The sequence below is a fragment of the Musa acuminata genome, chromosome BXJ1-8, assembly GCF_036884655.1.
Source record: "Musa acuminata AAA Group cultivar baxijiao chromosome BXJ1-8, Cavendish_Baxijiao_AAA, whole genome shotgun sequence".
Lineage (NCBI taxonomy): Eukaryota > Viridiplantae > Streptophyta > Magnoliopsida > Zingiberales > Musaceae > Musa > Musa acuminata.
In genome coordinates this window covers 13,930,373-14,002,461 of record NC_088334.1, presented here as the reverse complement: position 1 = coordinate 14,002,461, position 72,089 = coordinate 13,930,373, and the positions used below count along the sequence as shown (strand labels likewise).

Below are 72,089 nucleotides of genomic sequence, written 5' to 3'. Positions count from 1 at the left end.
GATTTGGAGGAGGAAATTTATATGGAGCAACCAGAATGCTTCAAAGTCAAAGGTAAAGATAATTTTGTCTACAAGTTGAAGAAGAGCTTGTATGGGCTAAAGCAAGCTTCAAGACAGTGGTACAGAAAGTTTGATTCATTTATGATAGAAAATGGATACAAAAGAACGGCTTCAGATCATTATGTATACATCAAATGGTTTGGTGAGGATTTTATTATTCTCTTACTTTATGTTGATGACATGCTTATTCTTGGGAAAGATATGTCTAAAATTGATAGGTTGAAGAAAGAACTAAGTGAGTCTTTTGCAATGAAGGACATGGGGCCAGCAAAGGAAATACTAGGCATGCAGATTTCTCATGACAGGAAAAACAAGAAGATTTGGTTGTCACAGAAGAAATACATCGAGAAGGTATTGGAAAGATTCAGTATGAGCAATGCAAAACCAGTTGGTTCTCCTCTTGCTGGTCACTTCAAATTGTGCTCAGAACAGAGTCCGTTAAGTGATGAGGAGAAGGAGAAAATGCAAAAGGTTCCTTATGCTTCAGCAGTTAGAAGTTTAATGTATGCAATGGTATGTACGAGGCCGGACATCACATATGTAGTGGGTGTTACTAGTAGATTTTTTACAAATCCAGGCAAAGAGCACTGGGCAGTAGTGAAGTGGATTTTTAGATATCTCAGAGGGAGCTCTAAGGTTTGTTTAAGCTTTGGAGGTGGACCACATGTATTGACAGGTTACATAGATGCAGATATGACAAGAGATATAGATACGAGAAAGTCTACTTCAGGTTATGTACTTACTTTTGCAGAGGGAGCCGTGTCATGGCAATCCAGGTTACAAAGGTGTATTGCTCTCTCCACCACAGAAGCAGAATATATTGCTACTATAGAGGTATGCAAAGAAATGTTATAGATGAAAGAATTCTTACAAGAATTGGGGCTGAAACAGGAAAATTATGTGGTGCATTGTGACAGTCATAGTGCCATCCATTTGTGTAAGAACCCAATGTTTCATTCCAAGTCAAAGCATATAGATGTCAGATACCACTAGATTCGAAATGTATTTGAAGAGAAGCAGTTACAGCTTCAGAAAATTCATACAAATGATAACGGAGCAGACATGTTGACGAAGACCTTACCAAAAGAAAGACAGGAGATATGCCGACAGTTGGTCGGTATGGCTTCACATTGAGGAGTCATGGGACAGCCTCCCTTATGGGCTGAAGGGGGAGGTTGTTGGGCTGATAGCCCATATTCAGCCCATGTGGGCTAGGACAGCCCACAGCCCATACCCCCTCTTAACCTAACCCTAATTAAGATTAGGAGGGTGTGATGGCTACGTTTTAGAAGCAGAAAAGAGGTAGAAAAAGACAGCAACGAGGCAGATCTTGAGAGCCACGAGATTCCAAAGAGAAGAAGGAGAACAAGGCAGAAAAGGAAGAGAAAGAAAGGGAAGAAGACAAAGACAACGCAGAGAGATTGTTCTCAATCATCTAGCAGTGTTCTTATCTCAGGTTAGATCAAATCTACAGTAGACTCTTGCTATGATTACTTGGAAGGTTTTAGATATTGTGGGCAGTGACGTGATCCTTGTATCCTAGTTATTCTCTTGTGGTTGTTGCTAGGGTTTTGGGTAGGAGGTTGAGATTTGTATATTCATTATTTTTATAGTGGATTATCTCTAGTTTGCCCCGTGGTTTTTACCCTTCACATTGAAAGGGTTTTCCACGTATATCTTGGTGTTTTGTTTGATTGTGTTTTCATTTTATTCCGTATTATGATCTTCTAATATTTATTCATATATAAAAATTATTCCTTTTTATATCCCCATCAATCAGCTAGTGCAAAGCTAAATAAAACGAGCCAAACAGTCACTGCTTGAGCAGATGCATGCATGTCATTTTTCGGGCTTGAGCAGTCACTGACTTGTGCTGGTCATTAATTTTGTTTGTGGTTTTGTTTGGCAGGCGTCCCTACAAAGGGTCCAGCGCTCACTACATTCCACGCATTGCATAATTATGGAAAGGGAAAGAACCATAATTATGCACCAAAAAGTGCTCAAGCGCCGTGAACCACCGGTCCCAACACAAGACGCTACAGTACACGGGAAACGCGGGTACTTTAGGGGTAGGTAAGCCATCCATCTATCTATCCAAGTGAATGGTGTTGGTTTCGTTTTGGATCGCTGAAAACTGATCTTATCAAAAACCTCGTCGAAAATTACAACAGAATAATGGCGGCTTGTTTTCCACTAACTGATATAATAATAATAGGCGCAAGTGGCGATGATCACTTGATCGTTGACCGACTATCTTAAGATTTAATATATTTTAAAAATAGATATATTTTTTAATTTTTAAAATAAATTAATTAGGTAAAATTTTATAGATAAAAATATTTTGATTAAAATTATTATTCTATATCTATAAATATATGATATCTATATGAAGATCCATCCAAGTTTTTAAGTTTATGAGTAGTTAGAAATCACTTAGGTGTGTGTGAAAAAAGATTATACTTATGTATCATCTTTTTCTTTCTTGATATTAAATCTATAATGATGATAATCTATATTTCAAGATCTTCAAGGTAAAGAAAATAATCTTTTTCAACTATGGATTATTTTATATATTCAAATAGATGGTATCTTCATGTATCGATACATCCAAATTTCAAGTATTCAAATCTACAAAACTTGAATTTAAAAATAATAAAATCTTGTAAGTATTTTTTTAAAGAAATTCAATATGGATTTTTTTTTCTTATTTTTTTCTTCTTCTATTTGATATAATCTTAAGTTAATAATACTTTATTATTATTATTATTATTCTATTTGATATAATCTTAAATTATTAATAATAATAATAATAATATATTATTATTATTATTATTACTATTATTATTATTAAAAAAATTTGCACTCGCAAGTGATCTCTCTTTCTTTCTTCACGGACTATGTCGTTTTGAAGCGAGGAACATGCAACTGTTTTGAGAAGAAGACAAATAACTAATGACATGAGTAGCAGTCGGATGGAGGAGTTCACGAGTGCCGTGTAGAACATACTGATATCACTCACGCTGTGAAACATGGAACGAGACTGCCAGTTCACCCGTGGGTAGCCAAACAGAGGCCTCCGGAGGAGTCGTAGGCCATTTGCCATCGCCAACGTACTGTTGTTGCTTTTAACTTTTTCACATCCTAAGTCCTCTGTCAAAACGCACGCGTCGGGGAAGAAGGTTGGAATATTCTCGCGTCCGTCTTCGCCGTTCTATTCATGGCTACTTTTGTGTACTGTGCTTCACGGTACATGTGGATCAGCTGCCACTAGTGTGAGAAGTAGCACAGGCACTAGTGATGGTTGTATGGTGACATCGTTTGTTGGAATCTTATATACATGAGAGGCAACAGTATATAAGATTAGGAGAACAAAAAGGCAAAGGAAGATGGTGAAGAAGTTGGCAGAAAGAGGGAAGAAGAAGGGAGTGGTGGAGAGCGTGGGTCTTCGTAGCCATAATTAATTAGGAGAACAAAAAGGCAAAGGAAGATGGTGAAGAAGATGGCAGAAAGAGGGAAGAAGAAGGGAGTGACGGAGAGCGTGGTGAACAGAGGAGCTTGGACGGCTGAGGAGGACCAGAAGCTGGTGGAATACGTCAGAGCCCACGGTGACAAGAACTGGAGAACCCTCCCCGCAAAAGCTGGTCATCTCTCTCTCTCTCTCTCTCTCTCTCTCTCTCTCTCTTTGACACGCGCGCACGCGCTGGCTTCTCCTGCCAGTTGATTGCTGAAGACAAATGAAAAAGCAGTCTAGCTGCTCCACTCATTTAATTCTACCCAATTCTGCTGGCTCAGCTGTTTACCTTTACGGAGATGGGAAATTTTCAAGGGTAGACAGACGTATGCTTTTTCTTTTCGGCAAAATAATCCATTTGCTCGATACCAGGTCTTTTTCTCCTAAGCTTCGGACTTGGATCGGAGCAGGTACTTAGCCGAAAGAAAGCAAGCAACTTTGTTATCCCTCGCATGGAATCTGCCAAGGCCATAGTACCCTTGTCCGAGGTCATTCCCAATTCCTAGATTCTCTCTGCTTGAGGCTCAATTGCTAGGCTCAATTCCATAGTACTCTTCTTCTTCTTCTTCTTCTTCTTCTTCTTCTTCTTCTTCTTCTTCCGTTTATTTTTGTTTACTAGGATCTGAAATCATGAAACTATCAAATCTGTTGGCACACTTCCGTGGGAACCCCCTTCTTCAGTGCTTTTACTACCTTAAATGCTTCTTCTTTCTCATTTCTTGATTATCGATTATCGTTTCTTCAAAATGCACAAACCCAGATGAGTTAGCGACAGGGATTAAGAAGAGAAAATTAAGAGAGAGAGAGATATATATATATATATATATATATATATATATATATATATATATATATATATATATATATATATATATATATATATATAAACCAACTTGCTGCCTAACCGTTATCTCCCATCTTTCACTTCCGTGTCGGTAAACTATATCTACTGTTCCCAAAAGTTGTCGCATCGTGTTACCGTATTGGATCTACCTAACTAATCAGTGCGTTTCTGTGAAAGTACGACGGCGACCGGAAAGGAAGCTCAACACTTTGGCTCTTAAACGCAGCGATTAATGGGAATCCTGTGGTTCATAAAATCACACACGTGCATCGCACAGTTTTTTTTTTTTTTTTTACTCTTCAACTGTATCGCTGTTCTTAATTACGTCGTGACCCAACCCTTGAGAAGGCTAAGAAGGCAACGAAATCTAAAAATATGAAGTAACGTATAAAATTAACCGCATAAAAGTATTAGTAATGTTGTTTTATGTTGACCTTCCTTATTGGTACGCATATCATTATTGCAGTGCTCAAAGAATTACATTTAAAAAAAAAAAATATTTTATTTGTTTTTTTATTATCAGGGATAAATAGATGCGGTAAGAGTTGTAGGTTGAGATGGTTAAACTACTTGAGACCAGGGATCAAAAGAGGAAACATATCGAAAGAGGAAGACGACCTCATAATTCGACTTCATAACCTTTTGGGAAACAGGTGCGTGTCTCTTTCACTTGACTAGTTGTGGCTTACCATTTTTCTAAAGCAGTGGAGCATCGATTTACTCGTATGAATTCACATCGACACAAATACCATATATATTATATACTGCGTAGGCATATGTTGCACACGCTGATTTTGCTGACAGCAGGTAGGTAGGTATGTTGCATGAGATCTATGGTTGGCATAACCAAACCGGGCTTTCTATTATTGCATACATACACGCCCCTCCCCTTCTCTTTTGCAAAGTACTTCAAATGGCTTGGAATTCGTGTCCTGATATGTTGGAAAAAGGCGCCCTAAAAGCATTTTGCTTGGCGAAAACAGCAAACTTCTAGGACTCCTTGAATCTCGAACGGGACAGACGGGTACCTCGTCTTCCAGCTTTCAAGTCAATACCGTAAATGGGGACGGGTAAAGAGAAAAGCAATCGTCCCGAATCTTGTGTGTCATCGTCTGCCGGAGGCCATTGGAATTTGGACCCGGTAAAGTACGGGAGGCCTATGATTGCCCCCGTCACGAGCGGAATCGCATTTGCGATGGCGTGTCGCCAGGAACAGTCATTGGAATTTGGACCCGGTAAAGAACAGCAGGCCTGTGATTGCCCGCCCCGTCAGCGACGCGCTGTTCGATCGTTCGAATCGATTTCGTATTATCTCATCCAACAACCCGCATATATAATCATTTGTCTTCGACACCATATTCAGGTTTGTGTAACCAATTTCAGTATGCACCAAGCTCAATTGACGTAACTTAACTCTTCGATTCGATAGTATCATGTACATGAGACATTCTTTCTCTTTCTTTTTGACAATGGTGTGAACCGACCAGCTGGAACACGACGATGATGTATAGACCACCTGACCCCATCGAATGGACCTCCTCCGCCGCACACTCTATCGTATTTCTTTTCTTTGCTAGGTATCCGATCCCTTCATATCATTGTTATCCTTTTTTTCTGGTGCAGATGGTCGCTCATTGCCGGAAGGTTACCAGGACGAACGGACAACGAGATAAAGAATCACTGGAATACTCACTTGTGCAAAAGGTCACTGACCATTGATGACCTCAATCTCGAGCTGAATCAAAACGTCGACAGCGCTACTCCGTTCGCATCAAACCATCATGACTTCACCACGGGATCGGACGCGATGGAGGAGTTGCATCTTGCCATCATGACTTCACCACCGGATGGCACTACTCATGATCATGAGCCCCTACGATTACTGTCGCCCGAGTTGCATCTTTTGGACTTGGACTCGGTGCCCACACTGAACGGTGGTGGTGGAAACACCAGCAATGAATTTGGAGCGGAAGCTTATGAGACTGGAGGTGGAGATGGAAATGGTTCTCTAGATGGAGTCATGGGTGGCATTTCTGGAACCAAATCAGATGCACAGGCGGTGTTCGATGAGCTGGACAGGTGGCTCATAGGCTGTGAGGACCTTGCATTATATTTTCTCAATTGAACCGTATCATGCCTGCCCTTTTTTTTGTTTTTTTTTTAATTTTCTCATCGTTAAGCAGCTCCTTGTGGCTTTTCCTGTTTGTTCACCGTCTACTTATAGACCTAAAACTCGTTGTGCTGTTCGTTCCTTTCGCACCAGACTGAATGTATCCTGTTAAAGTAAACTGTGATCACCCCCATCCATCGGTTGCTGCTCACTTCCACCTTCGTTCACAGAGAGATGCTTCCAGTCGACTAGGGAAACCTGAAATCGTACTTATCGAATCCGTATATGTTGTGGATGCATGGACCGCTCATCGTTGTAGTCTTCGGATGAAGGTATTTTTTGTTGAACTTGATAGGAAAAGGGGATGAAGTTATCAAACAGAAGAAGAGTAGGACAAGCTTCAATCTTCTATATTTCTCTTAAGAAAAAAAATATTTTATAATTTCAGAAACTCTCTTTTTTCATTACATTAATTGTATTCAAATAAATCATTCTCTTTCAAGAAACTCTTTTAAGAATCAATAACCAATTTGACTTATCCTTCTATAGACTTTTAATCCATTTTTTCTTCTTGATGTAATGATTCTCCCAGTTGATGCAATGAACCTTTCTTTGATGAAATGAACCTTATTATGATACTTGAACAAGTTTAATTCCAACATTCTCCCCTTTTAAACTTGTTCCATCTAGCATGCCAAGTTTCTTTCGAAGTTGTTGAAATATTTCAAATTTAAAAGGTTTTGTAAGTATATCAGCCCCTTGTTCACTTATCTTGACATAATGTATATCCACTTCTTTATTTTTGATATGATCTCTTATGAAATGAAATCTTGTATCGATATGCTTCGATCTTTCATGATAGACTGGATTCTTGGCTAAGGCAATAGTTGATTTGTTATCAATATAAATCTTGGTTGACTTCTCCTATGGCATATGAAGTTCTTGGAGTAATCTTCTTAGCCATATTACATGACAAACACTAGAAGAAGCTGCTATATATTTTGCTTCACAACTTAATAGAGCAACGATTCGTTGTTTTTTTTAAGACCAAGTGAATGTAGCTTCACCAAAATAAAATACAAATCCAGTTGTACTCTTCCGATCATCGTAGCTTCTGGCACAATCACTGTCACTATATCCAATGAGCTCCAACTTTTTAGATGATGAATATAACATTTCATACTCAATTGTTCCTTTGATATATCGCAAAATTCTTTTAGCGATATTTAAATGAGATGTCTTTGAAACTTCCATATATCTACTTATTAAACCAACTCCAAATAGTATATCGAGTGCATGTCAAATACCTTAAATATCCAACTAGACTTTTATAATAAGTTGGATTAATGTATTTACCTTCACCTTCCTTGGTCAACTTGGTGCCATATTCAATAGGTGTATCTGTAGGATGACAATCTTCCATGAAAAACTTCTTTAAAACCTCTTTTGCATAATTTTCTTGTGAGATAAATATTCCTCCATTATCTTGTATAACTTCAATACCATGGAAATAAATCATTAAGCCCAAGTCAGTCATCTCAAACTCCTTTTTCATAGAGTTCTTAAAATCTTTAATCATGGAACTACTATTGCTTGTAAATATTAAATCATATACGTACAGGCATATAAACAAGATATCTCTATTAGAGTTAGATTTTGTATAGAGAGCATGTTCATGTGGACATTTAGAAAAACTATTTTGGATAAAATAAGTATCTATTCGAGAATTCCATGCTCGTAGGGCTTGTTTAAGCCCATAAAGAGCTCTCTTTAACTTATATACTTTGTCCTCTTATTCTTGAATAATAAAACCAGGGGGTTATTGAATATATACCTCCTCTTCAAGAACTCCATTAAGAAATACTGATTTGACATCCATTTGTAAAATTTTCCATTTCATTTGAGCTACTAGAGAGATAAGTAATCTTACTGTCTCCAATCCAGCAACTAGCGCAAATACTTCTTCATAATCAATCCCATATTGTTGTTTATATCCCTTTGCAACCAATCTGGCCTTGTATTTTTCCACCTCTCCTTTTGCATTTCTTTTTGTTTTGAAGATTCACTTAACACTGATAGCTTGGTGATCTTCTGAAAGTGTAGTAAGCTCTCATGTATTATTTTTGTTAATTGCATGAATCTCTTCATTCATAGCTTGTCGTCATTTTTCATCTTTATAAGCTTCTTCGAAGGTTAATGGATCATATCCTGCAAAAAGATAAAATAAAGAAAGTTCATCATTGTTAGTATCAATCCTTCGAGTCACATCATATAGCTCTTGAATTGGTCTTATCCTTCTTATAATTGGACTTCTTGAATCATGTGACCTAACTGATCTAGGTGATGATTCTGGCAAAGCCACTTCGGTTCTTGCTTGTATTATATCTTCTTCTTTTGAAGCTACAGCTTTCTTATGCTACTCATCACTTTTCCAGTTCCAAATATGTTGTTCATCAAACTCAACATCTCTTGACATCACAACTTTATTTGTGATAGGATTGTAGAGTTTATAACCACTAGAATTCTCTGGATAACCTAGCAAAATGCATTTCTGACTTTTATCCTCTAATTTTGTTCTCTTTTCTTCTGGTATCTTGGCAAATGCAACACTTCCAAAAATCCTCAAATGATCAACTCTTGGTTTTCGTAAGCTCCATGCTTCTTCTGGTATAACGTTACCAATTTGCTTTGTCGGAAACCTGTTAAGTAAATAAACTGCACAAGCAACAGCATCACCCCAAAATTCTTTCGGAATTTTTCTTTCCTTTAACATACATCGGACCATATTAAGGATAGTCCTATTTTTTCTTTCTGATATACCATTTTGTTGAGGTGTGTATGGCATGGTGAATTGATGTAGAATTCTATTATTTTTACAAAAACTTTCAAATTCATTTGATATATATTCACCACCCCTATCTGTTCTTAAACATTTAATCTTACAACAACTTTGTATTTCAACCAAATCCTTAAATTCTTTGAATTTGCTTAAAACTTCTTTATTTTCTTTTAACATATAAACCCAAGTTTTTCCACTATGATCATTAGTGAAGGTAAGAAAATATCTGCTTCCTCCAAGTGATACTGGATTGATAGGGCCACAAACATCTGAGTGCACTAGATCAAGTCGATTTCATGCTCTTTTTTGTCCTTCTCACTTTGAAAGGCTTTCTTTCTTGCTTACCCATGACACATACTTCACACAATTTTGCTGGGCGATCAATTTTTGGCATTCCTGTCACCATATTATACTTCTCTAGAAGTTTCAAAGTCTCAAAATTTAAGTGAGCATATCTAAGATGGCAAAGTGTAGAAATATCCTCAATATTAGCTTTAAAACAATTTGATTGATAAAAAATACTTAAATGCAGAGGAAACATTCTATTCTTTATCATTTTCACATGTGATATCAATGTTTTATTCTTGTCACAAATTTAGAGAGTCATATCTTTCATCTCAATTTCATAACATTTTTCAAGTAATTATCCTAAGCTTAGAATATTATTTTTCATATCAGGAACATAATAAACATTTGAAATGCATAATTCCGTGCCATTATTAAGTTTAAGGAGAATTTACCTTTGTCTCTTACTGGTCTTTGAGACAAATCACCAAATGTTATGTTCTCGGAATAACTTATATCCATTTTTGAAAATAACTCTTTGATGCCACACATGTGATTTGAAGCTCCTGTATCTAGATACCATGTCATAGATTGATCCTCTTTCAAATTATCATAACTTATTAGCAAAACTTGATTTTCGTTCTTTTCTTCCTCAATAAAATTTATCTTATCACCTTGATTGTTAGGATTATAATAACATTCATAAGAGTAATGTCCATATTTTTTGCAAATATAGCATTGTATTTCAGACATTTTAGAGTTTCTGCCACGTCCACAGCCTCGGCCACGTCCTCGACCAAAACCTCGGCCTCTTTGGCTAGAATTTTCTCTAGCATCTTCATTATTTAGAGATTCTTGATTGGTCTAATTTCTGCCTCCTCTTCCTCTTTGTCCTCGTCCTCTTCCTCTTTGAGAATTTGATTCTCATTTATTTTCAAGAGTAAGCTTTGTTTGTAATGCTTGCTCCATAGTTTTATCTTCTCCTCTTTTTGTAATCCTTTGTTCATGAACTTGAAAGGAACTCATAAGTTCTTCTAAAGATATTTTTTCCAAATCTTTAGATTCTTCGATCGCAACAGCAATAAAATCCAATTTCGGATCTAGAGATCTCAATATTTTTTTTATTACTCTCTGATCATTTACTTGTTCACCATTTCGTCTCATTTGACGAATAATAGAAATGATTTTTGAGAAGTAATCAGAAATAGTTTTAGAAGTACCTTGTTGTAATTTCTCAAACTCGGCTCGTAAAACTTGTAGACGAAGTTTCTTTACCTTATCAACACCACCGAATGCTTTTTAAAGTATTTCCCAAGCTTCCTTTGAAGTATTTGTTGGAGCGATAATCTCGAACATTGTATCATCAAGCCCTTGGTAGATCGTGAACAAAGCTTTTTTCTCCTTTTTCCTTCTTTCTTTGAGTTGTTTTCTTCCTTCTGCATTCATTGCTCCTTCTTCTACTAGACTTGGTTCAGCAAATCCATCTTCTACAAACTCCCATACATCTTGGGAGCCTAGAAGAACCTTCATTTGGATGCACCATATGTCATAATTTTCTTTTGTCAATCTAGGGATCTGGAGTTGGATGACACTTGAGGAAGAGGTCATAGCTTAACCTATACTCTGATACCAAATGTTGAACTTGATAGGAAGAGGGGATGGAGTTATCAAACAGAAGAAGAGTAGGACAAGCTTCAATATTCTATATTTCTCTTAAGAAAAAAAATACTTTACAATTTCAAAAACTCTCTTTTTTCATGACCCAACATATGGGGTTTATATAGTCCCCAAAGATACATTACATTAATTGTATTCAAATGAATCATTCTCTTTCAAGAAATTTTTTCAAAAATCAATAACCAATTTGATTTATTCTTTTATAGACTTTTAATCCATTTTTTTATGTAATGATTCTCCCACTTGATGCAATGAACTTTTCTTTTGATGAAATGAACCTTTTTATGATACTTGTACAAGTTTAATTCCAACACATATTGGAATCAATATCCTGCCCTTTTTTTATTTTTTTAATTTTCTCATCGTTAAGCGGCTCCTTGTGGCTTTTCTTGTTTATTCACTGCCTACTTTTAGATCTGAAACTCATTGTACTATTCGTTCCTTTCACACCAGACTGAATGTATCATGTTAAAGTAAACTGTGATCACCCCCATCCATCGGTTGCTGTCACTTTCACCTTCGTTCATAGAGAGATGCTTCCAGTCGACTGGGGGAACCTGAAATCGTACTTGTCGAATCCGTATATGTTGTGGATGCATGGACCGCTCGTCGCTGTAGTCTTCGAACGAAGGTATTTTTTTCGACAGCTTCTGTAAAAGATGTGATTCATCTCTCAAAACCTTATTCTCTCTGGTCTTTATTCTATATTCTTTATCAAAAATATCCTACTATTTTCATCATAAATATATTATATTGCGTGAGACAGACGAGTTTGGCATATATATAAAATTCATCATTTAGTTTGTTGTTTCACTGTTTTTAGAGGGAGGAATTATCGTCACTTCATCCCACCGTCCACATCTACCGGTGTTCCGATGAGGAGGCACGGAACCACTCGATGGCATGCGATGGACGGTTGTGTGGTACCACATTTCTTCTATTATTTTGGGAGAATATGACCATTAATTAGTGGCATAGGTGTGCATGCTTCCCCCTCTATATTGCGGCTACGAATTCATTCCAAGGCTTCTCTCCCGCTTTTGCTTTGGGAATTCGAGAACCTTCTTGGGTCTTCAGTATAAATAGATCGGGGAACACCCACTATTAATTCTTCCCCAAAGGCCAGGCTCACTTGCTCCCCGATCCGTTTCCCCTCTTTCTTCTTGGTTTGATCCTCTACCCATAGTGCGATGCGATTCTGCATGTCTGAAGGAAGAATAGCTTTCATCCGTGGAAGATCTCGGTTATTGAGAGCGGGGAGTCCTAAACCGAGGAGATGGGAGAAGCTAAGAGAGGGAAGCGTTCCATGGCCCGTCGCTTCTGTCGATCGATCGTCTCTTTGCGTTTTCTTGCTTCGTTCTGTTGCTTTTCTGTTTTTCCTCCCACAATAAAATGTTGGGGATGAGAGATCCAAGAAGGTATCAGGCTCTGTCCATTTTCCCGATCCATATCCTAGTGGGTAAGAGATGATGTTAACCTAATCAGGCTGTGGAAACTGGGTCGATCAAGGTTTCTTGTTTCTTTTTCCCGTTGCCTAATGAATCTTGGAACGAAGACATCGAAGAAGATACGAGATAATGTATGGTTCCATGGCTTCTTCCGATCGATCTTTCTTGCGTTGCTCGATTTGTTTTCTCTAATCCAACTTAATCTTGGCTTTTCGATTGCGACAACAGATATATATATATATATATGGGCGGATCTGTGCTTTGGTTCATCGATCATCTTCGTTTGTTTTTTCTTTATCTTTATTTAATTTCCTTAGGTCGTCACTTCGGTTTGCGCTCAAGATTTTCGGTACGCTATCGAATCAGATCTCGCATATGGGAAGGATCCACACAAGAAGTGTAAATGTTGTATAATGGGAGGTACATGGATCTTCATTTTTTGCTTTAAATTTCTTTGTAGCCTTTTCTTTTTTTGTTTTTCTTGTTTATGTTGGGATGGAGGAGCAAAGAAAATAACAGAATACTGTTATTATTAAAAACATAAGGATTAACAAGAACACTTATAAGATATTCTCAAGTGCACATACTTTCTACATACCTTGCTTTATGAACTATGGTCTTATTTATAGGACCTAGTGATAACCATTCTATAACTACTAGATCATGATTAAGATAGTTATTGAAACAATCCTATAACTACTAGATCATAATTGAGGTAGTTATTGAAATCACCCTATAACTACTAGATTATGATAACTACATAGATAACTATGAATCAAATCTCAACACTCCCCCTTGATTCACAATTACATACACCGATTTGCGACATGAAATAAACTTGCTTTTGAACTGGAAGCGACTTGGTGACGATATCCGTAATTTGTTCATCTATTCTACAATATTTCATTGTTATGACTCTACTTGCTATAAAATTTCGGATGAAATGATAGCATATCTCTATATACTTTGTTCTTTCATGAAATATTGGATTCTTCGTCATTGCAATTGTAGCTTTCTTGTCACAAAATATTTTCGTTGCTTCTTTTTATTCTTGATGAAGATCTTAAGAAGTCCTCTAAGCCATATTGCTTGACAAGCTAGTTGCGGTTACATATTTTGCTTCTGATGTCGATAACGCAGTTGTTACTTGCTTTTTAGAACTCCAAGATATATCTCCCGATCCGAGGCTAAAAATATTGCCTGAAGTACTCTTTCTATAATCTAAAGCTGATACCCAATCACTATTAGTGAAACTAAATAATTTACATTTAAATTTTATTTTGAACACCTATTTTAACCCAATAGGTTTTTTTTTTTTCGATAGATCCATTAGCTCCCAAGTTTCATTCTTCTCAATTAACTTGATTTCCTTCTTCATTGCTTTTCTTCATTCATATTTTTTAACTGCTTCCTCAAAAGTTATTGAATCTGAAATAAACAAAGCAAATGTTAAGTTATAAATTTCTATTAGTGATCTAAAATTTCTTGGAAGGGTTTCATCTGAGGAATCCGAATTTGAATTGCTATTGGGTGATGGAGGATTCTACGGAGTGTCTAGTTTTGCTGGAATCTGCATTTGTGTTCCACATTTATTGGCCTCTCAATTCCAACTTGCCCTTTCATCAAACATAAAATTTCTGTTAATAATAACTTTGCCACTAAGAAGGTTATATAATCGATATGCTTTCGATTGTATGGAATAATCAATTAAGATATATTTTTCAGATTTTTCACCAAGCTTGTGATGATTTTATGAATTCACCAAAGTATAAGCAATACAACCAAAAATTCTTAGATGTCTAACACTTGGTTTCATATCATACTAAGCCTAAAAAAGAGTTTGATTCATTACAGTCTTTGTTAATGAAATATTTAACAAATAAACTGTTATTGCAATTGCTTCTACCCAAAACTAATTTGGAAGATATTTTCCTTTAAACTTCTTGTCATTTCAACGATAATCCGATTCTTATGTTCAGCTATACCATTTTGCTCCGGTGTATATGCTGTTATTAATTCTCTGTGAATACCATTTTGTTCACAAAAAGAACTAAAATCATTAGATAAAAATTCACCACATCTATCTGTCCGAAGTGTCTTTATATATCTACCACTTTGCCTTTCTACAAGTGTCTTAAACTTTCAAAAATTATCAAATGTTTCAGATTTCAGTTTCAGAAAATATACCCAACTCATGCGTCTATAATCATTAATAAACAATAAAAAATATTGACTTTCACTAAATGATTTTGTATTCATAGGTCCACATAAGTTAGCATGAATTAATTCAAGATAATTAGATGCTCTTCATGTTTTTCCAATAGGAAATGATTTTTTACTTTATTTGTCATAAATATATCTTTCACATACATCAAGTGTATTAATTTTAGGCAATCCGAAAACCATTCCTTCTTGACTTAATAACCTTAAACCCTTAATGTTAAGGTGTCTATATCTTAAATGTCATAAACTAAACTCATTTTTTTTATTGTGACAAGCGCATGCCTCTCAATATTTGACACATCAACTAGAAATATCTTGTTTTGCGTCATACAAACATTTACTATAATCAAACTAAATTTTTTTATCTTTAATAGTGCATGAACTATCATCAAATATTATTGAATATCCATCATCTATCAATTGTCTAACACTCAAGTTATGTGATAAAGTAGGAACAAAGAAAATATTATCAAAGTATTTTACCTTTCCTTGATTTATCTTTACCTCAATTGTTTCTTTCCCTTCCACTTGGATTTGCTTGCTATAAGTCTAACTTTCAACTTGTGAGTTTCATCAATATCTCTAAATATTCATTTTATGCCTGATATATGATTAGAACATTCACTATCCAGAAACTAAATATTATTTGGGATATCATGAATTTGTAAATGAGTTATAAATAACTTACTATTTTCTTCTTTTTCCTCCATATAGCATACTTGCTTTTCTTTTTTCTAGTAATCCACCTTCGTATGGTCAAACTTTTTACAATAGTGATATTGAATTTTACTCTTGTAATTTTTTTATATTGCCTTTGTTCATCATGCACATCAAAGTGTCATCTTCCTTTTTCATTTCCTCTACCACGAAATCCTCCTCTGCCACGTCCTCTTCATACTGATTTTTTATCATCTTTTGAAGTAGAAGACTCTCCCTTAACTTGAAATGCTTTTTTTTCACTTTTTTCAAGTGACATATTCAACCTTGCTTCATGTGCTTGCAAGGAACCCATTAGTTCATCAAATGAATATGTAGATAAATCTTTTGACTCCTCAATTGCGACAACAATATGATCAAATTTCTGAGTTAAATTTCTCAAAACTTTTATAACAATTATATGATCAGAAAGATATTCACCATAAGATTTCGTTTGACTAACAATTTCATTCACTCAAGAAAGAAAATCTTGCACTGATTCATTGCTTTTCATAAACAAAATTTTAAACTCATGACGGAAGGTTTGAAGTTTTACCATAATCACCCTTGATGAGCCTTTAAATTCATTTTGAAGTATCAACCAAGCTTGCTTTGAGGTTGTCGCTATTGTAATTCTTGAGAAGATTGTTTCATATACAGCTTGTTGAATGTTGAATGAAGAACAATGCCTTTGAGTCCTTTCTATTCTCCCTCAGCTTGATTTCGATCCGCATATCCATTCTCTATTAAGTCCCAAAATCTTGAGACTTGAATAGAGTCTTCATCTTGATACTCCAAAATTCATAGTATTTGCTCGAGAAGATGGGAATAAGGGGTTGAGACATGGAATTGTCACTGAAGGCCATAATGCCCAGTTCAGATTGAAACTAGGCTCTAATACTACAAATGTTAAGGATGGAGAAGCAAGGAAAATAATATAATACTGTTATAGTATTAAAAATAGGAGGATTGGCAAGAATACTTACAAGATATTTTCAAGTGCACACACTCTCTATATACCTTGTTTCATGAAATATGATCATATTTATAGGACCTAGTGATAACCACCCTATAACTACTAGATCTGAGATAGTTATTGGAACCACCCTATAACTACTAGATCATGATTGAGATAGTTATTAAAATCATTCTGTAATTACTAGATCATGATAAAGCGAATATATGAAGATTGCTCGTATGTGTGATAGAGCTCGGCCCTATTTGGCTCTGTTTGTCATCAAATAGAGCTGGGACAACCGGGAGAGAGATGGGATGGGCCTGACATCGTTGTGGTCGCTCACTTTCCCTCTCTTCCCTTCACTTTAGTCGCTGCTTGCCGCGATGCCCCTGTCGAGGAGTGACTCCATCCATACAGCTCCACGCTTCATCTTCTTTGAGATGCACAAGTGAGAACCGTATTCAAACTAATGATGCATGTATGCATGTTTTCATGTATATACGTATGAACGATACACATACATATGTGTAACGGTACTGGTCCGGATGATTCCATCCTTGAACATCTTGACATGGTGTTTGGCCTTTTTGGTCCCTAAGGATAAGGATCACGGTCGTTAGCATGGATGACATATAAATAAGGCGAAACTAGGTTCCAGATCTATTATTCCATCTCTCCAATTACAGTTATATATTCATGAATTGAAAGCGCCAGGGATGTCACTCATTTGTCGAGGCCTTGGCCGTGGTAAGGACTTTCGTATGTTCGTCCGAGTAGAGAGGAAAAATAAATTAGTGGAAATTGATGTTATTTCTCTCTCTCTCTCTCTCTTCTCTCTCTCTCTCTCTCTCTCTCTCTCTCTCTCTCTCTCTCTCTCTTTTTTATTTATTGTGCTTATATTGCGTTACCCAAACGAGATTTGTTTTTGTTTTTGTTTTAACTTGGGTCTTCTATGGGGAAGGAAAATGGGCATTCTTTAAAAGGAGTGGTTTGACGGAAACAGATTGGTGGGACGCGGTTGGAACCAAAGACAACATCGGGTCCAGTGCATCGTCAAGGGAAGGAATCAAGTGCGGGAACTTGGTGGTCGTCGGACTTAGTGAGCGAGTTGTTCCGGGTTGGACTAGTCTCCTTATGAACATTATGCCCGTGGTTATCAGCTGTTGATCATGGTAGCAGTTTAGGCTTGCCGACTGTACAACACATAATCTATCTTATCATCATGCGCTGTGCACCTAAGAGTTTAATAGGACTTTGATTTAAAAGACTTTGTTAAAATAGGAATCCTTATCATAGTTAAAGATTAATTTTTTAAATAAAAACTAATATAATATTTTAGATAAAATAAAAGAAGAGAAGATAGAAATAAGAGAGGTTCAGAGATCTAAGATCAGATAAATCATGAGTTGTCATTAATAACAACTTTTAGTTTTGAAATATAATCTGTCAATAGTTTTTCTCTATGATTTATTAGTGTTCACTATCTTTACGATTTCCAGGGCAACTTTTCTTCATGACCTAGTCGAAGATGTGCCACGTAATGCTGAACTCCGAAGGCCTTAAATCTCAAACTAGGTTTTTGTTTTTTTGTTCTCTGATGCGCGTGGCGTCGTTTGTGTAACATCCCATTAGTCCCACATCGGAAGTGGAGAATGTGTTTGATTAGCTTATAAGGGCCTGATGAGTGTACTACGTTATCTCCCACATAAGTATTTTGGTCCACGGTTGAATGATCAAAATGGAGTTATTGGCTAGTTAGCTCATCAGACTCGGGTCGTGACATTTGGTATCAGAGCCGACCTAGCATTTGGGCAGGGTGAGAGGGCTCGAGTAAAGCATTTGGGCAATTGATGAGGACGTCAAGCTAATTGAGTTGGGGATATTGTAACATCCCATTAGTCCCACATCGGAAGTGGGCAATGTATATGATTGGCTTATATGGGTCTGATGAGTATACTATGTTAACTCCCGCTTAAGTATTTTGGTCCACGGTTGAAGGACCAAAATGGAGTTATTGGCTAGTTAACTCATCAAACTCGGGTTGTGATATTTAAAAAGTAGATTAGGGATGTTAATTTAATAGAAACTTTATAAATATAAAGTATTTACCTTTATAATTTTTGTTACCATATATTATTCTTAAAATTGAGATTAAATTTGACATGTAAGATGATTTGTAGAAGTTATTGGTGGCACTAATAAAATATATGACTTTAAAGTTAGAATATATTTGATTGTGCATTGATATTTAAACTTAATTGTATGAGTAATTAATTTAAATATAGTTTGATTTAATGTAAAATTATCAGAAATTATTTGTTTAATGAAGTGATGAGTCTAATGAGAATTAGATATAATGCTATTTCTTTGACACATATAAAATGTAAATCATTCGAAATTATAAAAGAATATATGTTGAATAGTTGGATAAATTTTCATCATTTCAATTGCTTTTGTTGAGTTGCACCTCAACTTATATCTTATGTCAACAATTAATTAATTTTTAAAACTTAAAAATTTTATTGATTTATTAGATATAGAATTTGATATACTTGGGTAATCTAAAACCAAATTTATTCAATAAATTTCATTAATCTATCATATATTTTATGTCAAAAATATATATATTTTTGACTAAAAAGTTTTCGAGTGGTACATTGAATTAAAATATTTTTCAAGCTAATTTAGTTTTGTTCAACTTAGTATTTCAAAAGTTAACTATATTGATTAATGTTATTCTTAATCAAATTTGGGGGCCAAATTTCTATTAAGTGGGGGAGAAATGTAATCATCGATAATTTTTTCCTTAACATAAATTAATTATTATAAATGATATATTACTTTATTATTAACTTCTATATTTGTGTATTATAGTTAAGGAAATGATTAGATTTGGTTTCCTTAATCATAAGGATAAGTTAGGAATTCTACTAATCAATTAAATTATTAATTGATTTATTTCCTAATGAGTGATTTGATATTTAGGAAGTAAATAGTTTACATTTCATTTTTGTGTGTGAACTATAAGAAATAAAAGGATTAAGGAGATGACTTTCTGGGGAGATGATATCAAGAAAGGGATAATCGAAAAGAGGTAGGATCCTTTCTTTTTAATTAACTTTGATTTGTGTTTTGAAATCTTGACATTGAGATTATTATAATTTTATAATGAATAATGATGTTTTAATTTCAAAATTTCATGATTTTTGAATAATAATAATTGATTTGTGATGTTAAACTGATTATTTGATTTGTATTGATCTTTTAAGCTTAAGTGAATTTTAATATTGATTTAATTATTAAAATTCTTATTTAGTATAATAGTTCTAATTTATTTAATTAGTTATATCAATATTTCAAGAATTATGTGTGAATTTCTGTAATGTAATTAGTTTTAAATTTTAGATCATGAATTTAAAGATTTAATTAATGTATTTGAATAATTCTTTAATAATTTTAAATATTAAAATCTAATTTGATAAGAGGAGTGTAATTGGGGTCTAACTTGAGTCAAGTTGATCGATCAGATCGAATCGACTCAGACCATGTGATTATGTACAACCTAGCTTATGTGACTAAGTACAACCTAGCCCAAGTGGTCAGGGATGACCCAACCCATGTGGCTAGGTATGATCTAATCCATATGACCATGTATGACCCAGCCCATGCGGTAAGGTACGACCCAACTATGTGGTTAGGCATGGACCAGCTCATGTGGCTAGATATAATCCAGTCCATGTGGCCATGTATAACCCAACTCATATGGTAAGGTACGACCCAACCATGTGGCTAAGCATGAGCTAGCTTATGTGGCTAGGTACAACTCAGTCTAAGTGGTCAGATACGACCTCAACTCATGTGTCTATGATCAATTCGTGAGCCAAGCATGGCCTAGTTCAATGGTAAGGCCCAGCCCAACTTATAAGTGAGGCTTAGCCTAGTCCATGAAGTTAAGCCTGCCCAGCTACGCGATTGGTATTAGACATATCGTCACTCGTCACTCCTTTTATATAGCCCGTCGTACCTTAACTCAACCTAGTATTTGGAACAGGTATATACAATGTATATGACCGCCCAAGACTCAGGTATCCCTGACCAAAATGCTTAAGCTGAAGTTGATAATAGTACACTCATCAGACCCTTATAAGCCTAACTCCGTCTAGGAGTAGCCCTTTCCTACTCGAGCCCCCTCACCATGCCCAAGTGCTAGGTCGGCTCTGATACCAAATATTATGACCCGAGCCTAATGAGCTAACTAACCTATCAACTTCGTTTGGTCTAATCCACTGACCAAAATGCTTAAGCTGAAGTTGATAATAGTACACTCATCAGACCCTTATAAGCCAATCATACACATTGCCCACTTCCGATGTGGGACTAATGGGATATTACAATTTTGGTCAGTGGGATAATAAATGTAATCACATCAAATATTTAAGTTAGGAATTGATTTTCTTTCCTTTCTTGTTATTATAATTTAAGGAAATCTTAATCTACTTCCTTGTTTGTTGATATGAATTAAGGAAATAACTAGTAAGTATTCCAAATATGATGATATCATATTTGTTAGTATATTAAATGGAAATAATTTATATTAAATAAATATGAAAAATAAAATTTATTTCCCTTAATAGAGGCTCACCTCCTCCTATTTAAAGGGAGGGATTTCTCTCCTTCGTTCCTCACCTAGTCGAGCCTGGCAGTGGGAGGAACGAGGAGTTACACCCTGTTAACAAGAGAATGAGGAGTTACACCCTGTTGACAAGAGGTAGGTTTCCCTGTCTTTCTTAAATTTAAAAGTTTTAGTTTTTATTTTGATTCTTTGAATGTTGAAAGCTTGTAGTTTGAAAAATGTTTATCAATTATTTAAATGTTAATTTTTTTATTATTACATTAAAGTAATCGCTTGTATAATGTTGACCCATGATTAAGTTTTTATTGTAGATTTAAAGATGTTAAAAATTTATATGTTTTATTTGATATTTTCTGATATTATTGTTTATCTTTAATCTTATCTGGATTAAAATATTATTAGATTAAAATATGTTATCTAAAATCTTTTGTGATATTCATTAATTTGAAATTTAAAATATGCTATTCTGTATGATTTAGAATTTGACTAGAATATGTTAGAATTTTATATGTATTGAAAGCATGATTTTTATGTGAATTTAGAAGGTTATTTCATTATATTAAAGTTTATGTCTTTTAATGTATTATGATTTTTATTCAAATTAGAATGTTATTTCCTTGTTTTAAAGCTTATCTCCTTGTCTATCATTCAATGTGTTATTATGTTTTTTTGTTTATATTGCTAATGAATATATGTTGTGGTATGAAATTATATATTATTTGGATTGAAATTGCTCACAGGCCAAGCCCAACCCATAGGTCAGGCCATAGCCTATTGGCTAGGCCTAATCAGATTAGGCCCAGCCCGTAGGCCAAGCCCAACCCACGGATCAGGCTTTGGCCCGTAGGCTAACCCAGCCTAACCATCATGGGCGGTCACACGCGATGCACATGACCAGTCCATGGGCCAAGGCTGGGCCAGCTTTGTGTGATGCATGCCCAGTCATGTATAATGCACATGACTAGTAGATGAGCTGGCTTAATCTAGCTCAATATTATTGTTAGATTTGAGCCTAATATTATTGATTGAACTAAACTATGCTTGATTAGTCTAGATCAATTCAGGGTGATTCCAAATTTATTGACTTATTCAAGTTAGTTTAACCTAAATTGAACCTAATCTAATCCAAATTATACTAGTCTAGGGTGGTTCCAAGCCAGTTAAATAAGGATTAGAGATTAGTTCAGTTAGGTCCTAGTAAATTGAGTTCAATTTGATCAATTGAACTAGAGTTTAAGTCAATTGAGGGCTAATTTGTATTATTTGGTATTGATGATATTTGAAAGAAATGTTTAAATGTGTTATTTCATCCCTATATAGACATGACTAGTGTGAGATTATGTTATTTTCCTTCCAAGGGCAGGTAGGGCGATTCCCTTCGGGGATTAGCGGGCCGTCAGACGTGGCGGCTGGACGGTTCCTCCATCCGTTGTTGGGAGGATCGTGTCCCCACTTTGGCGGGTGTGGGACACCACTCCATCCGCTGTTGGGAGTGTGATATGAGTTTGCCTCCATCCGCTGTTGGGAGAACACAAACTCATCCCGTAGGATAAAGCCTCTCCATCCGCTGTTGGGGGAGTGCTCCTTCGGGTATTTGATATACGCCAATGGGATGATTGATTGAATTTTGGTCATGTATTTATCTTGATTTGACTTTTGGGGTTCCTACTCAGCGTTGCTGAATTTTCTTTGTTTTTGATTTTCAGAGGAGCCTCCCTCTAGTACTAAATCGGATTCCAATGGAGAGCGGAGCTTCCTCTACCACTAGGTAGAGCCACTAGGATGACTCTTGAAGTTAACATCACTATGTTTACTTTTCTATTTGTAATTTGATGAATAAATGAATTGTAATAAATGGTTATAGATGATGAATAAAGTGATGTTTCTCTATTTGGCCTGTGTAAAAATAAATAAATAAATAAAAAAATTCTGGATGTGACATCTTTTTATGGTGTCAGAGTATGGTCTAGGGCCTGTAGGTGTATTATGGTATACCAGCATCTATGCTTATTGATTCTGGTTCTACCCATTCTTTTATATCACCTTATTTTGCTATGAAACTGCATAAGAATCGTGAGACAATGAATAATACGTTAATGGTAGTAACAACAGTTGGAAACTCTTTGATAGTTGATCAAATATATAGAAACTGTGTTATTACAATTGAAAGTCATGATTTGCTAGTAGATCTTATTCTACTAGAATTTCAAGATTTCGATGCTATCTTGGGTATGGACTAGCTTTCCGCATACCATGCAAGTGTCGATTATTTTCGGAAGACTGTTACTTTCTCACCTCTAGATCAACCACCTTTCAAGTTCATTGGGATTCAAGAAAAGTTCCCTTCTATTATTTCAGCCTTGAGTGCTACCCAACTATTATTGAAGGGATGTCAGGGATACTTGGCCTTTATTTCTGGAGAAGAATCTAAGAAGCCAGTATTAAAGGACATCCCCATTGTACGGGATTTTCCAGATGTTTTTCCTGAAGATCTACTTGCACTGCCACCAAATAGACAGATTGAATTTACAATTGATCTTTTACCTGGTACTGCACCTATTTCTAAACCTCCATATAGAATGGCACCAATTGAGTTGGAGGAGTTAAAGAAACAAATCCAAGAGCTTTTGGACAAGGGTTTTATTCAACCTAGTGTATCACCTTGGGGTGCCCCTGTCCTATTTATGAAGAAGAAAGATGGATCTATGCGACTATGCATTGATTATAGACAACTCAACAAAGTGACCATAAAGAATAAATATCCTCTTCCTCGAATAGATGACCTGTTTGATCAACTTCAAGGTACTCAGGTATACTCAAAGATTGATTTGAGATCCGGGTATCATCAACTAAAGATAAGGGAAGGAGACATACAGAAAACTATCTTTAGAATAAGATATGGTCATTATGAATTCTTAATAATGCCTTTTGGACTCACAAATGCACCAGCTGCCTTCATGGATCTCATGAATAGAGTGTTTCACCCTTATCTCGATAAATTTGTAATTGTATTTATTGATGATATCTTGATCTACTCCAAAAGCATAGCAGAGCATGAACACCATCTTAAGACAGTTCTGGAAGTCCTAAGGCGAGAGAAACTATATGCCAAGTTAAGTAAGTGTAACTTTTGGCTCAATGAAATTATGTTTCTCGGTCATGTAATTTTGAGCGCTAACATATCTGTTGACCCTCACAAGATTGAAGCTGTGATAAAATGGAAGCAGCCTTCTAATGTTTCAGAGATTAGAAGCTTCTTGGGTTTGGCTGGATACTATAGAAGATTTGTAGAAGGCTTTTCAAAAATAGTAGCACCATTGACCAAGTTGACACAAAAGAACATAAAATTCATGTGGGATGATAAATGTCAACAAAGTTTTCAAGAATTGAAGAAGAAATTAACCAGTGCTCCTATCTTGATGATTCCTTCAGGAGGAGAAGGTTTTGTAGTGTATAGTGATGCCTCACTACAAGGGCTTGGTTGCGTTCTAATGCAAAATGAGAGGGTAGTTGCTTATGCATTGAGGCAATTAAAGTTTCATGAAAAGAACTATCCTACTCATGACTTAGAGCTAACAGCTATCATTTTTGCACTAAAAATTTGGAGGCATTATCTATATGGACAGACTTTCGAAATCTTCACAGATCATAAGAGTCTCAAATATATTTTCACACAGAAAGATTTAAATATGAGACAAAGAAGGTGGTTGGACTTTCTAAAGGATTATGATTTTAATATCAACTACCATCCTAGGAAAGCTAATGTAGTTGCTGATGCCTTAAGCAGAAATACCTATAGTCTTGTAGCCTATATGAATATTCAAAGGAATTCTATGATGACGGAGTTAGCAGACTTAAAACTTAAACTTTTATCGGAGACAAATAAAGGTTTTCTTGTGTGTTTGATGGCACAATCATTTTTTGTGAAAAAATTTAAAGAATGTCAAAAGGAAGATACACATCTTCAAATGATAGTTAAGGAAATAGCTCAAGGATCTAGACCTGAATTCCTCCAAGCCGAAGATGGTTTTATTACATTCCGCAATCGACTTTGTGTTCCCGAAAGCCATCCAGTAAAGATGCAATTATTAGAGGAAGCACATAGATCAAAATTTAATATCCATCCCGGGACTACTAAGATGTATCGAGATTTACGCCAAAACTATTGGTGGCATGGTATGAAGAGAGATATAGTAGAGTTTGTTTCTAAATGTCTGATATGTCAACAGGTGAAGATAGAACATCGAGTACCTGCGGGAAAGTTGCAAAGGATTTCGATTCCTGAATGGAAGTGAGAGCAAGTCACTATGGATTTTGTGACAGGATTACCCAAGACTGTGAAAGGATATGACGGAATTTGGGTAATAGTAGACAGACTTACTAAATCTGCTCACTTCCTTCCTATTAACAAAAAGTATTCATTGGATAAACTAGCAAGCTTATATATTAAGGAAATTATTCGATATCATGGGGTGCCAGTTAGCATTATCTCAGATAGAGATCCAAGATTCACCTCTAAATTTTGGGGAAGTCTACAAAAATCTTTGGGCACGCAGTTAAAATTTAGTACAGCTTTTTACCCTCAAACTGATGGCCATTCTGAAAGGACAATACAAACTCTTGAAGATCTCTTAAGAGCATGTGCTTTAGACTTTGGTGGGAGTTAGGATATGCACTTGCATCTAATTGAGTTTTCTTATAATAATAGTTACCACTCTAGCATACAGATGGCTCCATTTGAAGCTCTTTATGGAAGAAAGTGCAGATCACCTGTATATTTGGATGAGGTGGGAGAACAGAAGCTTTTGGGGCCTCAATTAATTCAAAAAGATGCTGATAATATTCGAATTATACGCCAAAGATTATTAATAGCTCAAAGTCATCAGAAATGTTATGCAGATCGAAGGCGAAGAGATCTAGAGTTCGAAGTTGGTGAGCACGTCTTCTTAAAGGTGTCGCCAACAAAGGGAGTTATGAGGTTTGGTCAAAGGGGAAAGTTAGCCCCAAGATTTATTGGCCCATTTGAGATCTTACAAAAGGTTGGGCCTGTAGCATATAGATTGGCATTACCCCCGGCTTTGGCTAGCATCCATGATGTATTCCACGTGTCAATGCTTCGAAGATATATCAAGGATCCATCACATGTCATATCTTACCAACCTCTACAACTACGAGATGATGCCACTTTTAGAGAACAACCAACCCAGATCTTGGAAAGAAAAGAACATGTTCTAAGGAACAAAATTATACCTTTGGTAAAGATTTGTTGGCAACACCATTCAGACCAAGAGGCAATATAGGAAAGAGAAGAAGATATGCGAGAGTAGTATCCTCATCTATTCTATTAAGGTAAATTTGGGGATCAAATTTCCTATAGGAGGGGAGAAATGTAATCGCATCAAATATTTAAGTTAGGAATTGATTTTCTTTCCTTTCTTGTTATTATAATTTAAGAAAATCTTAATCTACTTCCTTGTTTGTTGATATGAATTAAGGAAATAACTAGTAAGTATTCCAAATATGATGATATCATATTTGTTAGTATATTAAATGAAAATAATTTATATTAAATAAATATGAAAATTAAAATTTATTTCCCTTAATAGAGGCTCACCTCCTTCTATTTAAAGGGAGGGATTTCTCTCCTTCGTTCCTCACCTAGTCGAGCCTGGCAGTGGGAGGAACGAGAAGTTACACCCTGTTAACAAGAGAACGAGGAGTTACACCTTGTTGACAAGAGGTAGGTTTCCCTGTCTTTCTTAAATTTAAAAGTTTTAGTTTTTATTTTGATTCTTTGAATGTTGAAAGCTTGTAGTTTGAAAAATGTTTATCAATTATTTAAATGTTAATTTTTTTTATTATTACATTAAAGTAATCGCTTGTATAATGTTGACCCATGATTAAGTTTTATTGTAGATTTAAAGATGTTAAAAATTTATATATTTTATCTGATATTTTCTGATATTATTGTTTATCTTTATTCTTATCTGGATTAAAATATTATTAGATTAAAATATGTTATCTAAAATCTTTTGTGATATTCATTAATTTAAAATTTAAAATATGCTATTATATATGATTTAGAATTTGACTAGAATATGTTGGAATTTTATATGTATTGAAAGCATGATTTTTATGTGAATTTAGAAGGTTATTTTATTATATTAAAGTTTATGTTATTATGATTTCCATTCAAATTAGAATGTTATTTCCTTGTTTTAAAGCTTATCTCCTTGTCTATCATTCAATGCGTTATTATGTTTTTTTGTTTATATTGCTAATGAATATATGTTGTGGTATGAAATTATATATTATTTGGATTGAAATTGCTCACAGGCCAGGCCCAACCCATAGGTCAGGCCATAGCCTATTGGCTAGGCCTAATCAGATTAGGCCCAGCCCGTAGGCCAGGCCCAACCCACGGATCAAGCCTTGGCCCGTAGGCTAACCCAGCCTAACCATCATGGGCGGTCACATGCGATGCACATGACCAGTCCATGGGCCAAGGCTGGGCCAGTTTTGTGTGATGCATGCCCAGTCATGTATAATGCACATGACTAGTAAATGAGCTGGCTTAATCTAGCTCAATATTATTGTTGGATTTGAGCCCAATATTATTGATTGAACTAAACTATGCTTGATTAGTCTAGATCAATTCAGGGTGATTCCAAATTGATTGACTTATTCAAGTTAGTTTAACCTAAATTGAACCTAATCTAATCCAAATTATACTAGTCTAGGGTGGTTCCAGACCAGTTAAATAAGGATTAGAGATCGGTTGAGTTAGGTCCTAGTAAATTGAGTTCAATTTGATCAATTGAACTAGAGTTCAAGTCAATTGAGGGCTAATTTGTATTATTTGGTATTGATGATATTTGAAAGAAATGTTTAAATGTGTTATTTCATCCCTATATAGACATGACTAGTGTGAGATTATGTTATTTCCCTGCCAAGGGCAGGTAGGGCGATTCCCTTCGGGGTTTACCGGGCCGTCAGACGTGGCGGTTGGACGGTTCCTCCATCCGCTGTTGGGAGGAACGTGTCCCCACTTTGGCGGGTGTGGGACACCACTCCATCCGCTGTTGGGAGTGTGATATGAGTTTGCCTCCATCCGCTATTGGGAGAACACAAACTCATTCCGTCGGATAAAGCCTCTCCATCCGTTGTTGGGGGAGTGCTCATTCGGGTATTTGATATACGCCAATGGGATGATTGATTAAATTTTGGTCATGTATTTATCTTGATTTGACTTTTGGGATTCCTATTCAGCGTTATTGAATTTTCTTTGTTTTTTATTTTCAGAGCAGCCTCCCTCTTGTACTAAATCGGATTCCAACGAAGAGCGGACCTTCCTCTACCGCTAGGTAGAGCCACTAGGATGACTCTTGAAGTTAACATCACTATGTTTACTTTTCTATTTATAATTTGATGAATAAATGAATTGTAATAAATGGTTATAGATGATGAATAAAGTAATGTTTCTCTATTTGACCTGTGTGAAAATAAATAAATAAATAAATAATTCTGAATGTGACAGCCTTTCTCGGGAGTATCCTTCGCATCTCATCGCTATCGCTTCTCTCGATGCAGACCATGCTTACCTTGCCCCTCTAGCTCCTGATAGGGGGCGACACAGATGTTGCCTCCATTTATGTTACATTTCGTTGTCACTCTCTGTTCTCTTTCTCCTTTAGCATAGCTTTGAAACTATTAACGGGAAACAAGGCTTTTATCTCATCTCTCGTTGACATAGTTGCATAATAGTACCACCAAAGACATCTCACATGAAATGTTGAAATTATTATTTTACTTATTATTTTTATCATTTATATATATATGTCATCATATGTTGTATCTTCCATCAATAAAGCCAACAATTAAATGAGATTAAATATTTTATTTTTATAATTATAAAAATTTTAATATAAATTATTTAAATCTAGAGATTGAGATACTAAACAAATCCAATTACAAAGGTAATTTATACTTAGCCCCATTAGACCTTCTAGTTGAGTCTTAAAAAAAAAAAAGAACATGAAAATATAATGATAATAGAAACTATACAAAGATTTAGACAAGCTCAAAAATAAAAAATCAAGAATAAGAATTGTTTTTTTTAAGAATGCACATATATAATAAAAAAAATTTAGACCAAAGTCATATAAATTAGTGTAACAGATAATTACCCTAATCTAGTGTCGTCGAGGTCGTGGTCCTTCGGCGTCCTTTCTTTTCGGTGGTCATTCTCCCTCCTGCCTTTTTTTTTTTTTTTTTTTAGATTTTTAACCATCCTGTCTCGTTTATAATGAAAAAGTCATTTATTTTCTGCTTGGTAAGTTTATAATGAAAATTGATTTCAGACATTATTGTTTTTTGGTGTTGGGGTTAGAGGAACAGTGCTAGACGATATATTAAACTGCATTGTCAATAAGAGCCAAGAAGCCGATGCCCTCCCAGAGTTGTGATTTTTTTACTTGGCCATTTTGACTTTAGTTATTGTCACTTTTAAATTAGGATAGCATCTGATTCATCGGTTATTAGAACTTTTAAATTGAAATTACTTGATATTCTCTTAACAAGTTACACTGAAAAAATATCCTTATTGCGATCAACAATCTTTTTCACCGCCGCTGCAAATAACTGAAAACGTCTTATGTTGAGGAAACAACTATTATTATTAGCTTACTGCAATATATTTTAAATTTACGCGAGCGACGAGAATGAGTCGCATGAAGGAAAAGTGACAATCGCTATAGGGTGCAAACGAGAGAGTGCTGAGTTCCAATTATTATTTTTATTTGGAAACTTTATTGTTTAATTGTTTCGTTTTATATATTTTTTTATTTATTGTTTCGTTTTATAGTTTTTTTAGTTAGTGATAATTACTGTCGGGAAAGCCAGCGCTAAACGTACGCGTGTTACAGAAGATATATGATCCCGTTGTAACTCTCCTCCGTCACCTCTGTGTGCCACTTTTGTGGCTGTAACATCACATACACCCCGTGAATGATGCCCGCTATATTCAGCAAATTAAACTAGAATATCGACAGTCGTGAAGTACCTGAACGGGCTGCATTTAAGGCGATTGGCATCACGACGTCGGCCTCACCACGCGAGAGGAGAAGTTCTCGGCCTGGGGATGATGGTGGTTGTCTTGTTCTTGCGGAAACAACGAGCTGCTGCCACCTTTGCAGAGGCTACGTGCCAGGGGGATAGTCAACACCCTATGCTTTTAACAGTAGCCAACATGAACTGCTTTCCTATATCTGTATTTTGATGGAAAGGATTTATAATATTAATAATAAACCACCATATTAGTGTAAAGCATAGGGCATGCACACCTCGACACTAAATGCAAGAGGCGTGACGAGATTGTGCAGCTCTTGTCCTGGCAGAAGACGATCTAAGAGGGACGATAGGTGCAGGTTGTCTACTAATATCTTTTACGCTAATGCCTATAGATCGCCCTCTTTTTTCATCTTTTTGGCATAAAGGTTGTTGGTATCCTCGCCATGAGCCAGTTCCTATAGCCTAGTCTACTAATCTCGTCTCGCACTGTCGGCGCACGCGCACGTGGCACAAACTGTAACACCCCTGATTAGTCCCATAACGAAAGTAGACAAGATTAAGATTGACTTATAAGGGTCTGATGAGTGTACTACTATCAACTTCGCATTTTGGTCAGTGGTTTAGACCAAACGAAGTTGATAGGCCAGTTAGCTCATCAGGCTCGAGTCATTATAAAGGCTCTTGTGTATCTTGAGCAGGCCCTTAGGTCCAAGTCCAACGACCCTAACATTGGGGCCTCCAACTACTTCGACATTGTTGTTGGCACCAACGTCGGGGGTATCTTCATTGTCATGCCTTTCGCCACTCACGATGGCGCTCGCTCGCTCATCCGCATTGATGACACTTGGTGCTTACTCGTCGATCACGATAAGCACGTCTTTCAAAAGGCATCTATTTCTTCTCTATCCTCGCCCACGTCATCTCATGGGTTCTGGGTTCTTGTGATGAGTGTTCCAAGGTGAGGTGACGGAGGGATCACAATGGAGAGATAGAAAGCCATGGAGAGGGTCATGAAGGAGACTTTTAGGGATAAACTGACGTTGTGCAATATAGTGAAGTCGATAGAGACAATATTACCCTTGAAGATGTAAAGAGGATAAAATAAATGGAAAACTATGTTGTTGGCATCTTAGAAAGACCAACAAGTTAACTATCAGTTATTACCTTGCGCAGGAAAGAGATCACAATAAGGACTCGCAACTTTCTCCCTCTCTGCTTGTTACTTTTTCCCTCTTCCTCCGCTGAACGAACGTTTATGTCGATCGCCGCCTGCCTCTCTGCCACCCACCATGCACTACCGACATGGTTTCATGTGCGCTTCCTCTTTCTTCCTTCTTCTACCTCCTCATTTTTTCCTCTTTTATCTTCCTTCTTCCTCCTCCTCCCCCTCCCCCTCCCCCAATTAGTTCATGGTACATCCTAGTATATTCGAATGTACTGACACATTGTACACCGAAAAAGATCAGATCCATACCGGTCCACCACTTATGGATCAATGTAGGTGTGTTAACGGAAACTGCAAACCTTGATTCGTAGTTCGCTGCATATCCTTGTGTGAGGATATAAAGACCTTCAACAAAAAGCAGAACATTGTATCTGCGTAAGCAACATCAAAATAGTGTCTCTCGTAGACAAAAACATAAGTGAAGGATGATATTGTTCTCATGAAACCAGAACGCATAAATGCCATATTCAAAACTTAATGTTTAGAACATGTATTTTACCACTACATAAACATTAAACATAAAATACAGAGTGAATACCAGGCTTAAGGTCATGGTGACAATAGCCTCACTGATGCATGTAAGCGAGGGCTTGAAATGTCTGAAAACACCAATTATGAATTTCAGCCTCTGAGAAATCAATAATGCCTCTGTGTCTTTCATAAGTTGGTAAAGATTGAATTCCTGAAAATTTTCATCAAAAAGAAATTCAAATGTCATCAAACATTATTGCAAATTAATAAATATAAGCAGAACATCACATTGTCATCATACCATATACTCAGAAACAAAATACAATATATTGTTTTTCCTTGTGACCTCCTTAAGCTTGACAGTATTAGGATTATTCATCTATCACAGAACTTAAAAAACAATGCAAAACCACACTCAATAATACATCAGCAACATATAAAAAGGATAACAGCTGAGATGCAAAAGAAAGAAAACCATATCGCCTTCACTTTATATATATATATATATATATATATATATATATATATATATATATATATATATATATATATATATATCTCCCACGAATAGTATTTCCTCTTTATTTTATTAATTGCTACCTGTATAATCATAAAAAACACAAATGCCAAAGACAAGCAAAGAAAGTCTCCATGGCGGTGGAGCTTAAGAACGTTAATGATAGCATACGACTTCTCAATTATGCTTCTTCACAGCACACCAAAGGTTCCAACACCGACTTCCTCGATTGACTTGTTCCTGCAATGCAACAATGGGTAGTTCTCTTATGTTACTGCATTGGTCAACCTACCTTTCCATTGCTTTCGGCAGGTATGGCTAGGTTTGATCTCCAACTCATTCAACAAGTCTCTACCAAGTAGTCCGATGAAACGACAAAATGATTACGCTTGACGAAATAATCCTACTGGGTATGTTGCAAAACTTAGACAAGCTTAAGCAGAGATCCACTTTTAGTTCTATAATGCAATAGATCCCATTGAAAGATCACTGTGATGCAATGTGAAGAAGCTTTATCTTATAGCAGTCTGAAATAAAGCTCTCAAGGACCAGTTTCAGCCTGGAACAAGATTGCGGGTATTATGTTGCAAATCATGTTAACCACAAGTAAAATTTTTTTTTTTTTGAGTGCACAAAAGAGTCAGAAGAGAGAAAGCTTAAGCGTTAGATTATATTATATGGTCCTTTATTAGAATTAATTAGATTTTGATGTTGGGCAATATAAAAAAAAAATTATATTATAGTATAATTCCTCAAGGGATTCTTCTAATAATTTATCCTAGATCTTATGCTCTTTGTTTATAAATAGACATAACCTATAGGGGCTAAATGATGTATGTTACGTATCTCATAGAGAATGAGAGTCTAGTTCTCCTTTTCGGATGGTATCAAAAGATACGCATCGTAAAACCGATCTAATGTTATTTGATTTCAATCCTCGTATAAAAGTTTTTTTACATTACATATAACATATAGTAATTTTTATGTTAACAATTAATATCAAAGCCTAGATTCTTGAAATCAAATACTTTAGATATGTTATTTTCTGATTTACGATGTTTGATTTATTCATATTTTATCGATTTGTATTCCTATTTATTTTGTTTTGTCACATGCTTTCGAGTAATTTTAGATTACTTATAAATGTGATCTTCAGTGATTGTGAAGTAGGTCACTGTGTAGCGTTGCTGTCGACCTAACTGTGTATGACCAGTAGATCTGTCGACAACAGCAGCTGCGCCGAGCAGTGTGCACACCGCAATAACCATGAGAACAATCGGCATCCACACATGCAGCCACGTGCAAGCGATGGTCGGGCATGAGCAGTAGTTGCGCACAGGTGCACAGGCAGCCACATAGGCGATTGCGCGTGGGCAGAACCCACGTCTAGGCGGCGGATTGCACTCGGGCATAGGCCGCGCATCGGGTTAGTGCTACAAGGGGGCCACACAATCGGCTGCCACTCACAGGCAACGGTCGTGCACAGGCATAGGCCGTGTCCAGGTGGCAACCATGCATGGGCATTGGCAGCAGCAACCGTGTGCAGGCGACGACCGTACTGGCAGTAACCACGTAGGTGGCGGCGCAGGCAAATTAGGGTTTTTGGTAAAATTATAGTTTTATCCTAAGGGTTTCCTTTGGCTAAATTATAACTTTGCCCATCCGTATTTTATTAATACTTTTTAATATTTTAACAGTTCTACCCTTTACAAATCTCGTAATTTCAATTTATGTCCTATCAACATATTTATAGTTTTACTCTTATGAAATTGAGAATTTCTAATTTATATCCTAGATTATAAAAATAATAAATAATAATTTATTATAATTATGATTGAATTTAATCATGATTATATTTTGATTATTTGATTGTATTTAATTTTAATTAAAATTTTATAAATTATGATTTACTTTTATAGTTTTCTAATATGACTTATTGATTATATTTTTTCATATGGCAAATAAAATCTAATTATTGTTCTTGGATATTTATTTGGTTATTCACATGTATATATTTAAAATTATGAAATAATATTTATCTTTCACATAAAGGCATGATTTATATGTTATCATGATTATCATATAAGTTTATTCTTTTATTGATTAATATTCAATAATTATTATGGTTATTATTATATTATTGAACTGCTTAATATAAATTAAATTGAAGAAATTTGATGAATATTATTTATAACTCATCTCCCTAAGTTTTATCTGATTTGTAGTTACCAAAGTGGCCTAATAGACTTTTGGGATATAAATTATAATAAAAATCTTATTATTTATAGGATATTTTAAACTATATTTTGTATTATTGTCTTGGTCTTGTAGCCACCAAAGTGACCTAGACCAATAACTTATAAAATTACATTAAAAAATTAGTCCTAAATGATATTAAGAAAATAATATTCATAATGACATACATAATTAGGAAATTTAGATAATCGAAAGGAGAATATACTTTAAATAATTATGTGATGAGGTAGGATAATACTGTTTTGGATATCCTTACAGTTTAGGGTTTTATACCCAAAGGTAATAAAAATATTCCATAAGAATGGTATCAATCCTCCATAGATGATCTTGAGTGAACACTAGATATGTCAATACTTCACCCAAATGTGAAATATAGACGATATCAATAGTTCATCATTTTTTAAAAAACCTAAAGTATTAATGTTATTTTATATTTTGCAGTGATACTTTAGTCCATACATTCTTATACTTTTAGTGTCCCTATACTCTTTGGATCAAATTATTCAGAATGGTTAGAGCATATACAATTTATACTAAGCGTATTAGATCTTGACTTAACATTGCTTGTTGAAAGGCTCGCAGACTTGATTGATGAAAATACTATGGAGCAAGTTAATGAAATGAAAGCTTGGGAAAGATATGATAGACTTAGTTTAATGTTCATAAGAATGATGATTGCAAATAACATAAATACTTCATTACATATTGCAACTAGCACACGTTTAAAGGTTATTGAAGACAGATTTAAATCTGTTGATAAGTTATTGGCTGGCACATTAATGAAAGAACTAACTACGACTTAATATGATGATACTTAAGGAATTCAAGATCACATCCTTAATATAGCTAATAAAGCTACAAAATTTAAAACATTATATATGAATATTGATGAGTCTTTCCTCATCTAGTTCATTCTTAATTCTCTTCCTTCTTAATTTGACCCATTTAAGATTTACTATAATATAAATAAAGATAAGTTAGACTTGAATGAGTTAACTAATATGTGTATTTATGAAGAATTGAAATTAAAATAAGAAATCTCATATAATATCATGACTATTACTCAAGGAGTTGGTAACAAGAAAAGAAAATTGAAGTATCATCCATTAAAAAATTTATCGTATCTAGAAATGTTAAATAGACTAATGAAAAGAAAGCTTCTATAGTAATGTATTTCTTTTGTGGCAAGAAAGGACATGTGAAGAAGAACTGCATTAAACATAAGACTTTGTTCAAAAAGAAATGTATAAACTCGACCTTTGTATATTTCGAATCAAACATTATAGAAGTTCTTTCTAATATTTGGTGGATTGATTTTGATGCTTTAACTCATGTTGCCAATAATATGTAAGGGTTTCTTTCAATCCGGAAACCAAAAGAACATGAAAGATTCATCATTATGGGAAATTGTCTCAAAGCGAGAGTGATATCATGGAGACTTATCGTCTACGCATAGAGACAAGTCATATAATGGATCTTATTGACATATGTTATGTTCCTATTATTTCAAAAAATGTAGTTCTCTATTTAGAATTGATGAGTTAAAATATTGTCTTTCTTTTGATAATGGTAAACTTAGTATATTTTATGATTCAATAAAAGTTGATTTCAGAATTCTATGTAATGGTTTGTACATAATTAATTTGAATATTAAGTTTACAAAGACATTATTGACCCTACAATCAAGAATTGAATTAAAACATAATTTCAATAATGAAATATCTTCTATATTGTGGCATAGATGATTGAGACATATTTTTAAGAAAAAAATTAAAATATTAGTGAAGAATAATATTTTGAAATATTTAAACTTCACTTATTTTGATATTTGTATAAATTGTATTAAGGAAAAGGAGACTAAACATACAAAGAAAAATACCACAAGAAGTAAAGAACTCCTTGAGATTATTCATATTGATATCTACAGACCACTCAATATTCCTTGTTTTAGTGGAGAAAAGTATTTCAATACATTTATAGATAACCTATCCAAATATGAATATGTTTATCTAATACATAAAAAGTCTTAGACTGTTAACACCCTTAAAGTGTACATAAATGAGATTGAGATATAATTAGATAGAAAAGTTAAAATTGTCAGATCTGATAAAGGTGATGAATTTTATGACAAATATGATGAATCTAGTCAAAATATTAGTAATTTTACTATATTCCTAGAATAACGGGGTATTTGTGCTCAATATGCATTACCAAGTTCGCCACAGCAAAATAGTGTTATTGAAAAACGAAATCATATTCTTATAGATATGGTTAGGAGCATGATGAATTATTCCTCTATATTTGAGTCAATGTTGGGTGAAACTCTCAGAACAACTATGTATATCTTGAGATATTTACATATTTGAGCGTGTCTTCCGGAGATAAAAGTATTCAATCTATATAAAAAGAATTTGGATCTAAGAATTAATTCTGGATATTTTATTGGTTATCCAGAAAAATTCAAGGGATACAAATTTCATTATCTTAATCATGGTATGAGGATAGTAGAATCTGATAATGCAAGATTATTATAAAATAGCAAAATCAGTGAGGGTAAAAAATCTTGAAGGATCAATTTTGATATTAAGGAGATTTAGGTTAATTCTCTTATATCATCTCCTATTCGAGAAATTATTGTTCCTCAAATTAATAAGAAAATTGACGAGGGTGAATAGCAAAATAACATCAATGAACTCTCACATGGCGTTGATGTCGCTACTGATGATCTTGTAGAACAATCACAATTGACAGCTTTGATAAGATCTCAAAAGAAAAGAAAACATATCATTTCTGATGATTATGTCATATATATACAAGGATCATATTGTAATATAGGAATAAAAAAAAAACCCATATCGTTTTCATAAGCCATAGAAAGTAATGATTCTAAAAAATAGTATGATGCAATTAAAGAAGAGTTAAAATCAATAGTACAGAATGATGTTTGGGAACTCGTTAAATTGCCCAATAATTGTAAAAAAATCGATTGTAAATGAGTCTTTAAGATAAAACGTGACTCAACGGGCAATATCGAACGATATAAAGCTAAACTTATGACTAAAGGATTTTCTTAAAAAGAAGGCATCGATTACATTGAGACTTTTTCTTTAATTTCTAGAAAAGACTCATTGACATTGTACCTCATTATGATCTTAAGTTATACCATATGGATGTGAAAACAATATTTTTGATTTCAGAAAACTTTTATGATTTTAGAAAAATGTCTATTTCAATTAAAATTGATTCGGACGAAAATGGTTTCGATTCAATCCGTTTTGGAGAGATTATGAACTTGAAAGCTTTCGTAAAAGTGTAAGAGAGGATTAAGGAGATTTGCAGTAATGTAAATTACTCAAATGAAAAGCAAACCAGGATTTAGAGTGGTTCGATCAACGTGACCTACATCCATTTTCGAATTCCTCCTCTGACAAGGTATCTGGCATTCACTAAAGGCCTTCTTTCAATAGGTGAAGACTAACCACATCTTTTATAGTGCTTACACCTTTTCACAGGTTTAGGAGAGAACCCTTACAAGTCTTACACCTCTCTTGAATGATCCCAAAACTTAGAAAGGGAGGAGGAGAACTCTAATACTTGTTTACAACACTTTACACCCCAACAACTCAAGATTATCTCAATACTTTTATGCCCTTTCATGCAGAAAAGGGTGGGTTTTTTATAGGCCCCAATGGCTTCAAAAGTAGAGTCAAAAAGTGTATAATCTCGGATTTTCGAGGTCCTGACGGTACCACCGCCTGACACCTGACACTAGGTGGTACCACCGCCCAGTCTGGGTGGTACCACCGCCTGACAGAGCTCAGAGACCGAGCTCTAGCAATACCACCGCTTGATAGGGGCGGTACCACCACTGGCAGCAATAACTGTTGGCGGTACCATCGCCTAGATTTCCTAGGGCACTGCTTTCCAAATGGTGCCACCGTCGGTTAAGAATTCAAGGGTTGAATTGGGTGCTCAATTCAGCCCAATTCAATCTTGTTAAGGGCTCAATTAGCACCTAATTAAGTTAGTGGGATTACCACCCAATCCTAACTTAATTTATGCTCTAATTATGACAATTAAGATATGTTTACTGCACTTCTTATTCTGGTGTGTCAATTGTTCTTCCGACAAGCTTCCGGTGTACTTCCGGCGAACATCCAACGAACTCTCGACAATGCTTCGGCAGACTCCTAGCAAGCTCCTAGACTTTACGATGATCTTCTTGGCAAGTTCCGACGAGCTTCTTTGACAAGCTCCTGGACTTCCCGGTTGGTTCCGACAGAACTTCCGATGAATGTCCAGACTTCCGACGAACTCTCGAACTCTCATTAAGATCTCGATCTTTACTCCGGCATAACACCTGCTTTATATCTTACTGCTATAGTAGTTAATCTTGCATACTTTTCTTAACATATAGATTAGATCAAACAATTTACAATTGACTTCATCATCAAAATCTGAGATTCAATAATCTCCCCTTTTTTTATGATGATAATCAATTAATGATGGAATTAATCTTAACTCCCCCTATCTATTTGTCATACTTGATAAAAGACATTCTTGAATTCAAGGTCTTTGAATTCAAGAAACAAATTGATAAGTTAAATTCATTTAAACTTATCAATACACACATCATGATTCATATAATATCTAACATTCTCAAAATGATATCAAGACATGACATCCATTTTCAAGTATGATATTTCAAATATGAAAGATGACAAAGATAACAATTTATCATTCTATGGCAAGATATCAATTTGTAAAATAGCAAGTTAAGCTCTAGATATCTTATCATAATAAAGAAAATTTATCAAGCAAACATTTCAAGTATATATGATGAAATACATTGTATATATTTGTCATCAATTTATCAAATTTTGGTATTATTTCTCCACCTTTGTCACCAACAAAAAGGAGAACAATTCAACAATGTAAGTGTGGTAAAAATTCATGCCACATTTCAATTTATATAACAATCATATTTCAAGCATTCATGACATGGTATTATTCAAAAATTCTCACATTAAAAGTTATAAATATTAAAGAGATAGCTTCCTTCAACTTCTCCCCCTCCCCCTCCCCCCCCCCCCTCCCCCCCCCTTTTTTCAATCAAAACTTGGCATGAAGAACGAAAGTAAGGAGGAAATCCATTAAGAATTAACTTTATGAAATGATCTCAATCAAGTCAAAAATGATAAAAGAGTTTCATTAAATCATGCTTTAATTTTCATAAGGATCAAGAAATTTATGTGAAATCAAATCAATTCTAATTGTTAGGATCAAGATATTCATATGAAATCGACTCCTCACTCTTGCATGTGTTTATCTCATACTAAAAATTTATCATTCAATGATCAAGATATTCATTTGTCAATGAAATCTATGGAGTGATTAAGTATATAAAAAATTATTAAGCGATAGAGTAAGGGTATAAAGTAAACTTAAAATGACATAGACTCATTAAAGCTCTATTCAAGGAATTGAAAGATAGTCCGAAAAAGATATACATTAAATTCATGCATTCAGACAAATTAACATTTCTAATTCTCTTCTAATAAAATCAAATTGTTCTTCACTTAAAGGCTTTGTAAAAATATCGGCTAATTGATGTTTTATATCAATAAACTCTAGGATTACATCATAATTATTAATATGATCTTGTATAAAGTGATGCCTAATATCAATATGTTTAGTTTTAGAGTATTGAATGAGATTTTTTGTTAAACATATTGCACTTGTGTTATCACATTTGATGAGAATATTTTTAAGATAAATCTTATAATCCTTTAAAGTGTAAATCATCCACACAACTTATGCACAGCATGCACTAGCTGCGATGTACTCAGCTTCGATTGTAGATAGTACAACGAGTTTTGTTTCTTGGATGACCAAGAAACAAGTGCGTGTCCTAAAAACTGATATGGTCCGGATGTGCTTTTTCTATCTAATCTACATCCAACAAAATTTGCATCAGCATATGCAATTAGTTCAAAGTTCTCAGATTTAAGATATCTAAGAATTCTTTTAACTGCTTTAAGATGAGATATCTTAGGATTAGATTGAAACCTAGCACAAAGACCTATACTAAACATGATATCAGGTCTAGTTACGGTAAGGTATAGTAGACTTCCTATCATACCCCTATAAGCTTTTTAATCAAAGCTTTCTTTACTTTCATCAATGTCTAACTTAGTGAAGGTACTTATGTGAGTGTTGATAGCTTTTGAGCTATCTATATTAAACCTTTTTAGCAAATCTAAAGCATATTTTGTTTAACTAAGAAAGATATCATTATTTAGTTATTTGATTTATAAGCCTAAAAAGAAGGTTAATTCTCTCATCAAGCTCATTTCAAATTCAAGACTAATACTTTTAGCAAATGATTCACATAGAGATTCATTCGTGGAACCAAAAATGATATCATCAACATAAATTTGAACAATAAGAAAATTATTTTCAAAATTTTTGATAAACAATATAGTATCGACCTTGCCTTTAAAGAAATTATTTAGAATAAGAAAAGAACTAAGTCTCTCATACCAAGCCCTTGGGGCTTATTTTAAATCATAGAGAGCTTTAGTCAATTTAAACACATGATTAGGGAGATTATCATTCTCAAATCCAGGAGATTATTCAACATAAACTTCTTCATAAATAAAGCCATTAAGAAAAGCACTTTTAACATCTATTTAAAACAACTTAAAATTATTACTACTAGCATAAGCAAGGAACATCCTTATGGTTTCTAATCGTGCCATAGGAGCAAAGGTCTCTTCATAATCGATCCATTCTTCTTATTTAAAACCTTTAGCCACTAATCTAGCCTTGTTTCTAACCACGATACCAAGTTCATCTTACTTGTTTCTAAAGACTCATTTAGTACTAATAATTAAATGATCATTTGGCCTCAGAATAAGCTTCCACACCTCATTTCTCTTAAATTGATTTAACTCATCTTGCATTGCAGTGACCCATGAATTATGTTTCAAGGCCTCGTCAATGCATTTATGTTCAATTTGGGAGAGAAAAGTGACGTTTGCACAAAAATTCTTAAGAGAGGAACGAGTTTGAACTCCTTTAGATATATCTCCTATGATTAGCTCCTTAAGATAAGCATCTACATACTTTCAATCCTTAGATAAAGATGTTTTGGAAGAAGATGCAGAAAGGGTTTCATTTAAATTCAAAGAATCAAATTTAACATCATCATCAAAATCATTTTTCTTAACTTCGGAAACTTCATTAAAAATAACATGAATAGATTCTTCTACAATCAAAGTTCTTTTGTTAAAGATACGAAATGCTTTAGAAACAAAAGAATAGCCATGAAAAATTTCTTCATCGGATTTTACATCAAATTTTTCTAAGGCATATTTTTCATTCAAAATAAAACATTTACATCCGAAAACTTTAAAGTATGAAACATTGGGTTTTTTGTTGTTCCACAACTCATTAGGAGTTTTGGAAAATAGTGGTCTTACTATAACCCTATTCATAACATAGCATGTTGTATTTATGGCTTCGGCCCAAAAATATTTGGGTAGGCTATATTCGTTTAGCATGGTTCTTGTCATTTCTATTCTTTCTTTCTACTACTATATTTTATTGAGGATTTCTTGTAGTAGAGAAGTTGTGGTTGTATCCATTAGATTCACAAAATTCTTAGAAATCATAGTTTTGAAATTCACCACCGTGATCACTTCGAATTGATGAAATCATAAAACCCTTTTCATTTTAAACAAGTTTACAAAACTTAGAGAAATACCTAAAGCATTCACTTTTGTGTGCCAAAAAATAAGTTCATGTGTATTTACTATAATTATCCACGATGACAAATGCGTATTTGCTACCTACTAGGCTTGATGAAGCAATTTGTCTGAACAAGTCTATATGGATCAATTGCAAAGGTCTAGAGGTGCTTATTTGGTTCTTAGGTTTGAAACTACTTTTTATTTGTTTTCCTAGTTAACATGCATCATATACATTATCCACTTCCGAGGTAGGAGTGATTTGAATATTATAATTTACCCTACTCAAGGGTTGAATATCCTCGTCAAGACCCAATATAACTCAAATTAAATCATAACATGGTGTATATGAGGCATAGTCTAGTGGTGGCTCCACGCTATAATAAGTCATCTGACTCTCTCTATAGGTAGTCATTTTTCTACTCAAGTCCATCTTCATATTTTAATACTAGATTGACTCTGATATCATTTGTCAAGACCCAAACCTGATAGACTAACTAGTTTATTAACTTTGTTGAACCCAAACCATGAATTAAAATACTTAAATTGAAGTTAATAGTAGTATACTTATCATACTCTATTAAGTTAATCTTAATCTTGATCACTTCCGATGTGAAACTAGTTGGGATTTTACATTTCCCGTGGATGGCAAAATAATATCAACCAACCCCTTTGAGACTATCGATGATTAGGATAACAAACATACCATACAAATTACCTAATATAACTATCTAAGTTTAATCAAATTCACATTATGACAATATAGGCCATTAGGACCCTCTAGAAAACCCAAAACCTCCGTTAGATCAGGATCATCCTCTAGAACAAGGAGCTTACATTGGATGCATGATCATGCAATCACATCATAGTGATTAGGGTGCAAGAAAAACCATACAACATTTCAATACAAGAGATTCTGCATAAGAATGACAACCACATGATGACCAAGGAAAAACACTTGTGTTACTGCAAGATTAAGGCAAAACATAGTATGGGACATCATTTGGGCATTATGACTTGTTGTTTATGCATTATGAATGACAAGTTAAACTGCAAATGCAAGACCAACCTTTCTTCCCTGCGAGAACTCCATCCATCTCGTCCATTCTGCAGCGTTGTCGATGCCATCCACAAAATTACTTCGTTCGCGTACAGACGGATCGTCATCGATCTTTTTGAACGCAGAATGTGACTCCATATATTCCATAGGCATATCGATCGACAAATGCATACTTTTTGGGGTCCGAATCGAAGCAAACGGAAAGGATGTTCCAACTTCGCTCGATCGACCTTGGGATATGCTTGAGATCGTTTGGAGAGCGCCAAACACCCAATAGCCGAGCTTTTCTTGGACCGACGAGAGCCATAGCCGTAGCCGAAGGAGTCGGCTTTCGACCACCTCGCAACCCATCCAACGGTTGAAATCCCACCATCTCAAGGGCCGACGGCAAGTAGGGCTGCGTCCCCACGGGGCGGGCGGATGTGGATCTCGATCCGCCGGCCTAATCTGCGAGAGAAGGCCAAAACAGAAGAAATGACCGCCGATAGGCGGTCACGAAACTCGCAGCAACCGGTCCCTACCGGTGGGTTGCTGCAAGATATTTAATGGGGAAGTTGGGAGCGGCGAGAGGCTTCGCCGTGCTCCCCCACCCTCCACACGATTTGTGATTTACCCTTGGGCGCTTCCTTCCGCTCTGCGATTCTCTTTCAATCTTCCAAATTACTGGGTTGTGAGGTACCCTTCGTCCATCTGCTCCACTTCTGAGGAAAAAGATTGTGTTTTTTTCTGTTATCTTCAATTGCAAATGCCGTCCTTTAGTGTTTCGGATTAACCATTTCGCATGGTCTCCTCACAAATGATTTTGTTTTTCTTTGCTTCCGTATCGGTGGATTTGTTGGTAATATTGTCGTAGTTTTCTTGCGCTTTCGATTTCGGTGGTGAAAGTGGGTTGCAATTTTGGTGGAAAGATGATACACTTGTGATCGGTGGGATTGGTGAGGTGTCGATACATGTAGCTCTTCCTTTTGTTGCTTGTTGCATGAGCTCATTTGATCTCTTCAACCGAGATTTTTCTGAGGATCCGGATGTTGACCATGAAAGAAGAAGAAGAAGAAGTCATTTGTCCAAGTCAGAAAAAAGAAAAGAAAAGAAAAGAAATGCATGGTTCATGCTTACCTTGTATCAAAACAAAATAAGAATGTACTATTAATCGATGGGGGTTGTTCTTTTTGTTTTCTCGTGCTTGTTCCTTTCATGCTGTTTCAAACATCTACTTTGATGCATCCTATTACAAGCTCAATCTTTTAGATGGAAGCTGGATCTGCCTCCAGGTATCATCATCCTGCCGTATGAAGTCACTCAACTTGATTTCATCCAATTTCCATGGGTCTGGGTCTTCAACTTGAAACAGTTAATCTAGTAGTTACGCTGATGGAAACTCTTGTAACCCTCAGGTGACATACATAAGCCTCAAGCTTGACAAAGAAATTTCATGCATTGGCAATATAGGTAAGGATTTGAAACAAAGAAATTTGCATAAGGGGAACCTTTGAACAACGTTTATACCCTGTGTTTCTCTTGACATGTGGTCTTATGTCGTTCACTTGATTGATTTGATTTAATATAGTTTTGGTTGATTTGCATCATGAAATAGTGCTTTAAGCTCTTAAGTTGGTAGGATTTAATTACGTTGACGAAACTTGTATAACCCATGGTGACATACCATAAGCCCTAACCTTGTTTTGTCCTCTGGGGACCATGCTGCTTTGTCTTTCTTTTGACATGAGCCAATTCAGGCAACGATTTCACAAGAAATAACCTGTAAACGATATAATTACAGCCCAAGTCTCCACAGCGACGTACTTCTTTTCATCCACCCAATCTGTTCTCTGAGTGACAAATCAGGCTATCTATCTTATGTTCGCCAGAATTTTTCTGTTGTTTTCTGTTTCATGACAACGCCATCTTACGTTAGCTTCTGTTCTGTATTCTAACATAATAACTGAATATGTTGAAATGGTCATTTGTCTTTACTTTGGTGCAGCTTCCGTTTCAGTTGTTTGGCATTTAAATGGAGTCTGGCTTCGGAGGAATATCTAGTGGATCATCATGTCCTGAGATTTCTTTAGCTCACCAAGACATTCAAAGATGCCCATTCTTGAGAAATATCAATGAGCCTACTAACTTCTCCTTCTCATCTGTCAATTTTCCTGTCCCTGTAAGTGTTGTCAACTTTTCCTCATACATCACCAATTAGATGTGATCTCATTATTACTTACGCACACTCTTTGGTTTATTAAGGTACAAGGAACCAAGGGTCCAATCTTTGAAGATGGACCCAATTTTGAAATGGCATTTAGGCTTTTCCATGGGCAAGATGGTGTTGTTCCACTCTCTGGAAAATTGTTTGTGCCTGGTGGGAAACCATCCATTTAATCCCTTAGCAGCAAAGGCAGCCACGATCAGTCTTTCAGCTTTTGGACCTGGAGGACCTTTCGGCTTTGACTTCTTCTCAAACAAGCCGAACAGGCAGAACAATAGATCTTCTCAGGTAGTTTGTTTATCTTCAGTTATTCTTACCTTCTAAAATGACATAAATTTTTTATTCCCTCCGTATTTTAACTTGATTTTAGATATGTTGATATAATATCCCATGTCTTTGATCTCATTAATAAGAATAACTAGCACCATTGTGACATTTAAAGAGTGAAAAATCTGACATGACGATAGTGAATAGTTCAACATTTTTCTTGCATCTAATCCAAAACCTTGCTCTTATTGCTGCCCTATGGTCATAAATATTGATTATGTTGTGCATGTCTATTCCGACCGTACGAAACCTACTTCGTGTCTCTGGGCTTCACTACTGAATTGTTGGGATGTACACAAACACTTTTCTTATGCAGTTGACCATGATCTAGAAAGGTGGTTCTCTTGGAACATTATAAGTCACTATTAATGTTTCAAGATTGTGTTATTTCTACGCAAAGTCATGCTACGAGGCATTGTATTCGCTCGCTGAACTCTGGCTTGGCATAAAATGTTGCAGAAAGGAAGTGATTCAACGCATGAGTCGCAGAGCAATGAGTGGCTAGAAAGCGGGCAGTGCCCCATAGCAAAGTCGTATAGGGCAGTTAGTGGGGTTCTTCCTCTCGTTTCCAAGGTTTTAAAGCCACCAGCAGGCGTGAAACTAAGGTGTCCCACCCATTGTGGTGGCTGCCCGTGCGGCGCTGGCCCAAACTGCTTTTGTGAAGAACCTCCGCCCACAACCTCTACCAGCAAAGATGCTAACTATAGCCATGCTGGGCATGGCAGCAAATGTTCCCCTCGAGTGTGGAAGGAACATACCACGAAGTTCGCCACTCCCCCCCCAGTGGTTTGCTGCAGTTCATGCTGCCGTACCTTTCATTGCGATGCTTAGAAAGTCTGTGTTGATGTCCAAGACCGCCATGGCAATTACGATATCTTAGGTCAGACCATCGGATCAAGAGCTGAGCTTCTATGGCTAAAAGCAGTTGCAGCAGCTGAGGTGGGTGGCCCTAGGGTTTGTTAAACCAAGAGCTGTTATTTGTGCCCAAAAGACTCGGCCATGTGGCACTGAAGCAGTCTGGGATCCCCTTTCCTTCAAAGTGGAGGGTGTGGACTCTGCGGCTGCTGCTTCACCGGCGGCGGCTATATGCTATTGACGGAGTTGTATTCTGGTACAAAAGCTATATGGTAGCAGCGTTCAATAATTACATATCCAGCATGGGGATTGACTGATTACTGTTTGACGGTCATGTGCATATGATTATAACTGGGCTTTCGAAGTGCTCCTCAAGGCCTAGGTGAATAAAAAGAAATCAATTGAGCTTGGTGTAGGGAGGTGACATGATGGAAGCTACAGTCAGTCTAGCTTGTTTTTTGATGGCATTCGAAAGAGAATTTTCGAGTTGATTCGTCTGTGTACGTTTATAGCTTGAAAAACAGAGGCCGTCGGATGATGCGTGTTTGCATCGTCGGAAAGTGGAAGCATATGGTGAGCAACAGATCATGTCATTTTGTTCATCTTATATGTCTGCGTCAAGTGCGGTGGTGACTGCATGGGCATGGGATAGGTTGGGTTGGTTCAAGGCTTCCTGTGGTGGTGGATCGTAGCCATCCTATTTGTTTGAGAAGAGTCGGCATGGCAACGACACCCACCCACCCACCCAACGTATCGCAGGTAGCACGCAGCAGGCAGCAGGCAGCAAGGCAGAGAGACAACATCAAGTATCAAAAGAGGGATCGATCCGAAAGGGCACACAAGAAATGAATCAAGCATCAAGACACCGAAACTCGCAGGTCATGTGATGCTATTTGGCTATCACTGGCACCACGGTTGCCAAAGGGTAGCTCGTTACGATTACCACCAGTGCACGCGCCAACTTTCATCCGACAAAAGGGTAACCAGATAAATAGTAATCTCTCACCCGCGATGCACCGTCTCTCGCCAAGATGCCCTCCAAGTCACCCATGATCCTTGCCAACCAGATCTCCAAGTTCCGCTGTATCTCCTTGAAACTGCTCCTAATTGAATCCACAGACTTCCTCGTGTTCAATTTAGCTTCTGCAGTTAGCTCATCCCCCACACGGCTCTTCGCAGCCGCTGCCTGTGCCTGTGCCTGTGCCTGTGCCTGTGCCTGCACTGTGTTCAGCTTCTGTCTTGTTTCGGCCGCACGATGTTGTAGGCGAAATGCCTCCAGCAAGAACTCGGTCAGCCTCTGCGTACGAAACTCTGGACCCAGTGTTGGATCACTGGGGTCATTCACTCGCTGCACAAAACACGGCAGAGCGTCAAACAGTCCCGTCTCGTTGGCATGAATTAAAGGTATTTAACAAGGAAAACCCTACTTGATGGCCTATCAAGTTCTTTCCAGTAAGAAAATTTTGCCCAACAAATTGCTGTTGCCCAGTAAAATGATTTGTTAATGAATGCATCGGCCGATATATATTACTACGAATTCTGAATATGATCTTTAAATGGCACATCAGACTGTCGTTAGAAAGCAACAATGAAATTCAAGCTTATCTAAGTCATGATCCATAGCGAAATTGTTTAGCATGTCCAACCGAACAATGAATGTTAAGCTTTGTGTTGTTTAGTCTGGCACTTTTGCTTTTAGCTAGCTTCGAAACAGCAAAAGTAGGTGCAGCACGAAGACATGTATCGCTTCCAAAGCCTCTAATCAAGAATATCATGATAAAATAATGATTAAAGAAAAAAAAAAACTAACTAACAATGAGAAAATAGCAGTCTAACTTACCATTTTCCTGCACAAATCGTCAATTTTGGCAGCAAGAGATTGATATCTCTTCTCTTGTTTCCTCATCGACGAAGGGATCTTCGACGTATCACCTTTCCCTAGTTTTTCCAGGTTAACCAGTTCATCTTCAAGTGATTTAAGCTTAGAAGAAACTCGTGAAGATTCAGCATCAACCCTCCAAGGGGATTCCCTCCTAAAGATGAATGAATTTGTTTTCAAGCTCGTAAGGACATGAGTACTTCTTGTGTTAGCATTTTCAGTCGATAATGAGTCGAAAGTACCTTGCTACTCCATGTTTCATGCTGTGTGCCAAATCAAGTGACTCATGCTGCATATCCTGCAAGAACGAATGTGGGAAAAAAAACACACAAGCCTTTTAGTGGTGATGTCAAAAGGGAGCATCACTCGATTACGTTAAAAGTGATTGGCCATTCAATTGAGCTATTTGAGAGAGAAAGTATAATATATACAGATAATCCTTCCTAATCACCTGAGACGCGTGGCATCAACACTATACTAATCATGTATAGCATTCGGGGTGGTGACACCTTCACATGGTGTTAGTGCTGCAACAGGGGAAAGCGTTTAAATGGATGGTGGCTGTGACCAACATCTTCACTTGTAATGCTCGAAAAACGAATCATGACAACGACCTTGTTGAACTAAATATCTAGACAATGCTCGTGGCCTCTCTAACAATCTGGAAGCATCTTAACAGACTGGAAATGCACTAACAGACACCATTGTAAACAACAGCGAGAAGGCTTGTGCAGCACATTAATAACAATCGACCAGCAAAAATCTCGACACCGTACTAGTCGTCCTAACAAAAAAATACACTGGATGCAGATATTTTTCAGTAAAACGGCAGACTGCTATGCAAACATAACATAGCGTCAGCTGGTGACGGAACAACCACATCACGGGCATAAACAGCTTCCGCCGTTGCATAGGATATGAGGTGCAGCATTTAACAGCTTCTCTAAGGAACAGTTTCCGCAACTAATCCAAAGACGACGAAGAAGAAGAAGAAGAACATACATACCGGACATTGAGCTCCTACGGGCCATCCGCCCCATCGATCCGTCCACTGTTTCGTATCTATCGGCGCCATTAAGAACTCCCTTCCGCACCCGTTCTGCTGCGCCAACAGACCCATCATTCCCTCCGATTCCCCGTTGCGCTCCAAGAACCGCTCCTCCGGCGGCATCGTATCCGAAACCCTAACCCCAGCGCCACCATCGTCCACCGAGTCCTCTCCGGCCACCTCCATCAGCGACAACGACCCGTCCCTCTCCACCTTCCTCGCCATGAAGTCGAGCATTTCGTCCCTCTCCGCCACCTCCCTCTCCAGCCGCACCACGGCGGCCCTCAGCTCCGCCTTCGCCCGCTCCATGTCCTCGACCTGCGCCCTCAGCGCCGCGATCTCCTCGTCGGCATCGTCGATCCGGTGGAGGAGGCGCTTTTCCTCCTGCTGCCACTGGGTCCGGTGGCCAGCGAAGATCTCGGCGACTCGGGCGTTGGCCTTGGCGCCCTCCTTCAGCCGCGACCGCAGCTGCCGAAGCTGGTCCTCCGCTTCAAACACCTTCATCGCTAGGATCCGGTTGCGGGACTGGAGCGACGACACGTAGGAGGCGGAAGACTTGGGGAGTAGCCCCAGGAACAGGGCGAAGCCGAGGCCGAGATAGGAGGACAGCAGCGACGCCCCCGCCTGGGGCTTCGCCTCCTCCTCGATGGAGCGCGAGGGCCTCGCCGTGGTCTTTCCCACTGCGACAGCATCGGCCGCCATCGACGGGACTTGCGACGAACTGGGGGACTCCATCACCTCCGTGTGGCCCCCGGGCTTCATATAGGCCCATCTTGCTCCCAGATTACTAAAATACCCTCGATGCTGGATACAATTACGAAAAGTTGAGACTCCAAGGGAGATCGGACGGTGCTGCAGCCATCGATGGTGATCTGTGATGAGGGCAATTCTGGGCATGGGTGCAAAGGACGAGTCATGGTGTCATTATTGGAGATGACCATCATGTGTCACGGCATTGGGAAGGAGGAGGAAATGAGCGAAGTGGGCAGAGGAAAAGGCGAGGCTGCCTTTTTGTTCTGCTACTTCACAGGGACGGGAAATACTGAGATTTCCGTCCCTATGGGTTTTGGCAACAACCGCTGCCATCTGAACCGTCGTCTCTCTCTCTCTCTCTTCTCGGTTCGTGTGCAGCAGTTGTGAATAGGATTGATTAACAAATAGGATGCGAAAGAGAGGAGGAAGATTAGTGGTTAAACGAGTCTTCTTCCACGTGAAGGGGGGAGGCGTATTGTATTCTTTCATGCACGCCACAGGTGTTTTGGCTAACGTACATTGATTGGGCTGTGGAGTGCGCCCGAGTCCCTTTTTGGATAATCTTATGGCCTTTGGTAAATTAAACTTGAGTGGTGGCTGTGTCCTTTGGGAGCAAGCCTTGTGTTCCGGAGGAGCTCACTCACGTTCTTGAGTTGGAATTGGGTCTTGGAATCATCCGAAGGAAACCGTGCGTCTTCTTTGATGTCGTCCTTTGGTAAGCAGCAAACCTGCCTGCCAGCCAGCCTTTGGGACATAATTGCAATCCAAAGCGGGACCGCTGAACACACACGCGCTGGCCCGCTGACAAAGGCTCGGCGTCCTTTTGGATTACTGACCGATGGGGGGTGGGCAATCGCAAGCCCAGATCAAAAAGGAAGACTCATCGGTATCTCAATCGGATCCATTACTTGGTCCCCTTCCCTGGTCGTCCCAACATAATAAAAGGACAAATCACTCCACCTGACTTTTAAGAGGAAGATGGTAAAAAACACACGCATAAAAGAGTTGGGATGGTTGGTGGTCGCGGTCATAGAAATGGTCCCGATTAGTTTGAATGCGACTTGGAGAGAGATTTCTTATGGTTTAGTTTCCTTGATGGATGGATTTTTTATTTATATATGTAGAGAGAGAGGGTGTCGTTTTGTTTTCATCATCGACCCTAGTTAGATATGTAGACTCATGCAAAGCTACAGGTTTATGGTACACGCTCGGGGAACTTGTGGGGTCATAAGCTGCTTCTCCAACCATTGGATATTGGCTTCTCAATCATCGACTCCGTCGGAAGCAGACGAATACAGTAGCGATCAAGAGGAAGGCAAAAAGACTGTCCGCTCCCATGTATCCTGCATCTGTAGGTGGCAGGCGAAGCATCGAAATGTCCACCGGGCGACGGTGATGGCTGCATGCGTTTGTCTTGCCGAATGAAGAAGAAAATTCTGTCTTGCTTGGCTGGCCGCAGTTCATATAAAGGTAGACAGGAAGGCAGGCAGGCATGCATGCATGCATGCAGAGGACGTGATGGTACGTCCTCTTGAGATCCAAATCTGCATCGGTTCGGCCGCCCTTCCTCGGTCGATAAGACCTTTCCTTGGCTATTGTTCGACTGTTACAAAGACACGACAAACTTCATCTTCTCTCTCTCTCTCTCTCTCTCTCTATCTTCCCAAACGGTCGAGTGCAGCTATAATCTTAAGTGAGTTGCCTTAAGAATCTTAATCCATATAAATTGGAAGTCCTAAAGTAGATAAATCTGATGATGCTACAAAATAAATATTTCATCATAAAGCCAATCGAATCGGCGATGAGTTGGTGGATTTCCACAGGGATGGGTGATAGTGTCGAACCAGGCATCACTACGTTTCACCTGATTCGATCTATAGTGCCTCTCAAAGCTTATAAATATGTAGGGTCTGTTGGTGAACAAATATATCATGGCTGGTGAGTCAGCACGGCCTGATCCACAGGTCAATGTCAGGAGTCTTCTGTCGGCTAGGCTGGATGCCGAGGTCGACCGAGCCCTCGCGACGGGGTATTGATCAGCATTCCTTGTGTGCCGATCCGGGCACCATGTATGCCGAGCTACGTCTCTCCTTCTCCGGGGTGGCTAGCAGCTCGCCTTTGTGAGGTGGTCGAGTTTTCTTGCAAAAATGACCCTCGACGGAATCACTCGACGAGCAAGTCAGTGGAGTGATCAATTGATCTTTTTTCCCCCACTACCAAATGCTGGCTAAAGGTCTTTATAGTACTGCACATGGGTCAGTCGTATGCGGGTTGGTGTGATAGACATGTCAAACAGTGCCTTGGTACGGATTCTGACTTGGTGTGTCTCGAGAGCGGCTCTGCCTTGGGATTCCCAGTACGAATTCTGACTGTGGCCGATGGTGTTCAACTCTGACGTGTCTTGAGCCAAAATATACCGTATCACTTCTCTCTCTCCCCACCCCCCCTCCTTTCCAAGGCGTCCTGAAGGGCCGGGAGGCATGCCTGGGTCCGAATGACGCGATTATGTTGGCTACTCCTGCGGGGAAGCTGGATTGATACGTCGGGGAATGATTTAGAGGGGCGGTGCCCTATGATTCGGGCAGGACTGATCCTGCTGATCGATCGGTGGGGGCCTGGTGAGGCGAAACTAAAGCGTCAAAACCGACGAGGCAAGACCTGTGTGGCGAGGTTGGATTGACTCATTAGGGGCGTTTTAGAGGGGCGATGTCCCATGATTCGGGCATGACTGACCCTACTGATTGAACGGGTTTGGCAGGCCCGGAGTTACGGTTGCCGAGATGCGATTGATGTGTGGCTCAGGCGTTGGATTGGCCGAGGTGCGCTGAGGCGTGGCTCAGGCGTTTAGATTGGCCGAGGTGCGTTGAGGTGTGGCTCGAGCGTTGGATGGCCGATGTGCATGGCTCAGATGCTGGATTTGACCGAGATGCGACTCGGGCATTGGATTTGCCAAGATGCATGACTCAGACGCTAGATTTGGCCGAGATGCATGGCTCGGATGCTGGATTTGGCCGAGATGCAACTCGGGCGTTCGATATGCCGAGATGCGTGGCTTGGACGCTGGATTTTGGCCGAGATGCGACTCAGGTGATGAATTTGTCGAGATGCATGGCTCGGGCATTCGATTTGCTAAGATGCGTAGCTCGGACACTGGATTTGGCCGAGATGCAACTCGGGTGTTGGATTTGCTGAGATGCGTGGCTCGGGCATTAAATTGGCCCCGAGACGTGACTCGGTTTGAAGGTTGGTCCTATGGTCCGAGTGACTGAGTCTGGGCTCGTGTTTCGATGCCGATGGGTTACTAGTTGGGAGCCAATCTGGAGTGATCCGGGCAAGAAATGGGCTGACGAGCCGCAAGTCGGGGACCGATCTGGAGCAGCTCGTACGAGAGCTGTGCCAACGGGTCCCAAGTCAAGAGTCGATCTGGAGTTATCTGGGCAAGAGCCGGACCTACAGGCCAGGCGACTATGCTCGTGCTCAGGTTTCGGTGCTGGTGGGTCGCTTGTCGAGAGTGATCTGGGGCCACTCGGGCGAGAAACTGGACCGGCGAGTCACAAGTTGAGGATTGACATGGAGCGACTCGGGTGAGAGTTGTGTCGATGGGTCACAAGTCGGGAGTCGATCTGAAGCGACCCGGGCAGGAAATGGGCCGGTGAACTGCAAGTCGAGAACCGATCTGGAGCGGCTCGGGGGATGAACTGAGCCGACGAGTCGCAAGTCAAGAATCGATCTGGAGTGACTCGGGCAATGAATTGGGCCAGCGAGTCGCAAGTCGGGAACCGATCTGGAGCGACTCAGGCAATGAACTGGGCCAGCGAGTCGCAGGTCGAGAACCGATCTGGAGTGACTCGGGCAAGAGCTGGGCCGACGAGTCGCAAGTCGAGGATTGACATAGAGTGACTCATGCAGAAGCTGGGCCGGCGAGTCGCAAGTCGGGGATTGTCATGGAGCGACTCGGGCGAGAAGCTGAGCCGGCGAGTCGCAAGTCGAGGATTAACATGGAGCGACTCGGGCGAGAAGCTGAGCCGGCGAGTCGCAAGTCGAGGATTAACATGGAGCGACTCGGGCGAGAAGCTAAGCTGATGAGTCACAAGTCGGGGATGCACATGGATTGACTCGGGCGAGAAGCTGAGCCGATGAGTCGCAAGTCGAGGATTGACATGGAGTGACTCGGACGAGAAGCTGAGCCGACGAGTCACAAGTCGGGGATTGACATGGAGTGACTCGGGCGAGAAGCTGAGCTGGAGAGTCGCAAGTTGGGGATTGACTTGGAGCTACTCGAGCGAGAAGCTGAGTTGACGAGTCACAAGTCGGGGATTGACATGGAGTGACTCGGGCGAGAAGCTGAGCCGACGAGTCGCAAGTCGAGGATTGACATGGAGTGACTCGGGCAAGAAGCTAAGCCAACGAGTCGCAAGTCGAGGATTGACATGGAGCAACTCGAGCGAGAAGCTGAGCCGACGAGTCGCAAGTCGAGGATTGACATGGAGCGACTCGGGCGAGAAGCTGAGCTGACAAGTCACAAGTCGGGGATTGACATGGGGTGACTCGGGCGAGAAATGGGCCAGCGAGTCGTAAGTCGAGAACCGATCTGGATCGACTCGGGCAATGAATTAGGCCAGCGAGTCGCAAGTCAGGAACCGATCTGGAGCGACTCAGGCAAGAGCTGGGCCGACGAGTCGCAAGTCGGGGATTGACATGAAACGACTCGGGCAGAAGCTGGGCTGGCGTGGCGGCTGGTCCTCTAAGGGCGGTATCATGACAGGATGATAATGACCAGTCGCTGGCCAGGGGACCGAGCTATGTGGCTCAAGAGGAGACCGCCCCCGTTGGTTGAGTAGTTGATCTCGGGCTTAGGTCTGCTGGTAGGAGACCCTTTGTCATGAGCGGTGCCATCACGCCACGTGGCATGATGACTGGGGCAATGTAGGTTCTGACTCGGGCCGATCGGGCCTCCTATGAGCTTGCGATGGGGGCGCTGGAGCCGCTCCTCAAACTTGCTCCATCCTCCGCCTCTTGTTGTCCTCGCGCCTCCTCGCCATTAGGGCTTCAGCGGCGATGTATTGATTGGCGTGCTGGAGCATCTCCGGGATGGTCGCGGGTGGCTTCTCGATGAGTGACCAAAAGAGCCTCGAGGGCCTTAAGCCCCTCAGGAATGCCTGCATGGTTACAGGAGGGTGAGCATCCGAGAATCCCCAAATTTCTACGGCAAAGCGCACCACGAATTGGGAGAGCAATTCGCCCTCGTGTTGAGATAACGCCAACAGGGTGGCAATGGAAGGCTTGGGTCGCACGCTGGCAAGGAATTTTTGCTTGAACTCCTTTGCGAGCTGATCGAAGGATGAGATCGAGGAGGGGTGCAGCCGACTGAACCACGTTCGGGCTGGTCCCCTAAAGGTGGTTGGAAATGCGCGGCACATTAGGGCATCAGATGTGCCGTAGAGGGCCATCTGAGCTCGGAACGCGGCGACGTGCTCCATGGAGTCACAGCCACCGTCATACGCCTCCAATGCTGGCAACCTAAGGTTTTAGGGGATGGGCTTGTCCCGTATTTCTTAAATGAAAGGTGATCCGCCCGAGCTGCCTTCACCTGCCTCGCCCTGTGACTTCTGGAGCTCGCGTTGGAATTCGTCCAAGTGGTGGTTGACTCGGGACAGCTGGTTCCTGAACGAGTCATCCGCTGAGTCGGACGATATGGTTTCCGACTCGGGGGGAGGTGGAGCAATCCGATCGGGTGCGGGAGTGCCCTGCTCGGACGGGTCTCTTGGGCCCGCCACATGCTCACGTGCTTCATCCGTCCCGACTTGCTCCTTTCTCAGCCCTTGGAGTGCCGGCTCAATCGAGGGAGCTGCTAGCCGGACAATATGAGGAATAAGGGGTGCGAGGGTCTACATCATCCCATCCATCGCTTGCACTCGCTTAGTCAAGTTGAGGAACGCCTCAAGTGGCACAACCGAGGTTCCCGTGGGAAGTTCGGGAGGCAACCACCCTGGGTCTTTGAATAGACGCCAGTAGTGATTTGGCGTCATGGCCGGGATCCCCCCGTCTCTGGGAACGGGTAGGGATGGCTCTCCGAGCCTGACAGAGGGGTGACAGGCCATCGATTCTCCCTCGGGAAAAGCCTCGGCGGGATGCTCCTACGACATGGTCCTCCTTCTAGTGCTAAAATGTTGGTGAACAAATGTGTCGTGGCTGGTGAGTCAGCACGACTTGGTCCACGGGTCAATGTTAGGAGTTTTCTGTCGGTTGGGCTAGATGCCGAGGTTGACAGGGCCCTCGCGACGGGGTATTGATCAGCGTTCCTTGTGTGTCGATCTGGGCACCATGTATGCCGAGCTACGTCTCTCCTTCTCCAGGGTGTCTGGCAGCTCGTCTTTGTGAGGTGGCCAGGTTTTCCTGTAAAAATGGCCCTCGTCGGGATCACCCGACGAGGCCCCTCCGACGAGCAAGTTAGTGGAGTGATCAATTGATTTTTTTTTCCCCGCTGCCAGATGCTGGCTAAAGGTCTTTATAATACTGCACGTGGGTCAGTCGTACGCGGGTTGACGTGGTAGACATGCCAAATAGTGCCTTGGTACGGATTCTGACTTGACGTGTCTCAAGAGCGACTCTGTCTCAGGATTCCTAAGATATGACATGTCGAGCAATGTCCTAGTACGAATTCTGACCGTGACCGATAGTGTCAGACTTTGACGTGTCTTAGACTAAAATATACCGTATCATGGTATGTCTCACTAGAGCTCAACCTCATGGGATGGGATCGATCATCGGTTACCCGGTTGTAAATTCTCCCATCTCAAGCGATGCTAAATGGTACCAACGACGATCGAAGATTGTGCGTTACCTTCGGCGGCCTTTCGGGGGCATCTGATCCTACAGCCTACCCATGATTTGGACTGTGTGTTACGTCAACTCGCATTCTATTCTCTATCTGTTTCTGTTTTTAGTGATGGTGGAACGGAAAGAGCGGGAGAGGGCAATGATTAGGACATAATGGATGAGGAGGAGATCATGAACATTTTCGTTTGTTTATGCATTGTGTTATAGGGAGAGGAAACCAGCGCGAGACTAAGGTTCGTTTGATAACATATATATATATTTTTTGAAGAAAGATTTTGAGTGAACATGGATTGTTTTAAGTTCTCGGTAAACAATAGATAAAAATATTTTATTGTAAATATGTATATTGTTATAAATATTATTTGGTAAAATTATATTTCAAAATAGAGTTTACTATTTAGAAACCCTTTTTTACTATTTTGACAATCCCTCACTATTCATAATCCATTAAAAAGTAATCAAAATAAATATTTTTATTATTCACAATCTTTCTAATTTTGATCCCCACATCTCATATGATTGTCACTTGTGCATCTTGTCATCGATCGCTTCCCCTTAGTTTGTTACCCTTGCCCACTCGCGGCCCACACTTTGACCTCGCTTTTATCGTCCTATCAATAGTTTCCTCCGAAGAAGAAAAAGAAGATGATGACTACGAGAATGAAAAGGCAAAATAAGGAGGATGAAGAGAAGAAGAAGAAAAAGAAGCAACGATAGGTTTGAAGAAGTAAAAAAATTTAAAATTAGGCTTAAATGATTAAAAAAATGAATTAATCTCCTTTCAAAAAGTCCATTAAATAGATGTGACAAAAAATTATCCTTATGATAATTTTAATATTGATTAAAAAAGTGAATACACAGTTTATTATTAAAAAAGAAAATTATATATATGTATTATCATAAAAAGAAATTTATATTATGGTGCCGAGAATCGGAAGCTGTCTTTTTGACATATTTATTTCCCCCCTTTTTTTTCTGTCTGTTTTATTTTTCCAACAGAACGGGAGAGACTTGTGGTCCATTTTTTTTCTTTCTTTTATTGCTTTTTTTTTTTGTGTGTGTGTGTGTGTTGTTTTGATTTAGCCAACATCAGAAATCGGATAAATCTACCGCCAGCAGCTTGTGTATGAGTGTTTTGAAGCTATATGCAGCGTGACATAGGCTACCTACCACCATATTGTCACACGAATGAGTTGGACGCCTAAGTTACTTGTCGAGTTTTATATTCTTAAGAGAGATTCCATTTTTTTTTTAGGTCGAGGAGTGATAAATGTCATCCTACGCTACTAAGACTCTCCTCCAGGGACGGACGGGTTGGTTCTTCTTTTTTGAGATCCATGTTAATTTTCTAGCAATCGTGGCAAATTTTTAGAATGCAAAAAATATGATATGTAAAATCGGATTGCAATTACTGGTGATTTATACTATCGATCTGATTTTTTGCTGTCGATTACGTTTAAGCTTTATACATTTCCTGTTTAACTTATCTTTTATATAAGAAAGATATCGATATTTATAAACTGTTTCTATATCTATTTGTTAGTTATGATTTTTGGTAAAAATATATTACGTTCTGTATAATAATAATAATAATAATAATAATAATAATAATAATAATAATAATAATAATAATAATAATAATAATAATAATAATAATAATAATAATAATAATAATAATAATAATAATAATAATAATAATAATAATAATAATAATAATCACAGAACGAGACAACAATTTACGTGGTTCGGCAATTTTTTTTTGCCTACATCCACGGAAGGTGTGCAACCAACAAAATCCTCCGCATCCCTTTACAGCAAACACGCGCACTAGGACCCACCGACATTTATTTACAACGCAGACGTGTGCCAGCGAATCATGTTTGGGAACAGCAGTTGCAAAGATCGTGTATCTATCTATATATATATATATATATATAGCCTGCAGCCAAAGCGAGCGGGTATCGATCAGCTCCGGACGTACCGAGTCTCGGAGATTAAACTAAGCTCCTGCTAAAACTACACCCGCGCTATTCCCAACGAAATCGTAAACCATTTTACCTTCGTCGATCGATGATATTGGTCGTCGGCTGTGGTCCTCCGGTTGGTGGTTAACTTCGTCCCTTCTCCTGTTCCGTCACAAGATCGAAGGCCACGCACGCTTTCGCTCTTCACCTGATGTGATTGAAACTGCTAAAAGGTCCTGCGTTCCCGGACTTTGCTGCGGGCTTTGCTGCTTCAGGAGTTCCGAATACGTTCCAAAATCTGAGCGTTTCGTCTCCCGCCGCAGATGCGACGGTGCACCCATCCGGGCTCTGCAATTTAACAAGAACCCATCAGCGATCGAACGTGGCCACAGCACCTCGCTCCCTGAACAGAAGCATCATCCCTACCTGGGCCATGAATAACACTCGAGATGTATGACCTGTGAGCTCAGCAATCCTAACCATGGAAGGGTACTTCCACAAGGTCAGTTGATTCTGAGTGAATCCGTGAGAGCTGAGCAATTCGCGCTCCTTCTTGTTCCACAGCAGGGAACAGACCTGAGATCCGGTGTCCACAGAATTCAGGCAGGCACCCGTGTGCGTGTTCCAGAACTTGATGCACCTGTCGCCTCCACCCCCGCCGGACGCAAGCAAATTGCTCTGGAACGGGCACCAGGCAAGAGCTTTCACAGCAGCCATGTGATCATCCAACCTGTGGAACCATTGGTTTTGACCCCGATGTGGGTTTGCGGAGGCCATGGATACGTCCCATATGTGCACGAGGTTGTCATTGCCTCCGCTCGCCAGTTGCTGCCCTGAGCCCGACCACTTCAGCCCGCACACCTCTTGTTGGTGGCCTCGATAGGTTTGCACGACATGAGACCTCACTCTAACGTCGTTGTTGACGATCTTTCCGTCCATCCCTCCCGTGCTCAGAATGTTATTGTTCCAAGCGAGAGAACCGACTCTAGATCCATGTACTCCTCTCAGAGTCCTCAACTGCAGTGGAACAGGCCAAGAGCAGAACGTTAGGGTGAAACCGGTTGCTGAACTAGAGAGAAGGAGAAGGAGAAGGAGAAGATAAAAAAGAGGGGAAATTGCATCGGTAACTAGAGAGAAGGAGAGGAGAGAAGATGCAGCGCTAACCAAGCGATTGGAGGCGGAGTCCCACAGTTGGACGTCCGAAGAATTCAAGCCCACGGCGATGTGTCGCCCGTCGGGAGCCCAGCTGACGCTGGTGACGGGGCCAGCATCATCATCCACAGTCACAAGCTCAGAGGTAGACCCATCCGAAGCATCCCAAAGGTACACAGTGTTCCCGAGGGCGATCGACAACACGTTGCCGCTTCCCCAGTCCAGCAGATTCAAGTAGTAGTCATCCACGATGTCCGGCGCATCCAGGGTCCTGTCGGCCGACTGAAGAGGGTTTTTTTTGTTTTTGGCCAAGACCGGTAAGTAAGAGACGCAAGAAATAACTTAGCAGTGAGAAATAGGTGAGAAGGAAGAGCAGGAGCTGCCTACCTGTGGAATGTATCTCCGCTGCTTCGCTGGCTTAGCATGATGAGGGGAAACCGCGTCAGCTTCTTGGAAGAAAGGTCGCGATGGTTCTGGTGGTTTGCTGTGGAAAGCCAGAATTCTGGTTCTGTTCTTGAGAAGGTTCTCGGCAAGAAGCTTCCTGTAGGCCTCTTTGGAGGGGGAAGCCGGAACTGCGTTCTCCTTCTCTTTCCTGGTTTGGGTGAGCAGGTAGTACGCCACGTCCATATCCATGGCTGACCGATCCGGAATGAATCTGTCACCCTGCGATTTAAGGCATCACGAAATAAGAGGATCCAGTAATGCCAGAGAAATTTCATGAAGAAAGAGCCAAATCAACGAGCAGCAAAAGAGCATGAAGATTCAGAATCATCTACCAAAATAAACAAGATCCGTGTGACGGAAACATCAGCCGAGAACCCTAGATGGGGTCTTTACCATCGGAAGGGAGAACAAGTTTGGAAAGAGGAAGAAAGATAGGAATCCTAGATCCGGACAGAACAAAGAACCCTAATTTCTCAAAGATTCCGACGGTGGTGGCAAGCGCAGAAGAATCCAAGAAACATTACAGCGAACCGAACCCAGACATTCCCATGAAACCAAGATCAGAAACTACATAAAGAACGGAAAAACAAACCAACCGACCGACCAAGAAACAAACAAATAATAGAAGAACATGGCTTACGCTCTGCCTCCAAGATGGATTCCTGGAGGTGGTGTGCATCGAAGGCAGGAAAGGCCTGGATGGGACGTCTTGGAGAGGGCGACGAGATGACATTCGACGCTTCTCTGAAGAAATAGAAGAAGAGGAGCTCCCTGCATCCATGGTATTAGAAAATCCAAGAAAAGATGTAAAGCAAAGAAACAAATCGGATTGGACGAAAGAACAAATTGAAACCCTGCAATCCACAACCACGGTCAGAGATCAAATTATATAACAGAAACAAGCAATAGTGTCGATATTCAAGAAGAACGAGAATCAATCAGACACGGCGCTTTTCTTTCGAGGAGGGTCAAGATGGCTTTGCAGAGTGGAGGAGGAGTAAAGAAGAGCCGAGCCCTCCCCCTTCCTTTCCTTCTTCTTTCTCCTTCCTTTCACACACACACACACACGCAGAGAGAAATTGTCTGCGAAATCGAGAGAGGAGACAGAGATGATTGTGTCGCGGAGCGCGTCGATGTATGTTTTGTTGGATGGAGAAATCTCAGAGGGCAACCCCCCGTCGGCGTATATAAAAGAGAGAGGAGGAGGAGGATTCGATTCGTGTTCGTTGCTTCTTTGGGGGGCGAATACTGAACTCCCAACGGCTAGTTTCTCTTTTTAAATTAAACAGCTGGCGGGCGGAACACAACTCGCTCGATGGCCGTTGGAGAACGAGACACAATTCGCTCGATGTCGTTTTTATAGCATCAATCGATACAATGTGTCTCCATCATTATTATATATTGACACATCTAAATTAAAGGTTGATTTAGCTTTAAGAAGTAGTGTGCTCGACCATGTCGCTTTGGCCGAGCGGTTAAGGCGTGTGCCTGCTAAGTACATGGGGTTTCCCCGCGAGAGTTCGAATCTCTCAGGCGACGATTCATTTTTATTACTACTCCTTTTTGTTTATTCATTTAAAACCCGTAATGTCATTAATGGACGATGAGGCCGAAGAGCGGGGGAGTTTTGGGGGACTTGTTCTTTCCAAAGCCCATGGGCCGACTGACTGTATGGGAGCCTCTCTGCCGATTCCAGATCTGGATTCCCAAGGGGGGCAGCAAAAGAAAGACCCGACCACAGCGGGGAGAGAGAGGAAAGAAGCCGGAGTCGTCTTCTCCATCCATCCAATCCGATCCCCGAGATGATACTGGCCGTTCTCTTCACCAACACCGACGGCAACATCCTCGTCGAGCGGTACGTCCCCCATCTTCTTCCTGCCCTCGATTCCTTCGACTCGGTCAACACCTTTCCTCCGATTCCTTCGTGATCCGTCATAAACGCACGAAAATCCATCGATTTCGTGCGGAGATTTCTCGATTTTTTTCGTTTTACTTTGCCTTTCTTATCGTATTATTTTTTTACCCCTTCGCCGGTGGGTTCCTGGATGTTCTTAGAGTCTCTCAGGTCGAGGTCTCCAGTTATGTGTGTGGTCATTCAGGGTCGTAGATGTCCCATATTCTCTATTCCTTTCCCTTCTTCATGTAGGCTTTAGTTATTTGTCGGACTACATAAGATTTCGTTAGATCTACTGCTTAAACTTGTACCGCTGGGGGAGATATCAGTAACAGAGCCGAGAAACTGGAGACAAGAATACTGAAGGTATAATCACATAGATATGGTACTCAGAATTAATTCTATCGTACAGTGTACATTTGGGGCATGTTAATTCAGTGCTTTCTTGTTGATGCCAATGTTAGGAAGTCATATTTATAGGGAAGGACGGGTAGTCATATTTGAGATCTTTATAATTTCCGTTCACATTGCCATGGCTTTTCAGATGACCAGTACTAACATCCCTTATCCAATCTGTCAATTTTTGGTCCCTTTATATTCTCTTTATCCAATTGTTCACCTAGAAGCTCCATCTGTTACGGCCCGTGCTTATGATCTTGGTTTGTGCTTCATAGAATCTTAAATTTAATTGGCTGAAGAGGAAAAGATCAGAGAGTGCAGGCAAGAATTGTAAATTTTATGATAAAAGAAAAACAGATAAGAAAAATAAGGCAATTTGGGGATCTAATATGAAATATCAGACATTAAAACTGCCAATTTCTTTGGTGTGTTTTCCCTTCTATACGTTCATTACATATCCAGAACATCATCATCACTACTGATTTTAGTGTTTGTGTTTTGTCCACTTTTTTGGTTGCCTTTTGTATTGATGAACATTGCTTCCTAACAGCACTCGTCATTTCCAGAATCCTTTTATATGCTAAATTGCAGTGGTAGATTAGGAACTCACACTAATTCTAGATGAAATAGGGTTTAACTGGTCATAGGATTCTGTGTAGCCTTTAGTGTTTTCTGGAATTTATCCTATGCTTTACATTTCGAGGAAGTCTTTTTGTTGCATACCTTCATTGCAGGATGGCGTATATTGTATGAACATGAAGCCTGTGTGTGAATTGAAGGTTGCCAATAAATTGTACTGGCAATTCACAATAACTCTTTTTCTTGGAATGACAAATTGACCTGGAAACAGTCAGGTGACCCTTCCAGTTATAAATGCCTGAACTGGTTTACTAATATCATCTGGCTGTAGTGTGAGAAGAGACTGAGGGGATCAATTTGAACTCGACTGGAACTGATTAGGGCAAGTTGCTGCATGGGGAGATCAGGTCTCTAGAGTTTGGAGAGGCCATCAGAGTTGTGTTGATTGTCCTTTTCTCCTTATTCATTTTCTCTCTCTTTTCTTTACTCCTGTCTTTTGTTTCTACACCTATTTTGGTACAATGGTATTTGATGAAATACCATGAGCTATGGTAGTTGCCAGCCGGCACAAGCATGTGCCATAGGAAAAGCATGAAGTGTGTTACCTGGAACATGTTGCTATGAAGGAGACAGCTCTAGGGAAGTTCTTCGTCCTAAGAAACAATATATTCCAATATGTGTTTTTGTTGGTATGGAGGCATACATTCTGGATTTGATGGAAAATCTATAATCATAGTTAACTTAAAGGTAGAACACGAAAATTATTATTCTCCTCAAATGTCTGACACTTTTAGCTAAAATAAGGGCATACACATAATTCAGGACCTCACGTATATTTTACTTGACCTGTTTGTCAATTAATTAAAATGAGGAGGGACAGCTTAAGCGGTTTAACTGGACTGTTGTGTATTTGTTCTTCTCACATTTTTAACTGTCATTGAGTATCAATTTAGCAGTGTCAGAGTAAGGTATTGAACTGGTAGACTCTCTATAGTGTTTTCATTAGTATAGAGTACACATGATGCGTCTAACAGTTTCAACTTTTCTGCAGATTCCATGGAGTTCCTGCAGAGGAACGACTTCATTGGCGGTCTTTCCTAGTAAAATTAGGAGCAGACAATCTTAAAGGAACTAAAAATGAAGAACTTCTTGTTGCTTCTCACAAGTACGTAAATGCTTCATGAATCATGAGATGTGTGATGAATAAAAATGGTTTCATATAATTCTTCTGTTTTTCTTTGAATTGATTGAATATTTCTTAAAATTAGGTGTGAATGAAAATTTTAGATGCTTTACTCTTTAATTAGTTTCTGTTTTATAGGATAATCTGATTCGTATGTTACATCTAAAACTGTGGTTTTCAGATGAAGAACTTCATGTACATTCTTCCGTTGACTTGATTTCTATTGTCGATCAGAGATCTCATATATCATTCGTCACTTATGTAAATATTATGGAGCTGATGTTATTTAAAGATCTCATATCCTAGTTCTTCACTTAGTATAATAAATACCATGGAGCTGATGTAACTGTATTAAGCTGTCTACAAGTTCTCTTTGGTCCTGAGCTAAATTCAGAGTTAAAAGGTCACTTAGTTAAGAAGCTTAGAGAATGAGACTTAGGCCACCAAGCAATATAGTTAGATTCAAAATTTAAATGTATGCAACCTTATCCTCATTTAGAGGAGAAGCTGTTGCCATAATATGAAGCAATGATGCCCAGTTTATATTGCACAAGACCCACCCTGTTTTTAATTATGAGGATTTTAAGGTATGTCCTAAAAGAATTCCTCCAGATTTTGTTGATAGGATATATATAGTGCTTTCTAAGAAGCTTTGTCCGAGTTCTGTTGGAGTACAGAGCTGATGTTCAGAAAGACATGCATAATTATAAAACCATCCTGATTTTGCAGTTCTTATTTCTATATATCACCTATTATCACTTGACATACTTAAAAGGCTGCTGTTGAATTTGGTTGCTTGTTTTAGTTTGTTTTATATTGATGTATAGCACAAAATAATAAATTTTATATGTCTCTCCTGAAATTTTGTTAGTTCTTAGCACTCTTGATATCGAAGTATTTGGTGTTCTTCACAGTTGGGAAATTTCCATAATGTTGGTACCTCACTTTCCTTCATTGGATCTTTTATTAAAAATAACCACCCTGTATGTTCACTTATATTTTGTATGACAGGGTTATCAATCTTTTCATCTCGAAGTTAAAATCTTAACTATTTCGTGAAAAATTCAGTTCTTTCATCTTACGCTTCAGAATACTGTAGCCTAATGTGTTTTTGAGTTGTTTGCCAAGGTTTTGATCAGGAAGGTAATATAATCTTTGTTCAATACAATCTGGTAACCATTTTTTAGTATTCTTTCCATCATAGGCTCGGAGTGTACGGTTGATTGCACTTAAGTATATTTCTGTGTCCTACATACTGTTGTGTATAATTTCTAGTTATGTTGCCCTTTCTCCACAAATTCAGCTTTCATCTTTTCAGGTCTGTGTTTGTTGTCTATACAATACTTGGTGATGTCTGCATCTATGTAGTTGGCAAGGATGAATATGATGAACTTGCTTGTGAGTATGCAAATAATTCAATGTGCTTTTGAATTATGGTAAACCTATCAGTAGCTGTTATAAATATTCTCTTGTGTTTGATTTCATCCAGTGGCAGAACTAATTTTTGTTATCACATCATCGGTCAAGGATGTATGTGGAAAACCTCCAACAGAACGGCTGTTCCTCGACCACTATGGGAAGATATGCCTGTGTTTGGACGAGATCATCTGGAAGGTAGGGTAGCGTTCAGATTATCTTGTTTCTCATTGTCCCTCCACAAAAGAAAAAAAAAATAGAAATTAAGAAAAGAAAGGCTAAAAAGAGGTTTAGAGACCATTTAAAAAAAAAGATTAGGGTATAAAGCCAATATCATGATGTCCTTCCCAGTCCTTTTCTTTAGTTATTAAGCAGTGGTATTGTGGTTTTATGTTAAAAAATTTCTGTAGGTAAAACTAGCAAGAAGACATGCACGGTTTACATGTATTAGTGAGTTCAATTTATCAGGAAGTGAAAGTTGCTTTGCAGTGGAATTCAAGAAATACCTGTTTTCTAACTTTTCTATTTGCCTATGATTAATCTTTAGGGGATGCTGGAGAACACTGACAAGGATAGGATCCGAAGGTTGATAAGGTTAAAAGCTCCTACTGATGCTTGATTGGAGTTATCTTGTCCTAGATGTGTGACTTGGATAATTATTCGTTCTTTGCCATTAATTGCTGTTGTATGTTGTGAATCATTTGTAATCTGGTGAGAAAAGCAAGCATGAAACTTCCAGTTGTAGGATATATACACTTTTGAATGGTTTTTCTGAAATGTTTTATGGACTGCTGCGTGGTCTCGTTGATGCTGAGATAATGGTCACTCGCACTTTGTCCAGCGGCTCTCGTCAGTTGATTGGCCATTTTTTTCTTCGCTAGATGCTAACTGCAGTTTCCATCATTTTTTATTATTGTTGTTGTTGTTGTTCGCTAGATGCTAACTGCAGTTGAAAGGACTGCAGTTTACATCCATTCATATATCTTCCTGTAATTGCATCGAACAATGAAATTGTATTGAGTTTGAGGAAATCATGTGATTTCAGTTCAGCTTTCATGTGCAGATTATTTGAGTTGGTACACTATAGCTGGAAACCAGCCCATATAAACTAAGACAGAAAGGATAAGATAGAGCTTCAAAAGCTAAATCTACTGTAACTACATATTATACAGAAAAGCATGATAGAAAACGATGAAGAAATTGCTAAGAAATAGTAAATCAAAGAGAAGAAAAGTCTAATATTTAAGAAAATAACACGTTGTAAAAGATCCTGAGGAAAAGGCAACGGTGTAAAACAGCACAAAATCGTAATTACAAAAATGAACAGCACCAAAAAATAATGTAATAATTGTTTTGCTAACCAGTTGCAAAGATCCACGTGGGTCTCGCTTTGCTTCGAGATCCGTGCCACGCCGAGTGGATCATCAGGATCACGACGTCCTTCCCTCGCGTTCTAGAGAGTTAAACGGGAACAAATTCCGACAGCCCAGTCCGTCCCGAAGCTTCAGGAGAGCGAGGCCATTCCAAAACCCTCGCCTCGCTCTTTCTCTCTCTCTCTCTCTCTCTCTCTCTCGTTCGTATGATAAAACACCGTCGCCATGTGTTGTTGGTCGTCGATCGAGTTTGCTCTCTGCAAAAGCAAAAGCCTTATCCACCCTCAAATCTACATACCCTGCTCCTTCAATCCTCGAGCGGTGGCAGCTTAGCTCCATTCTATTCTTCCTCTCCCCATCCAAAGTGTGGGTTGGTGTCATTCTCGTCTTCCTCTCCTCCGTTTTAATCTTCCTGCAAAAATAATGCGTCCAGGTTTCGATCGATTTCTGTGGGTCAGAGGTGGGATTTTGGTAACGGCTCGTAGGTGTGCGTGAGCGCGGTGTTAGAATTTTAAGAATCACATATATATAATTAAATATGTTAAGTTATTATTATGATTAATCAACATTAAAATGATCTAATTAAAATAAAATTATTTAACTAAAAGATATAATTATTATAAAAATTAATTGTGTGGATACTACCAGTCATATTTCTAACTTATTGATGAGATAAGTTAGGAATATGAAATTCTTGAGACATAATTATATATTCATCAATTATGAATATAATCATAATTATAGATTTATCGGTTATGACTATAGATAAGTTTCTTTTCACTCGTAAAGGAAAAATCTAAAGTTCTTAAGGATACTCTGCAATTGAGAAACCAAATTACTGATTAATTCATAAAATACTCTAATTGATTCATCATGTTTTCGTGGTAATATGTTTCTTAATTATTATAGAATTTTATGCATATTATAGTGGATTCAATAAGTTTTATGGAAACATTCTAAAACCATTATTTTATATCTATAAAGTATGTTTGAATAAAAATTTTGATTTTGATTCTATAAAACAATTGTTTGATCCATATTTAATATGTTAAAGAACCAACAATTGGTATCAGAGCCATCCTATAATGATTGTTGAACATCTAGGCTTGTTTTTCATATGTTTTAATAATATTTTTATCAATATTTTAGACTAATTTGGTTCTATCATCGTTGGGAAAAATGATGGTTTTATATAATCATGCTATATCATACTTCACATTCAGTTCAGTGCCTTTTTTTTATGTTAAAGATCCAAGATGTCTTTTTCTCTTCGTCTTTTCCTTTTTATTAGTATGCAAATTCATTTTTACACTACAAGGCATAAATTTCTCAAATTTTCTTTGGATTTTATATAAATTTAATTAATAATAATATTGTTGTAATATTATGATTGTTTAATTATGTTATTGCAATATGCAAATTTAATTAATAATAATATTATGATAATATTATATTGATTTAAAAATAATATTGATTTTATAAAGTTGTTTGTTGACATAAATTGAATGATTTATGAGCATTAAATATTTTAGTCAATAAATTAAGATAAAACCAATTTGACTAATATGGTTAAAATTTAATTAATGATTGTTTAATATTAGATTGAGTAATTTAATGAAATTGCCAAAGTGACCTCTCATGTATAATATTTATCATGAAAATATTAAATGTAATGTGTATTTATATTTATGCGGTAATTACTCGGCCCAAAGGAAGGTTACTGACGGGTAGGATTCAGGATTTTATACATACCTGTAATGGTAAACACATGACAATTATAAAGTTATACATATAAATGATAAATCAATCCAAAGATAGGTTTATCATTTGGAATGCCTTATTCTCAGTGTTTGATCATTACAACAAGACTACCACTAGCAATAAATATTAAAGTCCAAAGACAAGATATTAACGTTATACTTAGTATCTAAAGATGGGTTATATCATTATTTGAATTTACTTAAGTTTATGGTAATAGATATGAGCATAATTTCTGGTTGTCTATTGTTCTCTTGTTTATGTTCTCTTGCAACAATATTTGCTAACCTTAGTTCTATATCGGTTCTAAACGAAACTAACTTTAAGGGCAAGAAAAGAAAATACAAATCTAAAAAGAATGAGGTTGATAAGGGTCCAGTACAGAAGAAACAAAATAAGGATGATACTTATTTTTTCTGCAGGAAATCTGGGCATTTAAAGGACTGTGCCAAATATTACGCTTGACGTGCTAAAAAGGATACATTCCTTATTTTGGTTAGACTCCGGTGCAACTACTAACATTAGTATTTTAAAGCAGGGTTACTTAAGCTATCGAAAACCCAATGATGTTGAGAGATGCATTTATGTGGGGAGTGAAAAATCAGTAGATGTGAAAGCTATAAGCACATTTAGATTGTTATTGTGTATCGGATATTATTTGGATTTGAAAGACACTTTTATTGTACCATCATTTAGATGGAACTTAATTTCTGTTTCTTATTTAGATAAATATGGTTATTCTTTTTTATTTGAAAATAATCAATTTATTTTGTCTTTAAATTTAAATGTGATTGGAACTGGTTTACTTATAGCTTATGATAATCTATATTTACTTGATACTATAGCATGAATCCCTGATTGTGGAATTACAATTTACTAAACATAAAATTGAAAATTATGGTGTATTATGGCATAAACGTTTGGTTCACATATCTAGAAATAGAGTTAAAAAACTTAATTCAGAAGGGATTCTTGATCCCATTGACTTATCAGGTTTAGATGTTTGTGTTGAATGCATTAAAGGTAAATAAACCAAACCTAAGAGATCAGGTGCATATAGAGCTATGAACGTCTTAGAATTGATACATACAGATATTTGTGGGTCATTTCCTATACCTTCATGGAATGGTCAATAATACTTTATATCATTTATAGATGATTATTCTAGATATTGATATATGTATCTAATACATGAAAAATCTCAGTCTTTAGATGTGTTCAAAGCATTTAAAGCTGAAGTTGAAAATCAACTTAGCAAAAACATAAAAAGCGTCGGATCTAACCGTGGAGTGGAATATTATGACAGAAATGACGACTCGGGTGAATAATATCCAGGACCATTTGCTTTATACCTAGAGGAGTGTGGAATTGTCGCTTAATATATAATGCTAGGGTTACCTAGCATGAATGGTGTAGCTGAAAGACGAAACCACATACTTAAGGACATGGTAAGAAGTATGATTTCTCAATCTACTTTGCCAGAGTCACTCTAGGGAGAAGCAATAAAAACTACAACTTGCATTATTAATAGAGTACTAACTAAAGCAAATGCAAAAACACCTTATGAGCTTTGGACTGAGAGAAAATCTAATCTAAAACACTTTCGTATATGGGGTTGTCCAACTGAGGCAAAGCCTTACAGGCCTAATGAAAAGAAATTGGAACCCCAAACAGTGAGTAGTTACTTTATTGGTTATTCTGAGTGATCTAAGGGGTATAAATTTTACGATCCCAAATCAAGAAATATTTTTTAAATGGGTATTGCTATATTCTTTGAGGATATTGAGTTTGGGGGAAGAAATAAGGTTAAAGACTTTATCTTTGAGGAAGAATTGGTTCAGTCTGATCCAATTCATATAGTTGCCACTAATGTGACAAATTCAATACCTCAAATGGATATAGTCATTTCAACTCTCATACAGTACGAGAAAATTATTCATGAGGAACAAACTCAACATCCTCAAGAATCCATGCCATAAGAGCCAGCACCTTTGCGACGATCCACTAGGGAAAGGAAGAGTGCCATTTTGGATGATTATATGGTATTTCTCCAGGAACATGAAGAAAGTAATGGTATAATGGAAGATGATCCAATTAACTTCCTTCAAGCCATGGAAGATTCCAATTCAAATAAGTAGATTCGAGTAATGAATCAAGAGTATAAGTCCATGCAAGACAATAAAGTTTGGGAATTTATTCCGTTACCAGAAGGTGTGAAACCTATTAGTTGTAAATGGATTTTTAAAACCAAAAGGGATTCTAATGATAATGTGGAGAGGTATAAGACACGTCTTATGGCAAAGGGCTATACTCAAAAGGAAGGGATTAACTTTAAAGAGACATTCTCTCCGGTTTCAACGAAGGACTTTAAAGGGATTAACATGCAGGA

General features: G+C 38.2%; 4 protein-coding genes, 1 non-coding gene and 1 pseudogene across 5 annotated transcripts; 4 read left to right on the top strand and 2 right to left on the bottom strand.

Annotated features, from left to right (window-relative positions):
- Nucleotides 1-3,198: 3,198 nt before the first annotated feature.
- Nucleotides 3,199-6,736, top strand: LOC103994568 (transcription factor MYB4). Its single transcript, XM_009414937.3, has 3 exons — nt 3,199-3,701; nt 4,939-5,068; nt 6,039-6,736. The coding sequence occupies exons 1-3, from the start codon at nt 3,548-3,550 to the stop codon at nt 6,538-6,540; spliced, it is 786 nt and encodes a 261-aa protein (XP_009413212.2). The 5' UTR covers nt 3,199-3,547; the 3' UTR covers nt 6,541-6,736.
- Nucleotides 6,737-44,189: 37,453 nt separating this feature from the next.
- LOC135587615 (uncharacterized) lies at nt 44,190-47,321 on the top strand (annotated as a pseudogene).
- Nucleotides 47,322-47,825: 504 nt separating this feature from the next.
- Nucleotides 47,826-50,978, bottom strand: LOC135587614 (uncharacterized). The gene is made up of 4 exons (XM_065079227.1): nt 49,904-50,978; nt 49,140-49,195; nt 48,859-49,051; nt 47,826-48,366 (listed from the first exon to the last, which is right to left on the bottom strand). Exons 1-4 carry the CDS (start codon nt 50,840-50,842, stop codon nt 47,983-47,985), a joined length of 1,572 nt encoding a protein of 523 aa, XP_064935299.1. The 5' UTR covers nt 50,843-50,978; the 3' UTR covers nt 47,826-47,982.
- Nucleotides 50,979-59,319: 8,341 nt separating this feature from the next.
- LOC135587612 (cell division cycle 20.2, cofactor of APC complex-like) lies at nt 59,320-62,264 on the bottom strand. Its single transcript, XM_065079225.1, has 5 exons — nt 61,739-62,264; nt 61,042-61,317; nt 60,667-60,936; nt 59,929-60,519; nt 59,320-59,850 (listed from the first exon to the last, which is right to left on the bottom strand). The coding sequence occupies exons 1-5, from the start codon at nt 61,877-61,879 to the stop codon at nt 59,707-59,709; spliced, it is 1,422 nt and encodes a 473-aa protein (XP_064935297.1). The 5' UTR covers nt 61,880-62,264; the 3' UTR covers nt 59,320-59,706.
- A 291-nt stretch (nt 62,265-62,555) lies between these two features.
- Nucleotides 62,556-62,637, top strand: TRNAS-GCU (transfer RNA serine (anticodon GCU)). Its single transcript has one exon. It is a non-coding gene; the product is annotated as a tRNA-Ser (tRNA).
- A 157-nt stretch (nt 62,638-62,794) lies between these two features.
- Nucleotides 62,795-67,353, top strand: LOC135587613 (uncharacterized). Its single transcript, XM_065079226.1, has 5 exons — nt 62,795-62,953; nt 65,022-65,135; nt 66,472-66,551; nt 66,643-66,767; nt 67,117-67,353. Exons 1-5 carry the CDS (start codon nt 62,901-62,903, stop codon nt 67,186-67,188), a joined length of 444 nt encoding a protein of 147 aa, XP_064935298.1. The 5' UTR covers nt 62,795-62,900; the 3' UTR covers nt 67,189-67,353.
- The last annotated feature ends 4,736 nt before the right edge of the window (nt 67,354-72,089 follow it).

Excerpts from the sequence above, each read along its gene's own strand:
- LOC135587614 (XM_065079227.1), bottom strand. The coding sequence starts at position 50,842 with ATGCCCAGAATTGCCCTCATCACAGATCACCATCGATGGCTGCAGCAC. Across the intron at positions 49,052-49,139 it reads ATGAAACATGGAGTAGCAAG|GAGGGAATCCCCTTGGAGGG; the intron begins GTACTTTCGACT and ends ATTCATCTTTAG. Across the intron at positions 48,367-48,858 it reads ACGATTTGTGCAGGAAAATG|CGAGTGAATGACCCCAGTGA; the intron begins GTAAGTTAGACT and ends TGTTTTGTGCAG.
- LOC135587613 (XM_065079226.1), top strand. The coding sequence starts at position 62,901 with ATGATACTGGCCGTTCTCTTCACCAACACCGACGGCAACATCCTCGTC. Across the intron at positions 66,552-66,642 it reads TGAATATGATGAACTTGCTT|TGGCAGAACTAATTTTTGTT; the intron begins GTGAGTATGCAA and ends GATTTCATCCAG. Across the intron at positions 66,768-67,116 it reads TGGACGAGATCATCTGGAAG|GGGATGCTGGAGAACACTGA; the intron begins GTAGGGTAGCGT and ends ATTAATCTTTAG.
- LOC135587612 (XM_065079225.1), bottom strand. The coding sequence starts at position 61,879 with ATGGATGCAGGGAGCTCCTCTTCTTCTATTTCTTCAGAGAAGCGTCGA. Across the intron at positions 60,937-61,041 it reads AGCGGAGATACATTCCACAG|TCGGCCGACAGGACCCTGGA; the intron begins GTAGGCAGCTCC and ends AACCCTCTTCAG. Across the intron at positions 60,520-60,666 it reads ACTCCGCCTCCAATCGCTTG|TTGAGGACTCTGAGAGGAGT; the intron begins GTTAGCGCTGCA and ends GTTCCACTGCAG.
- LOC103994568 (XM_009414937.3), top strand. The coding sequence starts at position 3,548 with ATGGTGAAGAAGATGGCAGAAAGAGGGAAGAAGAAGGGAGTGACGGAG. Across the intron at positions 3,702-4,938 it reads AACCCTCCCCGCAAAAGCTG|GGATAAATAGATGCGGTAAG; the intron begins GTCATCTCTCTC and ends TTTTATTATCAG. Across the intron at positions 5,069-6,038 it reads CATAACCTTTTGGGAAACAG|ATGGTCGCTCATTGCCGGAA; the intron begins GTGCGTGTCTCT and ends TTTCTGGTGCAG.